The 72089-nt window shown below is 38.1% G+C and overlaps 3 protein-coding genes across 3 annotated transcripts; all 3 read right to left on the bottom strand.

Moving 5' to 3' along the window:
- Nucleotides 1-2599: 2599 nt before the first annotated feature.
- On the bottom strand, nt 2600-4448 carry LOC127790938 (uncharacterized). The gene is made up of 3 exons (XM_052320671.1): nt 3929-4448; nt 3658-3763; nt 2600-2750 (listed from the first exon to the last, which is right to left on the bottom strand). Exons 1-3 carry the CDS (start codon nt 4368-4370, stop codon nt 2600-2602), a joined length of 699 nt encoding a protein of 232 aa, XP_052176631.1. The 5' UTR covers nt 4371-4448.
- A 9300-nt stretch (nt 4449-13748) lies between these two features.
- Nucleotides 13749-14400, bottom strand: LOC127789693 (uncharacterized). Its single transcript, XM_052318645.1, has 2 exons — nt 14294-14400; nt 13749-14161 (listed from the first exon to the last, which is right to left on the bottom strand). Exons 1-2 carry the CDS (start codon nt 14379-14381, stop codon nt 13866-13868), a joined length of 384 nt encoding a protein of 127 aa, XP_052174605.1. The 5' UTR covers nt 14382-14400; the 3' UTR covers nt 13749-13865.
- A 2153-nt stretch (nt 14401-16553) lies between these two features.
- Nucleotides 16554-60929, bottom strand: LOC127790439 (serine protease SPPA, chloroplastic-like). Its single transcript, XM_052319960.1, has 13 exons — nt 60317-60929; nt 58636-58819; nt 56796-56933; nt 47801-47971; nt 47627-47730; nt 47074-47141; nt 45776-45942; nt 45467-45536; nt 43223-43377; nt 29474-29579; nt 29170-29257; nt 28945-29088; nt 16554-17019 (listed from the first exon to the last, which is right to left on the bottom strand). The coding sequence occupies exons 1-13, from the start codon at nt 60752-60754 to the stop codon at nt 16786-16788; spliced, it is 2067 nt and encodes a 688-aa protein (XP_052175920.1). The 5' UTR covers nt 60755-60929; the 3' UTR covers nt 16554-16785.
- Between the last annotated feature and the right edge of the window lie 11160 nt (nt 60930-72089).

The raw sequence follows: 72089 nt of genomic DNA, 5'->3' as shown, positions 1-72089 counted from the left end.
ACTTACTTGTTGCATTGCATTTGCATGGAAGGAATGAGAGTTGATGCGCATTGCGGTTGTGTACTGCCGGGATATATCCCCCAAAACCAGTAGGCACTAGCCTGATTGGGGTTACGCTCCTGTAGTGACGACTGAGGAGTTCACCCAGAGGTGACGATCCTGGGCGAGATGATATTTATATGTATGGCTATAGCTGAGTATATGAGATAGGACCTATGGTCCACCAGGTATCACAGCTTCTCTGATTGCAGGTATCAGCTACAAACCGATATGTATTGTGAGGCATTTTATATTGCTATGTGAGGCCACTGGTCAGTTATGTGTTTACCGGCTTTTATGTGTGTTATGCATGACATTATCATTATGGGTGGGTGTATGGTTCCTGAGTTATAATCTATTATCCACATCTATATGCTTATTGGATATCGCTAACCACACCTGTATAAAATTTTTGTCTGTCATGTTTTTTCCTTCCTATTTCTTATACTTTCTGAGCTTTGTAGCTCACTTTGTACTCTCCACCATTCCAGGCAAAGGCAACCAAATAGCGAGTGAGGAGTCGAGCAAGAAAGATGGGTAGAAATATGTGCGCACGGGTCTACTATCTCGTCAAAGATCTTGGGAGCTGATGTTGTGGTTGTATAGAACTTATTTTGTTTTATGTAACCTAAATAGAGTTGTGCTTGTAATCCTTAAGGTTTGTTATATTGATGTGAGTTTGGTAGCGATCGCCTCATGTATGTATGTTTGTGGCTGGTTATTGATCCTTTCATGATCCATAGCGTGCTCTCTTCTAGGTTATCTCGAGAATAAGGTAGCTTGGGGGAGGGGGTGTTACAAGGAGAACTTTTATCAAGTGGCCTGGATGGTTGGTCTAGATCAGGATGGTGAATTCGTAGGAGCAAAAACAATCCTAAACAAGGCTCTCCCTTGGGGTAAGAGGGAATCTTTTATTTTAAGGGAAGTGAGTTCATGGATAGAGGAGAAAGTTCAGAGTAAGTTTAACATTAAATCAGATGCTCTCGTTATTATTAGTCTTATAAAAAGAGGCAAATAAAAACTCACTTTGGCAGATTAATTTCGCCAATTATAAAGGACAAAATTTTTGTCAATTATGTAAAACAAAAACTTGTTGGCATGTGGTTCACATTCATATGTGATGATAGATTTTCTGAAGTGGTAGCCGCACGCTCTCTTCTTGCCTCTCCGAAGGTACCTGTAATGGAGACGGGGGCTTGCTCCCCCGGTCGATCTCCGATGATTTAGTTAGTCCTTGATCTGGGATTAATTGTCCCTTTTAAACTATATCTCTCAGAAAAGGATAAGAAGAATCTCCCACCTTTTTCTCTTACCTTTTCTCGGGATAGGGATCATGGAGGGATCTTCGGGATCTCCCTTCCGCCTTCTTCGGAACGTTCCCGATAAAGATTTCGCGATAATATCCGTCTCCGAGGAGTTCAGGATAGCTGTTGCTTCCGTGACCTTCGGTGGGTTAGCCTGTTCCTGAGGTATCTGATTGGCGTGGCGATGCTTGTCTGCCATGTATCTTTTGACCGCCACTAGGTATCCGTCTTGGCGTAATTATGGGACCGAGGGAGTTCTCCTCATCACTTGCCCCCCCCACTCCTTGAGCTCTTCGGCTTGAAGGGCTCGAGGAGTAGTAAAGCTCCTGAGGCTCTTCCATCTAACTTCTTCTTTTCCTTTCTTCTTTTTTTTTTTTGCGTGTCTGGCGGACGCGAAAATCGATTGGTTTTGACGGCGGTATCCCTTCCCTATGCGTTGTCCGAGGCCTTTTCGTCTTTCGAGCTCTATCAGTGCGGGGTGATCAATGCTCATTATTGCTCGCCCTTTGGTCTCTTATTCCCGCAGTTTGAACTTTTAAAATGGGAACTCCTCAGTCCCTCTACTTCTCTTTCCGCACGACTTTCCTTCAGTTTTAGCTTTTCTTGTGCCGGCAAGCGTTTTCCACTTCTTCTGCCTCTCTTTCTTCTAGCTCTTTGCCATGGCGATAATTGGTTCTGGGAGGTTTAATCCCGTCGGCGCAGAGCTTATTGAGTGGGAAAAACACCCTGCTGCCTCGAAGTTGCGCAAAACTTACGATGAAATGATGAGCCGGATTTGAATACCAAGCCCGTGCATGCCCCTCCAAGGTGGCCAAGAAAACCCTACACCACATCACGTCTGAGGCGTCCTGTACCATCATATGCGAGGTAAAGAGATCAAGGTGATCCATCGGGTCAGAGGTCCCTGCGTAACGCTTAATGGCTGGGATACGGAGACGCTCCGGTGGTATGGCCACCATGATCTCTGGGCTAAGGGGCTGATTTATCCTTGGTCCCTGAGCTTCTCCGGTCTTTAGCTTTAGGGCAGCCATTTCCTCCTCTAACTGCTGCAATCTTCTTTCCTGCCGCTGCTGCACAAACGACAAGTCAAGAGACTCGGCCGCCTCGCCATGACCATCATCTTGTCCCGGCCTCTGCGGATTCTCATCCCGTCGATAGGACTCCTCTTCTCTTGGGGGCTCGCGCCTTTCTTCCGCCCGAGAATGCTGGGCTTGCTGATGCTGGCGATCTAGAAAACCCATGAGTAACTCCGTCAATCACTGCACTTGACCCTCCAGGAGTGCTATCCGATCGGGGGGAGGTGGAGGGCCCTCCAGACTCCGAGCTCTCCCCGGCGGGCTTCGGGGAGGATTCTGCTGACTCGGCTCTGGAATGGGGTTGCTCTCCACGGCCCTAGACGGCTGTCTTCTGGTTGCCATTCAAGGTAGAGAAAAAAGGCAAGGTTGTCTGCTGCACTGGAGAGATAGAAGAGAAGAATGTCGGCCCCACGGTGGGCGCCAATTGATGATAGATTTTCTGAAGTAGTAGCCGCACACTCCCTTCTTGCCTCTCCGAAGGTACCTGCAATGGAGACGGGGGCTTGCTCCCCCGGTCAATCTCCGATGATTAAGTTAGTCCTTGATCTAGGATTAATTGTCCCTTTTAAACTATATCTCTCAGAAAAGGATAAGAAGAATCTCTCACCTTTTTCTCTTACCTTTTCTCGGGATAGGGATCATGGAGGGATCTTCGGGATCTCCCTTCCGCCTTCTTCGGAACTTTCCCGATAAAGATTTCGCGATAATATCCGTCTCCGAGGAGTTCGGGATAGCTGTTGCCTCCGTGACCTTCGGTGGGTTAGCCTGTTCCTGAGGTCTCGGAGATTTCTTTACTGAGTGCTTATCCGATTGACGTGGCGATGCTTGTCTGCCATGTATCTTTTGACCGCCACTAGGTATCCGTCTTGGCGTAATTATGGGACCGAAGGCGTTCTCCTCATCAATATGAAATGTAATTGGGATGCTCGTGAGCTTGAAGCTTTCCCTAGAAAGGTGGGGATAGAGTGCACGTGTAGTGTAAAATATATCTCCTAATCCTTGGTGGGTGGTATTCTAGTTGTTTAGGGACAGATCTAGCATTTTAGGGTGGGGTGAGTGGGACTGGACTAGACTTTTACCTTAAAATTTTAATTTTTGTTGTGAGTTGCCCTGGGTTTCAGTCCAGGGGAGCTCACGTTTAAATCCGCCAGTTTGGTGTAGGGTCTCTGTGTCTGGGGTGGTGGTGGTGGTGGTTGTTATTATGTCCTCTGTGTTTGTGGAGTGTTACGTATGTAAACCTATCACGATTAGCAGCTCTGTTGTATTTCCCCACATTTTTCCAATAACCGTTAACCCTCCCCCCGTAAACAGATGGCATTGCTATTCCATCATCCCACTCACCACCTTTTACAGAGACACAAAATCTCAATCTCCATTCAATACAGCCAAATTAACATTCCTCACAGGAGGAAATCAGATGCATGTAAATTATTTGCGCATATATGCATATCTAAAGCCCATAGAAACAGATGAAGATTTGTCTTTCCAAATGCAGTGTTCTTTACGTACCAACAAAATTCCCCAGAAACCAAACAAAAGGATGAAAATCCAAACAAAACTCACCTTCCAACGGAAAATCTCGGAAGGTATTGACGCTCATGCGCTTCGCAAGCTCCCTCAACTCATCTGTAACCCCAAACTTCTCGAGATCCGCAGTGGCGTTGACTTCCTCGACCCTCGGCGACAATGAGCCCTCTACGATGGATGAGAGGGCCGCGGCAGGAATCTGAGTAATTTGATCGGCTCGCTTGAGCACCTCCTCCTTGGCACGTTTGGACGCCTCCGTTGCGATCTCCTTTGAGCGCTTCGACGCCAACAAGACGATTTCAGCGAGCTTGGACGAGGAGCTGATCGTGAATTCTTGTGAGCGCTTCGCGGCTTCCACCGTCACCTCCTGGGATCGCTTGGAGGCTTCCCCAGCGAAGCTTCGAGCTCTTTGCCAAAAATCCATTGGAGGAGGATTAATTGAATGGATTAATGTTTGGATTTGGGGATCAGTCAAACGAGGAGGAATGATTATTTTGTTTTGCCTTCTCGGTTTTGTTTTTGTTTTTGTTTATGAGAGGATGACATTGGCTGATTGTAGGATTGTTGTATGGGAAGAGGCATGTTTGTTTATCCATGTGGCATGTTGACCCATTGGTTTATTGAATTGAATGGGTGGAATTTTTTCAAATGAATTCCACAAAATTCAAATAAACAAATTTTATAGAGAAAACTAACCCTCACTAACCTTTAATTACTTGTTCCCAGTGAAAGTTTAATTTTGAATTTATTCCAAATATAAGTTTACGAAAATTTAATTGAATTCCATAATTTAAACTGCATCGCAGCAAACGTGGGAATTCAATTACAAATGAATTCTGGGTAAAATCTATCCTAAAAACTAGCCTTCCACATGCCAATCAACTTGCAGCTTATCACTTCCACACCGAACCCTTCTACTTCTCTTCTTCTTTCCCTCACACTCATCAGTTCACCATTTTTTCAGAAGTCAACATTTCGATTTAACTACAAACACTTGCACTCATGGCTTCTTTTCTCTCACTCATCACTTCACATTTTTACTGATTGCTGTTGTGCATTTATCGTCTATATATAAGCCATCTGGACTTCAAGAAACTCGAGAGCTAAAACGTTCCCCCCCCCCCCCCATTTCCTGCCTTCCCGCTCCTTGAATACGAAACATTCAAGAGCCTTTCTACTTTTTTTTTTGTTTTTTTTTTTTTATCAACATTGTTTAATTTAGACAATTTATTGTGCTTTTTATTGCATTATTCCCACCTCTAGTTTTTTTCCCTATATTTTTATGTTGCTTTGGTTTTGTTTGACTAAGGTTGGAGTTGTTCTGTTTAGCTTGGGTTGTTTTATTCTAGTATTTTCACTTTGTTTTATTTAGGTTGTAGCTTTGTTTTTGTTTTCTTCATGCATGAAAGGTTCGATGTTCACTTTTTGTTTGTTCGTTTTTTTTTTTTTTTTTTTTTTGACTCTGTTGGTATTAGAGATGAGTAGTACATTTTTTTTTTTTAATAAATTTTCTAAATGACATGACCTGTTGTTTAAAATATTACCTATTGACCTTTGCAATGCATGCAGCATAAAAACAAGTCACTTAAATAAAATACAACAAAAATATCCTAGCATAGCAACTTAATCATAGGTTGTAGTTGGTCTTTATATAAGCTTTTAGTAAGCAATTTCTGTGTTTACATCCTGTTATCAATAATTTGTGGTTGATGTATTGACATTCAGACTTAATTAAGCGGAGAAGTGTGTAGTTAGTTAAAATTTATATAAAATGATGGAATATAAGTTTGACATCGAATTAAAATAAAAATAAATAATATTATTCTTATCCTATTAACTCTTCTTTTACATAGTTTTTTGTTGTTTATTAATGCTTAAGAGATGTCTACTCTTTGTGTACCCTTTTTTCTTTGTCTTTTTTTTTTTTTTTTTTTGTAAATGAAAATATATTATAAAAAATTAAACGGAAAAACCGAACAAAAGATTACAAGAAAGCCAACAGCCATATCTCGCAAAGCCACTTTGAAACAAACCAAACATCAAACTAGCAAATGGACCAAATTCGTAGCTTCCTCAACCAAGCAATGAGGAAAGGGGCTAAAACTATAAATAATAAAAAATGGGAAGACAACAATAAGAAGTATCCCGTAGAGATAAAATGTACAAGAGAACATGAGAGGACTCATAAGAAGAACCCCCGAATAGGAGCCAATTGAGTAGGGAAACTAAAGTAGGCCCACCCAAGACCTCTAGAAGTTCCCAAGGATGAAAAGTGGGGTACACCACCATATCCAATGCCACCAAACTTCAGGAATGAACTCCTCCCATAATGACATTTGAAACAGGATGAATCTACTCCTAATGATGACAATAGCATAGGTAGATTGCCAGAAAACAAGGCAGAACGAGGAACACCGTTTCCAAAAGCCTTGCAGAACAAATACATTTCCAGACAAGATAATTAGAAGCATCTGAAATAACATCCGAACATAATGACAATAAAGAGAAAATGATCTAGATAATACATGAAGATGGAAGATGCCAGTAATGAACAAAAGCCAAACCTTGTAATGATTGAGGGATGCGTATTGAGGACAAATGAGTCCAAATGTACAAAAGTTTGAATCTGGTAAGCAATTTGACCGGGGGTCTGCTCATTATCATGAAAGCATATGTTATTATACTCTTGCCAAAGGAAATAGACTATCGCTTGAAGGGTAAGTCTTGTAGCCACATTCCGCATTGATTTACCATGCCATCTATGGACGCTTCAAAAGATCCCTCTCAACCAGCATCTCCAAGGCCACACAAATTTTGCCTTCCACCTTAGCAGGGAAACAACCTACTCTCCTACACAGATAACATCTATTCATCACAGATAAATGGTTGTTGATTCGATTGAGGATGGAGAGTCACTCCTGACTAGCCAACCAAAGGATAAAAGCATACAAGGGGACACCTAATCTATGCCAAACAAGCTAAAACCATGGGACCTTATTGCCCTTATTATGTAGATCCCTCACTGCTAAATGTACTGAAAAAACCCCATCGGAGACAAGGAGCTACATTAGCTGATCAGGAGAATTAATCCTAAGGAGGCCCAGTATAGAGGAAAGGATGAGCTAAATGGCCTATGATGTGATTGGCACAGGCCAGCACCAAGCACCATCCATAATAATATCCACCACCATAGCGGTAGAGGGGATGGAAATATGACGAGGGAGATGGCGCAAAAAGTAACCAACCAGTACTCCTAGGAGGTCCCAATAATCATACCACAAGAAAATCTTACTCTCATCACCCATGTTCCATCCAAAGAACTTACGTACTTTACCCCTGATTTGGGTAAGCTTTTGCCAGTACCAAGGATAAGAATAAGGGGTTGGGAGGAATAAAAAACACGACTCCCTAATATGGTATGAATGAATCCATAGGGATTCAGAAGAAGTGAGCATGAGATGCTAGATGACTTTAGCAACAAGGGCTTGATTCCACAGAAATAAAGGCTGAAACCCCAAACCTCCTTGATCTTTGGGGTAACAAATATCATTCCATGCTATCTTGGCCTTATGAGAGGATAATTTAGAGCCACTCCAAAGAAAAACACAAGCAATTTGCTTCATCTCCTTAATAACTCTCTTTGGAAGAATAAAAATAGATGCCCAGTAGACATGGATGGTAGATAGCACTAACTGAATAAGCTGGAGTCGACTAGCAAAGGATAAAAGACGACCCCACCATGAGCCTACTCTAGATCTAACAGGATCAAGGATAAGACGATAATCACCATATGAAAGTTTCTTTGATATCAAGGGGATACCCAAATAGAGAATTAAGAGCCATGATGAAACCTGGATTCTCTAACTAGCTCATCATGCAGCTTTGGGTTAGAACAACACACAAAGTAGTCACTTTTAGATGGTTTAGCTTGAAGGTCAAAGAATTTCGAAAAGCGGGACAAGCAAGCTTTCAAAACTTTGATAGATACACAATCTCCATGATTGAAGAGTAAGAGATCATTGGCAAACATGAGCACGAGAAGCTTTAAACTTTCACATTTCTAGTGATACTGAAAATTGTCATTCCACGTGTGATACCTAACAATGTCATGGAGAACTTTCATGACAAACACAAACAAGTAGGGAGACTGGGGATCCCCTTGGCGAAGCCCGGTCCCCCCAAGAAAGAAACCATGAAGCTTCCCATTAATCTTGACCAAGAATAGAAGCGCAGAGGAAAATTCATGAGCTTAAGGACCAAAAGCAAAAACTCCAAGTTCACATAATCATATGCCTTTAATAATTTGTTTTATGTTTTTTTTCCATATATGTTTGAACTTTTTAGGTGACTTTATGACTTTAAGCTTATTTTATGACTTTATGACTTTTTAGCTGCTTATATGTTTGAACTATATTGTTATAAATGTTGCAACAATTGAATTTTAAATATAAAATTTTAGCTTTACCCACACATAATATATATGTTTTTTAGCCACACATATGAAAATCATCCTCTCATACTGAAGTTATTTTTTATATTATTGCCTTGCCTACACATAATATATTTATTACCCACACTATATTTTTTTTTACCCACACATATTCATTTTGTTTTATATTATTATACCCACACATAATATGTTTTTTAGCCACACATATGAAAATTGTCCTCTCATACGAAAATTATTTTTTATATTATTGCCTACACATAATATGTTTATTACCCACATTATATTTTTTTTTACCCACACATATTCATTTTTTTTTATATTATTATACCCACACATAATATTTTTTTTCACTCACACATAACGTTTTTACCCACACATATGAAAATTATTTTTTATATTATCACTCACACATAATCTTAACTTTACCTGTACATAAACAAATACACGTGTCATACCATATCATTATCTAATTAAAGTCACGTCATCAGCCACATCATTATTACAACTTCTTGACATAAAAATACATACACATACATAAATATTTACTTACACATATATGTTTAGATAATATATTAAACTTTACGCATACATAAATATGTGGGGTAAAAATTATTTTCTAACCCCCCATTTACCCACACATATTGACATTTGCATTATGTGTGAGGAAAAACTATAATTAACACATAAGATAATTTTTATTCATATTTACGTGTGTAGGTAAATTCCTCAAATTTTTGTAGTGGTGGACTCTAATTTTGTTGCTCCTATCACTGGTGGATTCCAATTTCTTTGTTTTTGAAAGATTTCGCTGGAAATCCTTTGCTTTGTGCTGTGTCACATTACTCATGCACATCACCTTTTACAAATAAAATGCATCCTAAAATGTGATACTTTGTATCTTGTATTTTTCATTATGATTTTTGTGCCAAGATCTTGATCTTGTAGTACGATATACATTTTTTGCTCAAATTATTCATTTTATAAATTAGTAGGATTCATCTCAACAAGAAGATTGCATAAACTACCATTTCTCCCTTGGTCATCCCGATCATACTTGATACCCTTAACCCAACTATGTAAGGCCTACCGCCCTATTTGGGACTTATTGATGAACCTTGTAATTAACACCCTGCCTTCCCGGGATGATACGTAACGTAAGATTCTAGGGATATAAATTTTTTTTCAAATAAAAACCTATGACAAAATTCGTTCCCTAAAGATCCTGTTACACCTTCTCAGTATATCAACTATGAACCATCAATAAACTAAGACAGGTACATCATCTCAAATGTGGAAGCTAGATTGAAATCTTAACAAATCATAACTGAAACCACTTTATTTATAACATAAAGTCAAATCAATGTTTACGTGACGTTCTCAAAATAAACAACATAACTGAAATGACATAATATAAAAACATCCTCTAATCATCGTCACTCATTAGCAATTCCTTTTCCCTTCGCACCGCTACCTTCACCTAGAATGTTTGAATATTCTAAGGACATAGTCCAAATTAGATGATGAATCATCTAAGTGAGAGTTCAAAACACATTTTTCATGAATGAATGCAAAACATGAAATAAACCAATACACCCGGTAAGTACTAGCCTAAGAGAATCCCAAACGCTTAACCCTATCACGGGAAAAGAGTAATCTCTCTAAAAGCTAGGCCACCATACCGACTCGACGACACGACGCGATTCTAGCTTAAGAGGGGCAAGTCAACACATCTCTTCAAATCGCGCTTCCACTCTAAGCATCCGGGAACCACCATACAATCCCAACTCCAAAATTTCACATGGACTACCTAGTCATCCTAGTGCAACTTCCCTGCCAAACGGCCTGGCATGGAAACCAAGACGGCTATCCTGACATGCACACCAGCATCAGATACCCCTATCATTCCGTCACACCCTTGGAGAATTACGGTTACATTATCCAAACAACATCCTAGGCTGACATCCCACATGAACAACACAATATGGACCATCTAGTCGTCCTAGTGCAACTTCCCTGACCAAATGGTCTGGCACAAAAACCAAGGCAGCTATCCTGACATGCACACCAGCATCAGATACTCTTATTATTCCGTCACGCCCTTGGAGAATTATGGCTACACTATGCAGACAGCATCTTAGGCTGATATTCCATACGAATCCACAAAACGCAAAACAATGCCATATTTCACAATTCCATGCATCATATAAACAACATTTTATAAAATGCAATGCACAAGTTCAAAACGTTTAGGGACGAACCTCCTTCATAAAACCAACCATCACCAGTTATCATTTGCATGCAACAAAATCATTTGCATGAAAAAGTCAAGTTTGATAGTGAACAACTCACAATAAATAAGTTTTGGAGGCAAACACTCACCTTGAACGAAACTCAGAACACCTCAAATCTTGTGCCCAACCTCGACTGTTTTGCAACTCCTCAAGTCTTTTGACCAAACCGCCTCTTTACACGCCCTCACGCGCTGCCCAAGTGCTCTGCGTGTGTGATGCTTCGCATATGCTTAAAAAGCCCCCTATCCACTAAACCCAAAGCACTCTTGTTTAGCACGAACTTATCACAATTTTGAATGAGAAACCTTTGGCCATGAACCCCTATTTATAGGTTTTGGAAACTTAGCCACCAAGAAACACATATTATACAATAATTTCAAATTTTTCAAATTTTTTTTCAATCATTCCAAATCTTCTAAAATCTTCTAAAATATTATATAATCATTATCAAATCTTTTAAGATATTCTGCAATCATTCTAAATCTTCTGAGATTTTATATAATCATTACCAAATCTTCTAAGATATTCTGCAATCATTCCAAATATTCTAAGATTTTATGCAATCATTGTTATCCGAATCAAATCTTATTCAAATCAAATCTTTATCCAAATCAAATCATATCCAACAAAATCTTATCCAAATCTTATCTTATCCAATCAAATCTTATCAAATATTATCCTTAAAGTCATCATAAGGATTCATCTTTATCTCTAAAGTCATTTATGAGGCTTTTTCTAAATCTCCCAAATGCCCATAGTAAAAAGGTTTCAAAAATTACACTTTGGTCTAAACTTTTGGGTAATTGCACTTAGACCCTTTTCAACATGGTCCAGGGCTAATTTTTAATTGCATTTTAGTCTCTGAAGAATGAATTAATTATGCTAATATCCCTGATTTTTAGGTAAGTTACACTTTTACCCGAATCTCAAAAATTACGATTTTGCCCCTAGCTCAGAAATTAAACTTTTATCTTCAAATATCCACAATCCCTTAAAATATTTTATTTCATCAAGTATCTGAATCTAAAAATCTCGAGTATTACATCCCTTACGATCATTCAGTTTTCTCAACCTAGTAGATAGCTGAACTGAAAACTGTTCCCGATTTAACTACTTTTGATATCTAAAATCATAACTCGTATTACTCGTTATTACCATACTATTTTCCTTAAAAATCTAGAGTCCAGGGTACTCCCTCCGATCGATTCGACAATTATCTAACTAAATTCTCAAATTGATTTTCAATTCCTTGAAATTACTTGACACTTTGTAATATGGGGTATTACAAATCCCGCATGTCTTGGTGATCCCATGGGGCTCAATAGACCTTGTGTGGCCTACCTGACCCTTAAGGCTCACTTGACCCTACAAGGTCTACTTAGGTATCTGTGTGCATATCTTGTGCTAACTTTGCACGAAAATGGGTATTTAACATCCTTACCCCTTGCCTAATGAACCATAATACACCAAAACTAGGTATTACAAAATGGATTTGTCCTTCTCCAGGCACCATAGAGATAATCAAGTTAGTCACAAGGTATATGATTCCCAAAAGGGTTAGGAAAGAGGGTCAACTTACGTTCATCATCCCTATACCTAATGATTGATCTTTTCTTAATCTTTTATTGTATATCATAGATAGTAAAGAATCTCTAGATAGAGGCTTTGTAGACCTAGTCCATAGCAAATACCTTTAAGGGGAAGAATAGACCTTCGAAAGATAAAGGTAAAAAAAAAATAAAGAAAAAAAAAAACTGCAGAGAAACCATAGACGTGGCATTGTTTGGACCTTTCTAAGCATTCACAAGAGAAACCTCCCATAGAACCCAAACTTTGTTGGAGCCCTAGCCACAACAGTCTTTGGACAAATGAAATTGAAGCATGGGAGTCGCACTAGATTTGATGCACTCAACATGACAGTGCGCACCAAAGCTCACTTGAGGTCGTCGTTAATTAAGGTTTCGAAGAGAAATCCCAATCAACAACTATGGTGAGTTAGGAATTGAAATTTGGGGGGTAGCCTGGAGAAAAGTATGGATGGATTAGCATGGATTGCACACATGAAAGGGAAGGATCAATGAAGAATCAACAAAGATGATGATACCAATTTGGTGAAGATCGTGACAATGATAGTTCGTTCCTTCTCCTTCCTCTACATCCTTTCTCTACATCTACATATATAATCTTTGCTTTCCATTGATACAATTCTGAACTAATTGGGCATTCTCTTTGAAATCCTACTTGACGGTGGCAGAGGTGATGGGAGGGAAGAAGAGAGTAGGAAGGGAAGAAAGAGGTGGTAGCAAGGCGAAGAAGATGAAAGAGAGGAGGCAATGAACATGGTGGACACCAGCGGTGGATGACAAGTGCACCTCTCTCTCCCTGATCTATGAAGAAGAGAAGGCGATGGTCGGGTTGTAGAGAGGAGCGATCCATTATCATCAACTGTAATCTCCTTCTTGTATCTGCAATTGCAATTTTTGGGTTACAGACATACGCACGTACACAGAGGGAGGGAGAGAGGAGAATGGCGGAGAGGCACTTGCAATGGCAATGATGTTGATAATCGTCCAAATGGCAAAGAGACTAAGAGCTCTAAAGTTGCAGTCACACGTATTTCCTATTTTCCACGTCGTTTTGCAATGTTTAATGATGAAATATAATAATAACTAATGGTGGTATAGAATTGAAAAAAAAAAAAAAAAACAAATTGGGTAACATAATTTATAAAAATAAGATGAAAGTCGGTATTTCCTTGATAATATACCCTAGAGTCTCCTTGGATACATCAATATTTTTCTGTGCATCCAAACAGACTTGTATTGAAATTGGAAGAAGACACAGCAGCCCCCCAACACTCGTCTTATCCTGCAGGCTACAGCGTTGGTCAACAGCTATTATGCACATTATTCCACAAACTAGCCAACTAGTTTTATTAGTCTGCTGGAAGAAGATGGTAAACAAATATTGAACCGGAAAGAGTATAAAATACAAAATTTACAAAGCAGAAAAGAAGATAAAATTTGCTGCCTCTGAATCAATGAAATCTCTCTATTCAACATTAATAACTCTGTTGCTTACATACAATTAGTATACTAATCCGCGATTGTTTTCTGCTCAAAACATTTGCTAAAAATCAAAACCGAAGAAAAAGCTACCAAAATTGAGGTGAAATTCATCAGTTATGCTTAGGTGGGTGGGGTTTTGGCATATGATAATCGGCACTGAAAATCTTAAAACTTTCGATTTCGGTCATGAGGGTGACGGGATGGAGATGACGATGATGATGAGCATGAGCACTTGTTCCACGCAGCAAATTACCGTCCACTTTGCCAGCAGACCCGTTCATCATTCTTAATTCCTCTTTCCTTCCAGACCCCATTTTTCTTCCGCCCAACTTTTTCTTGCTTGCCTCAACCACTGTAGCCTCTGCATTAAAATTTTCTCTGGAAGCCACCATTTTCTGCTGGGTATCTGAGAAAAGTAATTAAGGAAAATGATCATAATTTATCTGCTTAATTAACTACCTAGCTAGCTAGACTTCGATGTAAATTATTAAAGTTGTTTGATCAAGAGAAAAGTGATTTATTTATTCACGTGTTTTACCTTTGTGGGTGTGAGCTGCTGAATTCCTTAGAGCCAGGAAAATGAACACAAGTCCAAGTACAAAGCTGTTAACCCTTCCGTGCACCATTTTCTCCACTCTTCTTTCTCCTCTGGTAACAAGGAAAGGGAGAGGAAGAGAGACACCGAGTAGCTAGGACTTTTATAGAGATTCCAAATTAAGGTCCAAACTCCAGTCAAAGACTAGGGCTCTAACTTCTAAACACTAACACTAATACACACACACATATATAGATATATTATTATATATTCACCTCACCTCACCTCCCTCTCGATCCATTATATTAAATTAATTATTCTTCACAGACAAACGGGGTTGCATTTCAGCTGGAACATGCAGCACTTGGGGAAACTCAAGAAAAGGCAAAGACAAATTTTCGAACTTCAAAATTTAACAGTTGAAAAATGGCGGTTCCGTTTGGTTTGGTAAAAGGGTTTTGATGGCGTGGAGTGAAAGATTAGGACTGTCTGCCGCCATGCACGCTACGAGGCGGCGGGTCTAATTTCTGACCTCAAGTAACACACAAAAACCTATGGCCATTTTGAGTTTTATAAGGTGGATTAGTTAATGAATGAATGCAGATGTCGTGGTTGATTTTTATATAGCTATAACGATTTACAAGGATAAAGTGAGTGGAGACACAACATACTATATATTATTCAAATTAAACTGCCCTGATGGTAATTTAATTTTATTTTCTTAGGGTAAATGGAATTGGGCGGCTGGCTTGGACTTTGGGTTGATCAAGGCTTTAGATGTGAAAGGGAGACCTCCATTTCATACTAATTCCTATATGTTTGAATATCCTTATTAGGAGGGACTTCCGCTCCTACTTAAAATAAATTTGTCTATTGTTAAGAGGAACCGATACAAGTTTTGGTTTTTGTTTTGAGGGTGCATTTGGTGTTTGATTAGAGCCTCGTTGGAGAGTCAAGTTTGTTGTCACTCATATATGTTGGTTTATGTTTAGGTTTAGTTATTTGATCTTGTCTTTTAATTTGGAATTCCATTTTGATAGATTTTGGTCTCAGTTCTCTCATGCAGCTATCCTTCCTTCCTGGTTTTTCATGATATGTAGACTGTAGACTCCTGAGAGAGAGAGAGAGAGGGGGGGGGGGGGGAGTGGTACCATTTTATTATTTTTTTTTAATAAGTATTAATTGTTTGTATGATTTTTTGGAACACTATTAATTAAACTGAAAATAAGATAAAACTGTAACAAGTTTATATTCTAATTAAAAAAAAAAGAACAAAAAAAAAAAAAAAAAAATTCAGCGTTGGAACCCATCATGGAGAGAGAGAACAACAGCGACACCCATGTTGTGCTACTCCAATGACCGCCAAGCGCTTCAACTGCCATGCCCATCGCCCAAACAAACCCAACCTCCCCTCTCCGGTTGCTTCACTCACTCTTTTCTTCTTCTTCTTCTTCTTCTTCTTCTTCTTTTTCTTTTTATTTTGATACTTTTTTCTTCTTCCATAAGAAGGATTGAAAAAAATTCAAAGTATTTATAACTTTTGTTAGGGCATATTCCAAATACCATAATAAAAATTAAATATCAAAATCTAAACTATTAATTTAAATGATACAATCCTCCTTATATGAAGAATATATTAAACATGGTAGAGAATGTCTTCAAAATGATTGCACTTGCAAATTTTGAAATCACGGTGTACACTTTTTCTCACCTTCCTAAACATTCTAATGCTTTTGACATTCGAAGACACCCCCTTTCTCACCTAAAAAAACACTAAAAAAGAAGACAAAAGACCAATTTTCTTATGTTTATTTTAGGCAGAGAAAAATCAGATTTTATTTTACGTTAATTTTCATTTAATAATGTTAGTAACTGGTAATTTAAGGAATGCCAACAAACTAGTTCTATTGAAAAAAAAAAAAAAAAAAAAAAAAGCCCATATAGGATATTTGGGCTAAGACCTAAATCAGATTGGGGTTGGGGGGGTGTGAATAAGCAATTTATCCAAATATTAATGAGTCATATAATTGTAGTGTTTAAAAATTACGCTTATATGTCTTATTGCCCAATTTAAATTCTGAGCTATTTGTTTCTTCATTGGATCCGGATCCCAACAAAAATTGAGCAAGAGAATAACATAATCTGAAAATGGAAAAATTTATATATTTGTTAATATTAATTGGTTTCAACAACACTCCATGCATAGCTTTTGCAAAAGGAAAAATATTTGTTTAACCTATGAGAGAAATTAATTAACCTCACCTATCGCCGCCACTGCACTATTATATATTGCAAATGAAATTATCATCTTCATTACATGTTTATTGCAATATCCAAAGGTTTCACGAGATGAGAGCAGGTGACAAGAGATTTTAAGTCACTGGAGTGGAGTGGAGTGGCCTAGGCATCTCTCTCTCTCTAGCTATTCTACACAATTATTAACGCAAGTTACTGAAGAAATATGGATTTTGATTGAGAGAGAGAGAGGCCTGAGCTCAGAGGGAACTCAAGTAATCTTTGACCAAATTCATAAAATTGGTGGCATAGGTAGCTCCCTCAAGCTGCTTTTGGAACAGAATACCGTCCATCCGGGCTTGAATTCCATCTGAATCCACCAAATCTCGCAACAGCTCTTTCACTGTCCTGTCCACTCCAACAAGGGAACTGCCAATCCCACTCAACACTTCTGGTAGAGATGGCGAAGGTCTCGACACCTCAACAAGATCAACCTGCACGTACAAATTCAGGATACAATCATAAATCCCATATCAAACAGTTGAATTGGCTTTGGGAGCATGCGTAGCTATGGCAATTTAATATATCATATTTTTTGATATATGTAAAAATATGTTTGATACAAAACCTATCTTAGAATGCAAAATCTTATACTTCGAAATAAATTTTTTTATATTTCGAAACATGCATGAATAACCTTTGGTGCGAATATTCAAATATTTGAAAAAAAATCCAAATTTATGTATTATGTTTCGAAACTAAGTTTTCATATTTCGAAACATCATTATGCTATGTTTCTAAACATATTTCGCAATATCCTTTGTTAAGATTTCTATGTTTGCTAAATTTATATGCTATATTTCGAAACTTATATAGTATGTTTCGAAATCTCTATCATTTTTGTCAGCAGAGCATTTAAAAACGCATTGCATATGTTTTTGAAGTATGTTTCGAAACCTTCATTGCATGCTTCGAAACATCTGACTGTCAGCAGAATATTTGAAAAACTGTCATGCTTTTGCACTTTAATTCAAAAACTATTTTAAAAGTCACCTTTTGACTTAATCTCTGATATTTCAATTTTAGATATTTTGAAAGTGGAGAATAAAACAAAATCATTTTATTTTTTAAAAACATTGTCTCCCACTTATTCTGTCTCTTGGTGCATAACCAGTTGTAAAGACTAGATGTTTCGAAACATGAGATGTATGTTTCGAAACCTCTGTGTAAAAATGTGGTGTTTCGAAACCTACTTTATTATCTTGTCTCTAATGGTTATAATTAGCCAAAATTCTATTTCTTGGTATTTATATCAGTTCTTTGAAGTCAATAAGCACCTCTTACAAGCATACACAAGTATACACACCTACAAGAGATATTGTTACATCCACAAGCACAAGTGAACGAAACTTTTTCAACAAGTTCTCAAAGAAGATTTTTTCAATTAATCATTGGTGTGCATTGTGATGTGTAAAGGAGAAGCAAACTAAAATCGACGCTCTCATCCTTTCAAGCTCTCCTCACTCCATACCAATAGATTTGTAACAACTATTTGGTAAGGTATATCATTACATTCAAACTATTGAGTTGTAAAAGATAAATTTTTATTTATCGTGTTGTAAAGTTTGAGTTAAGCCCGTAAAAACTCATTATGTAAGATTTTATGGTGAATCGTGGTAAAACCTTTGGTGTGATTGATTACTAGTGAAAGTGATTGTGTTTGAAAATCCTTCAAGTGGGTAAGCTTAAAGATAGTGGAGTTAATAGGTGCCAAACCACTATAAATCTCGTGTGCAATTTGCTTTACTATTTTACTTTCTTATTCTCATTGTTCATGCTTTCAAAAGTTAAAAGTTTCATAATAAGCAAAACAGAGATGAAAGTTTCGAGACATATCATAATAGGTTTCGAAACATACTTGACAGACAATTTGGTTTTGAAACATATCTATTTATATTTCGAAACATACTTAATAGAAAGGTTTATTTCGAAACATACTTCCTCATGTTTCGAAACATAGTGTCCTGCATGGTATAAGTCTTTAAACTATCGAAAATTTACCCAAATCCCAATTCACCCCTCCTATTGGGATATATTTGCCATTATATAGAACTAACATTACCGAGCGAAAAAATCGTTATATTCTTGAAGTTACTAGCTCCCTTATGTTCACTACCAATGTTCCAAACCATTTTTTGGGGGAAGCTATGCTCACTGCTACCTATGTTATCAATCGTCTTCCTTCCAAAACCCTTCAATTTCTACCTCCTCATCGTTGTTTAAGCCAAGAGTTTCCTTCAATCTGACTCCTCGATTCCCTTCCACTCAAAATATTCGGGTGCACGGTACTTGTCCATAATCCCAATCCTACTTGCGGAAAACTCAATTCCAAGGCTTACAAATGCATCTTCCTTGACTGCTCTCTCACTCAAAAAACGGTACATGTGCTACTGCCCTCATTCTAGACGATTCTACATTTCCCATGATACCATATTTCTAAAACATCAACCTTTCTTCCCCAATGCTTCTCTTTAGGGGGAAAACTCAACTGAAGATCATCATTGGGATTCATCTATCTCCTAATTTCTCTTCCGCTACCTAATCTCATATCCTTAGACCTCTCTGTCCAATAATTTGAAACTAATCCCAGAATGGTGACTGGTCAAAGGGGAGAAGCTAGAAAATCATCTCAAGAGGAGCTTAAAGTTTACTCTAGGAGACCACGAGTTCCTCGACAAAGCACACCACCAGACCTGGAGCCAAATCCAATGGAAGACACAGCTTGGGGAAGGTAAGTGCACAGTTGATGATCTTGATATGCCTATTGCTCTAAGGAAAAGAGTAAGATCTTGTACTCAGTACCCCATATCCAGCTATCTCACTTACTCTAAGCTCTCCTTCAAATTCAGGGCATTCACTTCAAAACTAGACCATGTAAAAATTCCTAACAATGTACATGAAGCTCTTCAAGATCAAAAGTGGAAGGCAGTAATGGAGGAAATGACAGCACTAAATGAAAACAAGACTTGGGATACTGTTCCTTTACCCAAAAAGAAGAAGGTCGTGGGGGTGTAAGTGGATCTTTACCATAAAACTGAATGCTAATGGAAATATAGACAGATACAAGACAAGACTGGTTGCTCAGGGGTACACTAAGGTATAGAGTACGAGGAAACATCTTCTCCTATTGCCAAGTTGAATTCTATTAGAGTCCTTATCTCTCACGCTACCAAACTGGATTGGGATTTACATTAGATGGATGTAAAGAATGCATTTTTGAATGGAAACTTGGAAAAATAGGTATATATGAGACTCCTTCTTGGATTCGAAGAGAACAAAGCGAGCACGATGTATAAATTGAGAAAGTCCTTATATGGACTAAAGCAATCTCCCAAAGTGTGGTTTACTCGATTCAATAGAGCTATAAAGCAATTTGGTTACACTCAAAATCAGACTAAACATATTCTTTTTGTAAAATGGTCTAAAGATGAGAAAATGACCATTTTTATCGTCTATATAGATGATACGACAATTACTAGGATGACACACAAGAAATCATCAGACTCAAAAATCAATTGCAGGCAAAACTCAAAGTAAAAGACCTCGGGCACCTACAATAGTTTCATGGGATGGAAATCGCTAGGAGTAAAAAGGGCATCTTCATTTCCCAAAGGAAGTACACCCTGGATCTTCTAAAGGAGACAGGGAAACTGGGATACAAACTTATAGGGACCCCCCTAGATTGAAATTTGAAGCATAAAATTACCGAAGAGGATCCACTAGTTGAAAGAGAGAGATATCAATACCTTGTAGGGAAACTCATTTACTTATCTCTCACCAGGCCTGATATTGCTTATACCATCAATGTGGTGAGTTAATTCATGCATGCTCCTACAAAGAGACTATTAGAATTATTAGTATAATTAGATATATTACATATTGTTGTATGTGTTTTTTATTTATTTATTTGTTGTAATTATGTGTAATTAGACTAAGCCCATAGGTTAAGCCTGTAGATTATTAGGCCCGTTGTGCCTATTATAAATATACACTAAGAGACTAATCTCTTAATTTTTCTCTCATAATTGTTTTCTCACATGGTATCAAAGCCATCGATGAGAAAAACCCTTGCCACCATTGAGTATTTTTTTCCAGCAGCCTTTAAACCCTAGTTTTCTCTCTTCACCATCACTGTTCATGTCAGAACATCACTGTCCGACCGTCATTTGCTCGAACCGACCCCACCCTAGGGTTCGTCGCCTTCAGGCTTAGTTGCCGCCGAAAAATCGTAGTCGTCTGCCCCTACGCGTCGGCGTGTGAAGGAGCGTCCGCCGGCCGTTTCTCCTGGCTTCTCTAGATCAACTCGCCTCCCTTCCCTAGGCTTATTCCCAGTGTCAAATCCTCACTATATCTGACCTTAGTGACAGTTTCTGTTGGTGCTACTCCCGCAACCGCACCTGTTGCCCCTGCTACTTCTCAATCCTTTACTGTCTCCAATCCCGGAACAGCCAATATTACCATTGTCAAGTTGATAAGGTCTGTCAATTATCTTTCATGGGCAGCGTCTGTCAAAATGTGGTTCAAAGAGCAAGGTTAAGCCGATCATCTTACCACAAAGGTTGAAAGTGTGCTGAAAGCCAATCGAGCTAGATGGGAACGAGTTGATGCCCAGTTATGCAACCTCCTATGGCAGTCTATTGATCTATCCATCATGTAGCTCTTTCACCCATTTGAAACTTGTGTTGACGTGTGGAAGGAAGCTGAAGAATGTTATACGAATGACATCCAGCATTTATACACCGTGGTCTCTAATATCAAGAATCTTAAGCAAGAGTCGTCCATGGAATCTTATTTGGGATATGTTTGGGCTCTCATGTAAGAATTTGATGCTCTTCTTCCAATTACTACGACCAAGACCGAACAGGTTGCGCAAAGAGAGAAGTTTTTTATGGTTATTGCTCTTTCAGGTCTCAAACCAGAATTTGACGCCATCAAGCATCAAATCTTGACCAGCTCCACTAATCCTACCATGAAGGACTCTTTTAAAAGGTTGTTGAACATGACCGGTGCACATGGTATGTCCTCTTCTTCTCATGTTGTTCCTCCAGTCTGAATCTTTAGCCCTTGTGTCTCAAGCTTCTCACTCAGGAGGAAATAGAGACTGTAATAATAATCGGACACGTCCACAGTGTACCTTTTGTAAGAAACTGGGTCATCTTAAGGACAGATATTGGAAGAAACATGGTTGGCTAAGCTGCTCCGCCTACATCATCTAGTAGTGCAGCTCATGCATTTCAGAGTGATCCTTGTTCTGCCCAATCTGCACCGGGTTCACAATTGATACCTATGTCTGCAACTGAGTATGATGTCTTTTTAAAGTTTTAGGCCACCCAGCAGTCTCATCCTGGTAATCCCGTTGCTTGCGTTGCTAAAAGCCCATCTCTTGGTCCTTGAATTATAAATTCTGGTGCCACTGATCATATGTGTGGTAATGAACTTTTTTTCTCTCCACTTACTTATTCTGATATCTTGCCTACAGTTACCTTGACTGATGGCACCAAAACTGCAGTTAAAGGGATAGGCCGAACCACACCCACTTCGTCTTTATCTTTAAATTCGATTTTATATGTCCCTGGCAATCCTTTCAATTTGATTTCAATTAGCCAGCTTAATAAACCCTTAACTGCTCAATCACTTTCACTCCTACCTCTATTTATGTATACGACCAAAGTACAGGGCGGACGATTGGCATCGGACGTGAGTCACATGGTCACTATCATCTTGTTGTGCTGATGGCTTGCACCAGTGCTGCTTCCCCAGATCTTTTCCACTCTCGTCTTGGTCATCCCAGCCTCTCCAAATTGAAGAAATTAGTTTCTAGTTTGTCATCGTTATTTATTTTTTATTGTGAGTCATGTCAACGTGGTAAACACGTATGTAGTTATTTTTCCAATCGTGTCAATAAGAGGGCTAAGACTCTATTTTCTCTTGTACACTCTGATATATGGGGACCCAGTCGTGTCAATTCTACTTTTGGTTTATCATATTTTTTTACTTTCATTGATGACTTTTCTCGTTACACTTGGTTGTTTCTCATGAAAAGTCGGTCTGAGTTGTTTTCTGTCTTTCAAACATTCACTACTGAAATAAAAACACAGTTTGTAGTTTTTATACGTGCTTTATGTAGTGATAACCTGCGTACTTTTCTTCTCAATTTACTACTTTCATGACTACTTATGGCATTATGCATCAATCTTCTTATCCTTATACACCTCAACAAAATGGTGTTGTCGAGCGTAAAAATCTTCATCTCATTGAAACTACACGAACACTACTTTTACATGCCAATCTTCCCACCAAATTCGGGGAAGATGTTGTTTTTACTGCGTGTTATCGGATCAATCGCATGCCATCTTCAGTGTTAAAGGACAACATTCTTCACTCTCTTTTGTTCCCCTCCCAGCCCCTTTATTCTGTTCCCCTTCGTGTATTTGGATGTATCTGTTTTGTACATTCCTTTTCACTAGAAAATGATAAACTTGCTGCCAAATCGCTCAAGTGTATTTTCCTCGGTTACTCCCGATTGCAGAAAGGCTATAAGTGTTACTCTCTTGAGTTGAACCGCTATCTTATGTTTGTTGATGTCACATTCTTTGAACAACAGTCCTTCTCAATTGCTCAACCTGATTCACAACGTCTTGACCAGATATTGCATATTCCTTCTCTTCCATTGCCTTTATCAGATCCGTCTATCTCCTCCTCGATGGACCCTCCACTTCCATCTTCCAGTCCACACTCCTCAGATCCTCCACTTCTTACTTATCACCGTCATCCTCATCCTGCTCCTGGCACCTGCATTCCTCTTGACTGCGACTCTCCTGACTCACTCTATTCGTCAGTGGTCACTCCTGCCATGGATCTTGTGCCCGACAACCTTCCTATTGTAATCTGCAAAGGTACACGGTCTACTCGCAATCTACATCATCTTTATAACTTTTTGTGTTATGACCGTTTGTCACCTACTTATAGTGCTTTTCTTTCGAGCCTTTCTTTTGTTTCTATTCCTAAAACTACAAGTAAAGCCATGTCCCATCCTGGTTGGCGAGGCTATGTTAGATGAGATGGGTGCTTTGCATTCTATTGGCACTTGGGATTTGGTGTCTTTGCCACCAAAAAAGACTCTCATTGGTTGTCGATGGGTGTTCAGCCCTAAAGTGGGCCCCGATGGACAGGTGGAACGTCTTAAAGCTCGATTGGTTGCCAAAAGCTTTACACAAATCTATGGGCTAAATTACAGTAATACCTTCGCTTCAGTTGTTAAAATGGCCTATGTTCGCCTATTTCTCTCTATGGCTGCCACACGTCATTGGTCGCTCTATCAATTGGACATTAAGAATGCCTTTCTTCACGGTGATTTGTAAGAGGAGGTTTATATGGAGCAACCAGCTAGTTTTGTTACTCAGGGGGAGTCCAATGTAGTTTGCAAACTCAAGAAATCTCTCTATGGCTTGAAACAATCTCCACGAGCATGGTTCGACAGGTTCAACATTGTGGTTCAAGCATTTAGTCTCACTCGAAGTGAAGCTGATCATTCAGTTTTCTATTAATATTCTTCTTCTTTATGTATCTACCTCGTTGTTTATGTAGATGACATTGTTATCACAGAGAGCGATCAGGTTGGTGTACAAAATCTGAAGCAACATCTCCATCAACACTTTTAGACTAAAGACCTAGGCAAACTCCGGTATTTCTTAGGTATTGAAGTTGCTCAATCAAGAGAAGAGATCTCAATCTCTCAGAGGAAGTATGCACTTGACATCTTAGAGGAAACTGGTATGGTGAACTACAAATCGATTGACACCCCAATGGACTCAAATGTCAAACTCTTGCCAGAATAGTGGGAGTCTTACTCAGATTCTAGAGGGTATAGAAGATTGGTAGGCAAACTAAAATATCTCACAATCACTCATCTCGACATTGCTTTTGTTGTGAGTGTGGTAAGCCAGTTTCTCAGTTCTCCATGTGATTCTCACTGGGATGTTGTCATCCGGATTCTGAGATATATCAAACGAGTACCGAATAAGGGGCTACTCTATGAGGATAAGGGGCACACAGATATTTGTTGTTATGCAGATGCAGATTGGGCCGGCTCTCCTTCTGATCGTCGGTCGACATCTGGATATTGTGTTCTTGTGGGAAAAAAAATTGATTTCTTGGAAAAGTAAGAAACAGAATGTAGTAGCTAGATTCAGTGCAGAGGCAGAGTATCGAGCTATGGCTAATGCAACTTGTGAGCTCATCTGGCATAAGCAACTCTTGGAAGAACTCAAGTTTTGTGAAATGTTCCCTATGAAGCTTGTTTGAGATAATTAGACTGTTTTGCATATTGCTTCCAATCTAGTGTTCCATGAGTGAACTAAGCATATTGAAATCGACTGTCACGTTATTAGAGAAAAGTTGGTTGAAGATATTATTGTTACAGAGTTTGTTAACTCCAGTGATCAACTTGTCGATATCTTCACCAAGTCTCTAAACGATCATCGGATAGAATAAATCTGTAATAAGCTTGGTACATATGATATCTATGCTTCAACTTAAAGGGGAGTATTAGAATTATGAGTATAATTAGATATATTACATATTGTTGTATGTGTTTTTTATTTATTTATCTGTTGTAACTATGTGTAATTAGGCTAAACCCATAGGTTATTAGGCCCGCTGTGCCTTTTATAAATAACACATCAAGAGACTAATCTCTTAAGTTTTTCTCTCATAATTGTTTTCTCACAGAGACATTTAGAAATAGTGAGTCAGTTTCTTCGCTACCTGAAGAGCACTTTGGGAAAGGGTTTACTATTTAGAAAAAAATGACCAACAAGGTGTTGAGTGTTGTGCAGATGCAGACTGGGCAAGTTCAGTTGAAGACACAAAAATCCACTACAAGGTATTGCACAAGAGTTTGGGGAAATGCGGTAAGAAACAGATAATAGTTGCAAGAAATAGTGTTGAGGCTGAATATAGGGCAATCGCTCAAGGGGGGTGTGAATTAATCTGGATTAATAAGTTGCTGCAAGACCTATCTATTCCAATGGAAGAGCATATGAAACTATACAGTGACAGTAAATCTGCCATCAATATAGTTCATAATCCTATTCAACATGACAGGATGAAGAGTGTGAGAATTGACATAAACTTCATCGAGTTAGAGATTGATAGTGGGACATTCACCTTGCACTACATTCCAACAAAGTGGCAGAAAGCTAACCTCCTTACAAAGGCCTGGCCAAAGCCAGATTTTGAAGCAAGTTTTAGCAAGCTAGGAATTATAGATATCTATTTACTAGTTTGAGGGGGAGTGTTGGAAGATTGACAGCATCAAAATCAAATAAGAAGGATTTCCAATATTTCCTTTTGCATTGTTTCCTTTTCATAGTTGATTCCTCTTTCAAATTATTTCCTAGATTAGAGATTTCTTTCCTAATTTGTTCTTTCCTTGGTCTATATATTGTTCTCTTTCCTATGGGTTGTATCAACGAAGAATATATTTTGCAATAGATATGGTAATTTCATAAGCATCCATCATGTCAACTCAATAGCCTTGTAGCCACCACTACTTAACCCACTAATGAGATCAACACTTAGCCCCCAACCTTTACATGCCTAAGCCTTTTCCCTCTTGCGCAACTACTTCCTCTTTTGTTGACCCCTTGGAGTCTTAACTTTGATCATTGCTTCCCATCTACCCACTTCCATAGGGTCGTTGGCAAACACTACGTCCTATCCTTTGACATAACTGCTAACATCTATCCTTACCACTCACAACCTCTAAGTAGTGTAGCAGTGCATTAAGCTTGCCATCTACTTGGCATTCCTCCCCACACTTGGGCCTCACATGCACCCAAGTCACCACTCCTCACCTTGATGTAGATCATGACCTCTTCTTCCATTTAGATTTGTGTCAACTTGGACACCTCTAAGCAATCCATTTGGGCAAGGCTATGGGACCCCAATGCACCCACACATTAGCTTGGCCACCCCTCATTATGTATGCCTTGTAATCCTCCACTTGACTTGGCCATTGCCTTACCATGTTGCACTTGTAACCCACAACTATCATTGTGTCATTAAGCCAGGCTTCAATCTAAGCTAACACCCCACCATGCTTCGGGGTGTTGTGACTTCACCTATTGGATCCATCCCACGCCATGGCGCCATTTGTGGCAACACTTGTCTTAACATCCTCAAGCCCATAACTCCTCCACATAATCAACATAGCCTTTGCAACCTCAAAGTGTAAAGAACACGCCTCCTCCCCCACTAACCTTGCAACTCCAAGCTTTGCCACCCTCATATTTCATAATTATTGCCTTATCATCCATGAGCCCAACACTCTTCACCCTTAGCATGTCTTTGGTGGGCTGACAACATGCTATTTGGACACATCTCTATCTTTTGTCTCCTTGCTTGGTTTGAACGTGTCCTTAAACTGCTTCATTTAGCTTTCCACACACTAAACATGCCCACTATCTAAACATCAAAAACCTCCACCATCTTCAAGCTTGGCTCCATGTAATGTGGCCATCATGATGTTGGTCCACACCAACTACACCATGCTCTAATACCATAATTGTCACACATTGCTAAATTTGGCTATATTTATTGTGCTAAACAAGGTCGAGCTTTGGAGGATCAAGTCGAGATAGAGATAACCCATGCGTTAAGCATGGAAATGTGTTATAGATGATCAAGCTAAATGAGGAGGTCTATGTGTCATGCTAAACTAGATGAAGGTAACATTAGCATGCATGGATAGCAACATCAAGATTGCTTTTTTGTGATTGAAAGGTAATAGGTTCCAATGCAATAGGTTGTGTATAAAAATGACACTCTTTTAGCCCTCACATAGTGAAAAGTCTTGTGCACCAGGGCCTCCTATAATGAAAATGTTTTTCATTGGGTCCACAAATCATTGCCATAAGAAAATGAAGACTAAGGGTGCGTTTGATTGCAAGCATGGAACTTGTATGGAAAGAAAATAAATTCTAGATAATTCAATTACCTAGAAATTATTTACATAGAAATTATCAATTAAGGGTGTTTGACTACAATTTTGTTTTCTATAGAATTCTCTCCTCAAAACCCACCCATCTCCTCCCTCCTCCCCTCATTTGTCTCTCTCCCTCTCCCAAACCCACTTCTCCTCCTCGCCTCCCCTCATCGCCAGTTGGAGTGACCATTGCCTCTGCTACCATCTTCACTGCTCATCTCTCTCCCCCCCCCCCCCCTCCCTCCCAAACCCACTTCTCCTCCCTACCTCCCCCTCTCGTCGTCGCCGCCCCTCTCTCTCTCCCCCTCCTTCCCAAACCCGCTTCTTCTCCCTGCCTCCCCCCATCGCCGCCATCGCCACTCACCGTCGCTCGCTCGCCCTCTCTCTCTCTCACTCACTCTGTTGTTGTCTTTGTCCCTCTCTCGCTACATCACTTCGTCGTTGCCTCTGTGCCTCTCTCGCTGCAGATCTACTTTCAGGGGAAGGGGAAACCTTACCTTGAATGAAGATGATGAACCCTCGAAGCTTGTATTCGGCGAAGATGGCGACGAACAAGGGGAACTCGAGGATCAGGCACCGAATGGAAGAAAGACTCAAGGAAGGAGCGGTCAAAAATGATCTGCCATCTTGCCTGGAAAATGTTTTCTCATCCCCCCCCCCCCCCCCCAAGAATTTGTTTTCCATCAAAAGTGAGAAAAGGGGCATCACATGACCAAAATGAGAATTAGTTTTACCTAAAAAATATTGCTAATCAAACACCACCAAAACTGAAATTTACATGGAAAATAGTCATTTTCCATAGAAAATATGGCCAATCAAACAGGCCCTAAATGAAATCAATTCCATGTCCAAAATGTCCTGAGTTTTGGGTCCCAAAAACAAGAAAAAAAACAAATCCCAAAAACCAAAAGAAAACACTCTAGTTGCACAGTATTACCTAAACAATAACCATCACAAGTAAAATAAGGCCAATCAAAAGTTGAGCTGTTAAGAATCAGATTAGTCACTGAACGATAATGGTGGTGTGCTACATGCCTAGGGCATTACCATATTAGTTACATCTAAAACACTAGGTTCTACTTGTTGCACGTATGAACAACACAGATCAGCATCTGCCTGGTTTCTGAGTCAAAACTACAGTTTTGTTTTATTAGACTGTAGAGAAGACATTTTCCAGTCATACTATCCAATTAGCTGTTCCTAGAACAAAGCACAAAAATGTTGAAACATTTAATAGATTTTCCCAGTTAGTGGAACAATATAAGATTATATGAAAATATGAAATAAAGTTATTATTTCCACATGTAATAAGACTGATCTTCGTGCAATGCACTGGAAGACTTAAACAGAGACAGGCTATCAAGAAACCAACCTGTCTGTCCTGCGGTATATTAGCTTTTTGTTTTGCTATAGCAACAGCCCGAGAGAGCCCACCAATAGCATCAACCAAACCTCGGGAAGCTGCATCTTTACCCGTCCAAACTCTACCCTGTGCAACCTCCTCCATCTTCTCTATCTGTCAAAGAATAGTCATAACTTTGATGAAATAGGAAAAATACTGCACCTGATATATATATATAATAACCAGCGACCATACAGTCATTGATCTTGAAAATGCTGCTTTGTCTCGAAATTGTTTATATGCATTCTGTGCAGACTTAGCAAAGAGTTCTGCCTCATCTGATCTGCAAAGTTGAGTTTAATTATTGTTGCTAAGCAGTAAAACTATATCAAGGAAAAGTCGACAATGAGATGACCTACATACAAAAGAAACATAGGAATTGACCATGAAGGAATAATTGTGGAGGCAGGAAAAAGGGAGACGGGATGGGGATAAATTCTCTCATAATCATGCTTCAGAAAATGGAATCTGTATCCTTGTCAACAACAGGATTTCTCACCTAAATGGGCGCTGTTCAGCAGCATTAAGTTCAGCAAATCTGCCCCTTGATATAATTTCCTTGTTAAAGCCAATCTTTTCGTATAGTTCACCCAAGTTAAATTTCCCTAACAAGTATAGATACAAAAATATCAAGACAAAACATAGGAAAGAATATATAGGTCTCCTTTTGGATACATGACACTCTTTTTCTTCAAGAGCATAAAGATTTTAATGCTTACATTTTGCAGCATAAGCCTACTATCAATTTTTAACTCTAGATGAAATAAAAAAGACATTTTAATTAAAGGGCATAAGGATTTCAGGAGTAAAAGGGAATTGATGTACCACATGAATTCCATTCAGAGTCATTTCAATTTATTTTCCTTCATTTAATTACTTGAGCTGTAAACTTTTTTGCTGTTTGTCTGAATCTCAATAGCAAACAGTCATGTTGTTTAAGCGTGGAACTCAACAGTGAAAACGTGAAAATACACTAACAAAAATTTTTAAACTGACATCATAATATCATCTAGTCTTCATAAACACATTTAAGTTCTTAAAACACATCGCAGGATAAAGCAAAATATTATAGAACAACTACTATGATTCCTTGCTCCTAATACACAATGGTTCCGTTCCCACTGATTCTTGATATTTAAACCTGTTGGCATATGTGTAACTGCTTCACTGGACCATTTGCTCATCAATAATTGAATTGTGAAGGGCTTGTTTGTGTCACAACCCAAGGACATATTAAGAATTATCTAATACATGTATTTTTTCCTTTGTTGTACTTTGCTGCTTTGCTGATTTGTACCTTTACCTAGAAAGCCTATAAATAGGCTGTAACCTAGAATATTAGTCATGGTGAACCCTTCTGAGTAGATGAATAACCAAGGAAGACACAATGGAGAGCCTTAGGATCAAACTTGTCTCTTGTCTCTGTGTTGTTTAAACACATGCACAAAGGCCACACACCTGAATACCTTAAGTGGAAGAGGGGAATGAAGATTGAGCTCTGGAAAGTGAGTTGTGAGGCACTGAAAGGGACTAAGATGACCTAGCACCCAACAGGGAACCCTATTAATCAAATGTGTGGCAATTAATACAGCCTGACCTCAAAAAAAATTAGGTACAGAATTTTGATGCAAGAGAGCTCGTCGCATTGAGGAGATACCTCATTTTTCTCTCAACAACTCCATTTTGCTGGGAGGGTGTCAACACGAGGATTCATGGAAAATTCCTTTTTGTTGAAAAAACTGATTTAGGTAGTGATTGAAGTAGTCCCTAGCATTATCAATTCTAAATTTTCTAATGGATATCCCAAATTGGGTGAGAATCATCCTATGAAATGACTATAGGATATTGCTAAGGGCTGCTTTATCTTTTAACAAGTAAACCCAAGTCATTTTAGTGCAGTCATCAATAAAAGAAACGAACCATTTAGTCCCAAAACAATTGGGAACTTTAGAAGGCCCCATATATCAAAATGTACCAATGAAAAAAATTAAATAAAGACAATTTAATACTGATAGCATACGGGACTCTATGATGTTTTGACAACTCACACACATCATAGTGAAATTCAATAACATTTAGACCATGAAAGAGATTTGGAAACATAGTTTTCAATAGGGAGAAAGGGGGATGTCCTAGTCTAAGGTGTTGAACCCAAACATCCTTTTTGGTAGAAGCTGGTTGGGAAGAACATGCTAGGATAGTCTGGTCTCCTACAGGTGATTCATAGGTCTTTTCCAAGTAGTACAACCCCTTGTGTGTTTTCGCAATATCAATCATCCTCCATGTGGTTAGATCCTGAAACATACAGTCATAGGGAGAAAAAATCACACGACAATTAAGGTCTTGAGTCAATTTGTGTACTAAAAGAAGATTGGTAGAAAGGCTAGGAACATAAAGGACATGTTGGACTTGAAAAACAGGATTCAAGCACACTTTTCCTTGCCTAATGAAAGGAACAGATTGACCATTGGCTACAGTAATTTTTCTAGAGCTATTATGGGTTCATAGGTCTCAAAAGATCTTAGGTTAGGGGCATATGATCGGTAGCTCCAAAATCCATAATTCATTCCTAGTAGTTTGAGAAGCAATAAAGAACTCAAAATTAAAGAACATACCTACTTCAGCTAGAGAGCCTGAATCCCCTTGAAAAGTTTTCAAGAAAGATTTTAACTTATTGATTTCTTCAACATTCAACTCCCCTAGATCAGGAATGGCTGTAGCTTCACCTTTTTCAGCAGTTTCTTCTCCTTCCTTAGTGGACAGATAGGCTCTTGTGGGATGTTTGGCCTGCAAGTTCTTAAATCCACCCATTTTGCTCAGGACAACTTCTTTACCATGCAGTTTGAAGCATGTTTCGCGTGTGTGTCTAGGCTTCTTGTAGTAGGAACACCACACTCCTTCCTTATTTTGTTTTGGGGAAGGCTAATCCCTTCGTTGTGATGAGTTTGACCATGTCCCTTGCACCCTATTAGAAACCATAGCAAAGCCTTCCACATGATGATCATTAAACATTGCTACCCTTCTATGTTCCTCACTTCGAACTATGAAGTAGACCTCATTCAAAGATGTCATTTTCTCACGACTAAGAATATGTGCTCTAACCTGATCAAATTCAGGATTGAACCTAGTCAAAAACTCAACTATTCTATCTATTTCTAGCATAGAGGTTAGAACAATAGTATCTTCATTGTCTGTGACTGATTATTATTCTAACCTCTATGATAATCAGTCACAAACATCTTAAGATACCATTCATCTTATTGTTTAACTCAAGCCAAAAACCATTCATCTTGTTATAATAATTAGTCACAGACATGGACCCTTATTTTGTGCTACTGATTTTAGTCTTAATCTCATAAACAACCGATGCATCTTTCACCTTTGAGTAAGTTCTCTTAATTGTCCCCCAAATAGCCTTAGTCGTAGATAGAAACATGTAATTTTTACTCACCTTGGGTTGCATGGAACTCCACAGCCATGACATCAACAGAGTCCTCTATGTCCTAAGCAGCAAATGTGGGATCCGAGGCTTTAGGGATTGGTCCAGTGATATGAGAGATCTTCCCCCTTCCCCTCAAAAACGTCCTCACTAGTTGAGACCATTGGAGGTAATTTCCACCATCCAATCGGTATGAATGGTGCATACTGAGCAACTCACCGGGCGAAGTACCTCCTATTGGTGGCTCAATTGAGATCGCTTCTCTCGTTAACATGGGAGAAGCTGTTTCTGAAAGCTCAGACATTATATAGGGTAACTGCTAGAAGAGAAGGACAAGAAACTATCGGGGCAATGAAGGTCAGGAAAAGAACGAGTACAAGTCTTCCTTAGGTAAGCTCTAATACCAAGTAGAAATTGGTATAGATTGGACAGGAAGAACTATGAAGAATCGTTCTATTATGTTGTATAAACACCGAATACATTCTCTATTAATAGGGAAGGAGATTACACTATAGGAAAGTTATAGAAAAGGGAAAAAAAAAAATATGTTGTACACTGTACAAGAAAACTAAAAGACAATTGCAGAATTAGGAAACTTCTCAAGTCAGAATCACTTTCCTAATCTTGGAGGATATCTATCTTGATTTTAAGAAAGTGAGCTCACGATCCTTTCCTCTAATTCTCCTTCAATCTTCGTGAATCATTCAACACATATTCTTGTATATTAGTGAGAAGTAAAATTAGTGGTGTGAGTTGGAGGTCTGCTGCATGTTCTACTCTAATTCTTTGCTACAATTATTTTTCATGGTGTGCTCTACCCTAATTCTTCTATTCTTTCTTCAAATTTTTGTTGCAATTTAGAAGAAACTAATTGCTACGAAACAAATGTCTTCATTATATGCTTTACTGATTTCTTTTCTCTTCCAATTTCTTTTGCAATTTAAATGAAACTAATTTTTTTTTTTTTTGTTATTATATGTGTTGTTTGTTCTATTGTATTTTTTTTCTTAAAAATTGCAAAAGAAATTAGAATAAACTAATTACTTTTTGTAGAGTTCTGCTTCAATTTTTTCTTTCCTCTAATCTTTTTTGCAATTAAAATAAAGTAACTGAAAGAGAAACTAATTGTTTTTCTGCAATGATATTAGCTGTTATTATAAAGTTAGTTATTTATCATTTATGATTTTATAAGTTTGCATCAACCTCTTTATATGTACATATTAAAAAGAATAGTGTATAAATATTTATAAACATTTTGAATAAATGTGTATCTCATGTGCTTGAGGTTCGTGCTTCGCCTTATGCTTCGTGCCTAAGCCCCAAGCATTAATTTGTGCTTTAGTGTGCCTTGCACCTTGGACAAATATGCCGACACCCCACAAGAAAATGGGGCCGCTAAAAGGAAAAATCATCATTTAATAAAACTGCACACACTCTACTTCTTCAAATGCATGTCCCTCTTCAATATTAGGATGATGCTATTTTAACGGTGTGTTATTTGATTAATCAAATGCTTCATTTGTCCTTGAGGTTTCGGTCCCTTATTCTATTCTTTTTCCTCAAGCTAACATATACTCTCTTCCTCGTACATTTGGATGTACATGCTTTGTTCATCAACTAGCTCTTGGTTGCCATAAGCTATCTGCTCGGTCTCTCAAATGTGTTTTTCTTGGTTATTCTCGACTTCAAAAGGGAAATTGATGCTATTGTCTGAGTTAGCTCAATATTTCGTCTATGTTGATGTCACCTTTTTTTGAGTCATCCTTTTATTTTTCCTCATCGTTTGAGTTGTCTAAGTCAATGTCTACTAGTTTACCTTTGTCTGTCCCCTTTCTTGATCTTCCATCTTCTACTGCTCCACCTCCATCTTCTCACCTCGATCATCCTAATCTTCAAACTTACTAGCGTCACCCTCAACATGTGGACCCAACAACTAATCTAGTAGAAGATAAACTAATGAAGCAACTTGATTTTTCATCCTTCATGCCAGTTGAGCTTTCTCCCTTTAGTTGGCCTCCTTCACCTCATGATCTTGATTTACCTATAGCTCTTTGCAAAGGCACTCATTGTTGTACCACTGAACATCCCATTTCAAATTTTGTTTGTTGTCGCTCATTGTCTCCTAGATACACTGCTTTTGTCTCTTTGTTGTCCTCTATCTCTATCCTAAAACTGCAATAGAAGCTCTTTCTAATCTTGGGTGGCACGATGCTACGGTTGAAGAAATCTTTTCCTTACATTCCAATGGGATTTAGGACTTGGTACCTCTCCCTTAGGGCAAGTCTATTGTTAGGTGTCATTGGGTTTATACTGTCAAGGTTGGTTTAGATGGCTAGGTTGATTACCTCGAGGCCTACCTTCTTGTTAAAGGGTATACTAAGATTTTTTGCATTGATTATGGGGACACTTTCTCTCCCCTTGCTAAGTGAAAAGATCTTGAGAAAACCATAGGGCAAATTATGAAAAGTAGAGAGAGAGTTTGAAGGAGAAACTAGCTTCGTATTTCATTCAAAATTAACACACTAAAAAGGAACGCATTGCTATATATATATATATATATATATATAACAGCTAGCCTCTTACACGGACTTCACCACTTACATGACTTAATGAATTAACATATGTAAACCAACACAGCAGAGTAAAATAAACCAAATAGAAAAGGATACTATTGCTAATACAATATGCTTTCACATTCTCCCTCAATTAGGACTCCCTTTTGCTTCTGTTGCTGATTGTTTATAGAGGCATATGAAACCCGGTGAGCTGGAGAAAACCTTAGGCCAAGCTTGTCGCATAAAAATTGAAACCGATCCTTTGATAATCCCTTTGTGAGAATGTCAGCAACCTGATATTCTATGGGCACCTATCTGATCTCAATTTCTCCATTTTCAACATTTTCTCGAATAAAATGTACATCAAGCTCAATGTGCTTGGTTCTACCATGAAAACAGGGTCTTCAGCCATGCTCTTAACAGCCAAATTATCACTCCATACAATAGGCTTAGAAGAAATATTACAAGGATATCCCAACTCTGTGAATAGAGATTTCAACCATATTAGCTCAATTACACCTTGAGCTATAGCCCTATATTCAGCTTCTCCAACCGATCTTGCAACTACAGTTTGTTTTCTTGAGCTCCAAACAATCAAATTAGACCCAAGGTAGACACAAAACCCACTAGTTGATCCCCTTGTGACCTTGCAACCTGCATGATCAATATTTGTGTAGACTGATATTGCCAAATCTCCTAGAGATGGGGAGAAGAATAGACCATAACCTACTGTCCCTTTTAAGTATCTAAGTAGCCTTTTACAAGCAGTCCAATGCTGCAACTTAGAAGCAGTAAAAAACTGACTTAAACGATTCATTACAAAGGCTATGTCTGGACGTGTGTAGGTTAGGTATTGAAGAGATCCAATGAGAGTCCGATATAATGAGGGATTAGAAAACATTTCACCTTCATCAGTGAGACAAAAACCAGATAAGGTAGGAGTTGCACAGGGTTTACAATCAGTCATATCAACTTTTTTCAACAAATCCAGAGTATATTTAGATTGAGTTAAATAAAACCCAATTGCATCCCTAAAGGCTTCAAACCCAGGAAATAATTAACTGATCCTAGGGTTTTCAGTGCAAAAGTATTCTCCAAATCTTGAATACACTGCTTTAGAGCCGAAGAATCAGAACCAGTTATGAGAATATCATCAACATATACTAAAAGAAAGAGCACATAGGCAGCAGTACATTTAATGAAGAGAGATGCATCAGATGTTGCCCTGGTAAAACCCCATTGCTAAAGAGCAGATTTTAGCTTCACATACCAAGCACGAGGCACTTGTTTTAAACCATAGAGAGATTTGTGCAGTCTACATACATGAGAAGGGTACTTAGGATCCACAAAACCTTCCAGTTGGGTCATGTACACAGCCTCTTCGAAGTCACCATTTAGAAAAGCATTATTGACATCCACTTGTTGGATGTCCTAGCCAAAATTAAAAGATAGAGAAAACATAACTCTAATCGTTGGAGCCTTCACCACAGGACTAAAAGTATCACCATAGTCTATGCCGAGTGTTGGTAGAAATCCTTTAGCGACCAAGTGAGCTTTGTACTTAAGAATTGAACCATCTGATTTCTATTTCACCCGAAAAACTCATTTGCTTCCAATAACATTCATCTCATTAGAAAACGGAACTAGATCCCACGTATTATTGTGTTGCAAGGCTGAGAATTCCTCCTTCATAGCTTGCAACCAACGAGAATCTACCAAAGCCTCACAAACTGAATAAGGTTCTAGATTACTCACTAAGGCATGAGGAGAGGTGGTGACAAGTTGTAGGGCTTTAGATCTTGTGATCATTGGATGAATAGAGGGTGCAATACCAGGTTTGGGCTTGGAAACAGAACTGGTTTTGGTTTGAGGACAAGAAGGAATAGGTTGTTGTTCCCTTTCAATTGGCATTGTATTAGAAGCACTGAGGGCATTAAACCTTGAACCAACAGGTGACAAGGAAGGATTTAAGGACTGTGCTACTCTCGGAGAGAAAGAAATTGAAGGAAATGATTGAAGGTAAGAAGTAGAATACCCAAGCCCAGTGGTTGAACAAGAAGAAGTACAAGAGGAAGCAAACAATGAAGGAAAAGGAAATTCATTTGGATTAAACTGAACATGTCTTGAAACATAAACTTTCCCAGAGGGATGTAGACACTTTTACCCGACTTGAGAGTGACAATACCCTAGAAACACACATTTTGTGGAATGAAAGTCAAATTTGTGCTTATTATAGGGTCTTAGGAAGGGAAAACAAGCACAACCAAAAGATTGTAACAAAAAATAGTTCGATGGTTTGCTATATAGCAGTTCAAATGGAGTAAGAAATCGAATGGGAGAAGCAGGCAACAAGTTAATTGTATGAACTCCAGTTTGGAAGGCATCTACCCAAAATTTGAGAGGCATTTGAGAGTGTACTAAAAGAGTTAAACCCATTTCAACAATATGTCTATGCTTTCTTTCCGCTACTCCATTTTGCTGGTGGGTATAAGGACATGAAAACCTTGGTCGAATTCCATGGGTTCTAAGATATGGCAAAAAGGCTTTGAACTCCACCCCCCCCCCCCCAATTATCAGTTTGTAAGGCTGTGAGTTTTGAATGGTATTGAAGCTCAACAAATTTATGGAAGGTAATAAAGGTAGATAATGCATTTGATTTAAGTTTCAAAGGGTAAAGCCAAGTATACCAAGTATAAGTCAAGTATAAGCATCTACAAAGATGATATAATATCTATAGCCTTCTATGGACAAACTTGGAGATGGTCCCCATAAATCTGAATAGACAAGTTCCAATGGTTTTGTAGCTATAATATCACAATCACTAAATGGAAGCTGATTTAATTTCCCAACTTTACAAGAGTCACAAAATGGAACAGAAGATGAACAAGGAACTTGAATTTTATTCAAAATATGACGCAATACATGAGATGATGGATGCCCCAATTGTGCATGCCATTGTTTACAAAGTGAAGAATCTATAAGAGCTACATTGATACAGGGATGTGGCAACTCATGACAAAATGAGTGCGATCTATTACATGCATTTCTAAACTGTTTATTACATGTATTCAAAGAAGTATTAGGTAGAACAAAAACAGTAGGCTCAATAGTATAGTCCATCCTTAAGGTGACTGTGGAGTAGCACCAGTCCGGAGTCCTCGTCCTTGACCACACAAGAATTTGAATCAAACTCAGTTATGACATTGTTATCACGAGTTAATAGAGATACACTAATCAAGTTCTTCTTTACTTTAGGAACATGAAGAACATTAGGTAATGAAACAAGTGAAGAAAACTGAGTGGTACCAACATTTGAGATAGGTAAAGACTTACTGTTACCAACAATTACTTTGTCACCACCATGATAAGGAGAATGAAGAGACAGGTTGTTGAGGTTTGAAGTAATGTGATTTGTGGCACCTTAATCCACAAACCAGGAATCAGAGTGAACAGATTGGAGATTGATAAGTTTCTGATGACTGAGAAATGGTTCCATAAGGAATGCTATGAGTAGATCCTATTTCAGTCATGTAGGGTTCATTAAAGTCACGATGAGAGGCTAGATAGGCACGAGGACTAGTTGAATCACCTCTTTCAAAAGACTGACCAAAGGTCTTCTAAAAATTTTTATCAAATCTGTGATAGCATTTATCAACAAAATGCCCTGGTTTTCCACAAAGTTGACAATATATTCTTTTTCCACCGGATGATCTACCTCTACCTCAACCTCCTCTAGCACATTTCCTCCTCTAGTGTTATAACCTCCTCTAGAAGTATTTATAAATCCATTTCCTCCCTGAGATGAATACGAAACCACATTTACAGACATTGAAGACATAGATGAATCAAAAACAATAGATGACTGTGGCAAATTTTGTGAAGCTAATCTCTGCTCATGCATTAGGAGAAGATATTGAACCTTCTCTAAATCTATCTTATCCATTTGATAGGTTATAAGACTAACTACTGTTTCATAGTCATGATCCAAGCCATTTAAAATTGCCAACAACAGTTCTTTATCTTGTAAAGGTTCTCCGATGGCTGCTAAAGAATGACCTATCGTCTTGATCTTTAATATGTAGTCATTAATGGAAAGATCATATTTCTTGATAGAACGTAACTGTTGCTTTAATTGAAAAGACTTTGCAATTGTCTGTTTAGAATATAAATTTTCTAGTGTAGACCATACCTCTGCAGCAGATTCGCACCGAATTACCTGAGCTAAAACTTCTCATTCAATAGTTGAAAATAGTCAGCCAAGGAGAAGTTGATCAGATCTCAACCAATTCATATAATCCTCGTTCAATTTCGTAGCCTTAGCATTACTGCTTTCTGGATCAACTACATACTTAGGAGTCAATTTCTGTAGCAACGGTACTAGATCAAACGCTCAAATGGTAGCCAACACTTGAGCTTTCTAGAAAATATAATTTCCTAAATCGAGCTTAATCGGAATGAAATTCAAAGCTTTTGCAATTGCACCAAAATCAGATTGCGAAGCAGTAGAAAGGGAGGAGGAAGAGAATAAAAGGTATTGTGAGAAGGATTGGACACCATGACTTTCGTCTATGGCTCTGATACCATGAAAAGATCTTGAGAAAACCCTAGGGCAAATTACGAACAGCAGAGAGAGAGTTTGAAGGAGAAACTAGCTTCGTATTTCATTCAAAATTAACACACTGAAAAGGAGCACATTGTTGTATATATATATAACAGCAAGCCTCTTACACGGACTTAACCACTTACATGACTTAATGAATTAACATATGTAAACCAACACAACAGAGTAAAATAAACCAAATAGAAAAGAATAATGTTGCTAATACAATATGCTTTCACACTAAGATCTCCTTCATTTGTTTATTCTTGTCTCTTGCCACTATGTTTGATTGACCTCTTTATTAGATAGACCAATGTTTAAAAAAGCGTGCCTCAAGGCCCACTTTGTTAAAGGGCATACTCATATTTTTTGCTTTGATTATGTGGGCACTTTCTCTCCCCTTGCTAAGATCTCCTTCATTTTTCTATTCTTGTCTCTTGTTGCTATGTTCAATTGGCCTCTCTATTAGTTAGACTAGTGTTTAAAAAAGTGTGCCTTAAGCGTAAAGCGCGAAGCGCAACCTACTTGGGCTTTTTTGTTTGAAGTTTAGCAATTTTCACTTAGCGCAATTAAAGCGCACTTAAGTTGCACTTTTACCTAAGCTTCAATGTGTAAAAAACATGCTTCAAAAATACACTTAGTTTTTTTAAAACAATACGAATGGTTGGATTTGTGTGTGGCTGCTTCTATGGAATCCTTACTCAAAAAAGGCTACTATTAGATCTAAATAAAATCATATATACATTTGTTTGAAAGAAAAAACAGGACTCAATTGTATTTATCAAGCAAAAAAAATTGAAGGAAACATATAATTAGGGGTTGCTAATTTATTCCTCGTAATTAAGAATTGTTGATTAATTGCAAATTAGGGATTGATAGATTGGGGAATACTATAAATTAAGGTTGATTAATTGGGGATTGTTGTAAATTAGGGATGATTCTTTTTGCTTATTCATCCATTTGATCCTCCGTATAAATCATGTTAATGAAATAGAATGGGTTTCTTTGCCAAACATTTACAAAATACAAAAGAAGACTTGACAAAAAAAAAAATTAAAAAAGAAGACTTCACATATTTAGATCCTTTCAGCCGAGAGTTCAAACTAATTTGTCTTCCAAGTTCAGTCAAGACTAGCAACTGACCAGATTTTATCCTTTTGTATGTCCCCTGTGTGTTCTTGTTATGTTGCATGAAATTGTAAACTGATATAAAATATAAATAAAAAATGATATTTCATCATTTGTTAAATTTTTAACCCTCATTCTTATTTAGTTCTTTTTAATGATGGATTTTTTAATAGTTTATATTTTTTATGCTTACAGAAGTTTATTCTCTATCTTATTTATATGCATTTCACTTTGTTGAAGCGTGCACTTTGCGCTTAAGCTTTGTAAGCCTTAGACACTTAAGTGCACTTCACTTTGCAAAACACTGAGTTAGACATCAAGAATGGCTTTCTCCATGGTGACTTACAAGAGGAGGTTTATGTGAAGCAACCCCGTAGTTTCGTTGCTCAAGAGGAGTATGGGATGGTGTGTCATCTTTGAAAATCCTCAGATGACGTAAAGCAATCTCCTTGAGCTTAATTTGGTAGATCCAATTCAATTGTCTTAGGAGTTTGGGTTCACTTAGAGCAAGGTTGACAATTCAATTTTTTATCACTTTAAATCATGTCGTCACATTTTCTTAGCGATATAGGGATGTTCAAATTTTGGTTCGGTCTTGGATCAGTTGATCCTCAATCAACCTATAGGTTGCAACCAGGTTTCGATCTAGTCCAGTTCGGGATCGGTCCAAGACTGAAAATTGGTTACAATATAATATTATTTATTAATCATATATATAACATATAATATATTAAATTTCAAAAATTTATATATATTATATACAATGTAAATATGCATATAATATACGCATGTTTTTTAAAATTTTATATTAAAAATCGAAAAAAATAAATGACCAGACCGAAGCAGTCTAGTTCGATCCAATCCTGACCTACCAGTCCAGTCTTTGGTCTAAGAATTTTAGGAATCTTGGTCCAACCCTAGTCTAGTTCCAGTTTGGACCAAATGAACACCCCTATAGTGATATATGTTGATGATATAGTTATAAGAGCGGAGGATGATGTTGGTATCACTAAGTTGAAAATAGTTCTCCAACAACAATTTTAAACCAAGTATTTGGGTCAATTAAAATATTTGTTGGGTATTGAGATGGCACGTTAAAAATAGGGCATCTATATTTCTAAGAGGAAGTATAGGGATCCCTGGATGCAAGCAAGTGGATACCCATGCGGATCCAAATATCAAATTCTTATCAAGACAAGGAAAGAGCTATTATTGACCCTAGGTGCTATCGATGGTTGGCTGGCAAACTTAACTACCTCACAACCACCTGTCTTGATATCTCATTCGGTGTAAGTGTGGCAAGTCAATTTCTATATTAACCTTGTGATCATTGGGATGCAGTGGTTCACATCCTTTTGTACATAAAGGGTGCCCCTGGTAAAGGTTTATTAAATCAAGATCTTGGTCATAGTTAGATTTGTGGGATATACAGATGCTAATTGGGTAGGATCTCTTAGTAAGAGGTGGTTCACATTTGTAAATTGTATATTTGTTGGTAGCAACATAGTCTCTTGGGAAAGTAAGAAACAAAGTGTTGTTGCTTGGTCCATTGAAAAGCTAAATATAGGGCAATGGCCCTAACAACTTGTGAGTTGATACGGTTGAAACAATTGATGATTGAGGAGTTAAGAGTCATTTAGATCAAGTCTTTGAAGTTGATTTGTGACAATCATGCTACAATGCATATAGCTTCTAATCCCTTGTTTCATGATTGAACTAAACATATTTAGATTGAGTACCACTTTGCAAGGGAGAAGTAGCTTTCTAGAGATTGAATCATAGCGTTTGTGGATTCTAACAATCAACTGGTTGACTTATTCACTAAGTCACTCAAAAGTCCTCGCGTGAGCTACATGTGCACCAAGCTTGGCATGATCAACATTTATGCTCCTAGTTGGGGGGGAGTACTAAAAGGATTATAATTTGATTATAATCTACATATTTAAGTAACTTCATATTTTGCGTATATCTCTTGTATATATTGTTTCTTGATATTAGTATAGGATGCATGTAAGTAATACCTTGTACCTACTCATTTGTGAAATGCATTGAGATACACTATTTTATTTTACACTACTAAATTAATGAATCTCCAATTAGAAAATAGAAAAATCAATTTTCTAATTTTTCAACTTTACACTATGAATTGGAAAACATCAAAACGGATGTTTTCTTAAAATGAATGTTATTACTTTTTGGAACATAAAATGTTGGAGCATGTTTAGTTATAAAATTGGAGTTGAAAATTAGAAAAGTTTTCTACAACTAAATGGGCCCTAAATTTAGTACATAGTTGGGATCATGTTATTTATTAATAAGTTGAATCTTTAAATTAGTTGTTTCTAACTTGCAGAATCATGTGCCATCCAGTGGTTTTGCAATACAAATTTGACTCGATGGAGTCAACTTCTTCACAAATAGTTAGGCAAGGCCAACTACCTGTCCCAGACTGTGCACGTGAGAGCCTAGTGTACTGGCTAAAACCACTTTTAGAGGAAATATAAAACCATCAGCTGGTAGGTTCACCTGTAACAACCCCAATTGATCCTGTCAAGGTAAGATTTTCTGCAACTATAGTCCCTGCTGCCATTGCCATGTAATACCCTCCACTAGCTGCCACATCACACATTGATGAAACGACAGGTTTTGAGGCAGCCAGAAGTCTAATTTCCCTCCACATTCTGCGCCAAACATCAAATGTTTGATCAATCAACTATATAAGCATCTTAGGACTTCTCTACATTTTTTTTTTTCCCTTCAAATCATCTTCTCAATAATTTGTCTCATGTATTAAATGCATAAATGAAAATAAGCATGACTTAGGAAACACAATATAAAGGCATAACATTGGCATCTAAGAGAATAAGACAGAAAGCCAACTTCATGTTGAAGCATAAAGAGGAAACACAGGTAAAAAATGCACCAATTGCACATGCTAATCCTCTAAAAGCACCCAATTATCTATTTATGTGCTTCTGAAACATAAACCACTGCATTGATTAAAACTTTTTCAAAATTAGACATTGCTTCTTGAATTTTCTTCAAGATCATTAATTCTACCAGCCTTACTCATGACTAAGGAGGTTATTTAGAGATATTTTTTGACATCAAGAAACTATAACTAGGAGGTATGAACAAATTTTGAAAAATCATCCTTCCTTCTGTACCACTGACTGTTTTTTCATGGAAACATTTTCACTGGACCATGATGGAATATCCTACTGGATATACTGTAAACCCATAACATAACCTTAACCAAGAGTTAGAAGTTACTGGTGAATACTCTTTTAAATCAATGCCCATTGACATGGTAACAAAATGCTCTGATGTTTCTTATAGTAGCTCTGATCTCTGCTAAGGGTCTCTCACAATCGTCAATAGAACCTCAAGGTCTACTTAGTTACAAAGGCAGGCCTGTGTACAAATATGACCCTCCTCTGACCATAATAAAGTGAGAATGCTCGTCCATTGGGGAGACCCTATGAGATCCAGAGAATCCCTACTGGCATAACAGGTTATGAGCACTTCTCATTCAGTGAAGAATTTGAAGTTAAATGGCAGGATACTTGGCTATTTGATGAACTTGCTTTATTTTTACTTATTATTATAATTCAACATTCAAGTTTGAATATAAACCTTAGGATTAACATGAAAATCATATTTATACCCCTGAGCTTTTAGGTCTTTTTTCTTATGAAACCCTAAACTTTTAGTGGTTTCAAATGTGCCCATGAACTTTGTCCAAAAGCATATTTATGCCCCTAAACTTCTATGCTTTTTCTTGGGGAACCCTAAACTTTTTGTAGTTCCAAATATATCCCTGAATTTTGCAAAATCACTCATTTAAACACCTGAATTTCGCAATTGAGGAAAAATCATTTTGTGATTGAAAAACAACAGAAGTTGAATGTAGATTTTGAGATGTTGAACTTGAAGATTGTTCGGGATTTATTGCCATTTAATGTGAATCATTGGCTCTGATACCATGTAAATGCAGAGATAAAAAGAAAAATTGAGTGAAAACTAAAGAGAGAATTGAAATTCTGAAGACTGAATTGAGACAATGATTAATACAATGAGATCAGTGAGTTTATATACTAAATAGATGATTCTCTAACAAACTAACTGCTGCGCCAGCTGTCAGTAACAAACAGAGCAAGTAATTGCTTTCTGTTTTAAACAGAACAAACTAACTTGCCACATAGAGAGAGAATAAACAGCCTACTAAAAACGAACGACTTCATCTTCTTCTTTTTTCTTCCTCTTTTCTTCTTATACAGAAAGAACTGTTCTTAACACTGCTAAGACTGACCCTCTAAAGACACAAAAAAAAAAAAAAAAACTGGAAGACCCTTATACATGTCATGAGACACAATGGCCTTACAAAAATTATTGCCTTGATAGAGAAGATTGGTAAGTTAGATGATGATGATATTTTGAGAAACAAATACTCGTGTAGAGGAGGCATAAGACCATATTTGATGGCTTAAACTTTTGTAGAAACAGCACAATTATCTTCACAAGTATTGTTGAGTGCTTAATAAGGGGTCAAATGGTGAATCCCAAGGTAGCCATGGCTTTGCAATCTCAGGATACAGAGCTCAGAGCTTACAGAATACATTATTGAAGATAACTTACTCATGTCCTCAATAACAAAACAAGATACACCCCAAAAGGCGGTGATTTGGCAAATTGTTGTTTTGGACAATAATCATATGGCATCTCATAAATTGAACTTTTACTAGAGATATAGAATGTAGCAGCACTTACAAATCAGAAGCAAGCGCATCACCTCCAGGACTATCAATCCGGATGATAACAGCCTTGTATCTTTTTGACTCTGGCCAAAAAAAAAAAAAAAGAGTCAATATAATTGGAGGAGAGATTAGTATAGGAAGGAAAATCTAAACAAAGCACAAAAAAGCATTTTAATAGAAGTAGAATATTGGCCAGTAGGAAAGCAATTAAAAGAGACAGAAGCCCAACTCCAAAATTAACAAATATAACAGGTATTTCAATCCTAAGAGTTCCTACATTGAACATTGTGTATAGTGAATGTATTAAGAACATAAAGCCTACCTCTTACAGTACGAATCTTCTCAATAAATTGCTCACTTACAATACCCGAACTAGATGCACTAAATGGACCCCGAACTCTGGTAATGCTTCCAGAGGCTCTAATTATTGCAATTTGGTCTCTACCACCTGATAAACCAAGAGTCCATTTCTTAACTCTAGAGTATTTCCTGTAGTAAAGTCGAAGAAATTCTCATAAGCTCAAGCCATTACACTGAATTGCCAATGAGGTTGTATCTTTTCAGTAATAAGAAAAACACATTATTGTAACACAAAGGTCTAGATAAAAACATGATCAAAACATTAGAACAAAAAATCACACCCAAAAAGAACTAAAAACTTAGAGACATGAAGCAAGTTGACGGCTAAAAACAAGAAAAAAGAAGGAAAAAAATGAAATAAAGGAAAAACAAAAGTTGGCAACAAAAAAAAAGGACTTGTAGAATTGTATCAGAAACCACTTAGGTCAAACAAAAAAAAGGTGGGTGTTCAGGTCCTAGCATGCAAAATTGTAAATATGGGAATCTGCATAAAAAGTTTTTACCCATTCAAAAATATTTTGGGAGACAATCATGATTGAAATAGTAGACATGTGAGTTCACAAGTTGGAAACACAAATGATCTCAATATTATCTTTTTCTCATTGCCCCTAAAAAGTTGGGAGGGAACTGACAGATTTCTGAGAGACACAGAAATAATACAGAAACTCAAATTTCCACTTAGCAAGAAATGACGATCAAGCAAAAATTCATGTAGCTAACCACATAATGGGACCGAGCCTTGATAATTTCGGGATGTAAAAGGGTCCCCAATTAACCCCATTTACATACTTGTTTTAATAAATGTTCAAATAATGAATTTTCATACTTGTTCTAACCTCATGCCTATATCCCCCAATTATAAATTTATATAGTTGTTTTAATTTTAAATGGGGTTAAATATGGGACCCATTTACATCTATGCTGTTTTTATTCAAACTTCCACTTAGTGTTCTAAATTGAACACCAGTGAACAATCAGAAGTGAAGAACTTTGCAAGTTTCAGTACATGAGAGATCAGGATCATTTTGCATTGACCAACTGTGTGAAGTTGTGCAGGGAAATAGAACGAATATCTGGACATTAATATATCATCTACATAAATCCATCATCTGTCAAAATATGTCTGTGCAACTTAATGAACTAAAAAAGGTACTTCCAGAGAATGGAATTTAATATTCTCACAGAACAGTATTTCTAACATGAAAGACCCAGAATGCAGGAGTTGCCATGGGGTAGGGGGGAGGGTAGAAAAGAGACTACCTGTAATCAACTACGGGGAGATTTTTGTCCTTCTGAAGTCCTAGTTTCTCTTTCAGCTTTGACATGACCTATATGAACTACAATTAGGAACAAATATTGAAAATCATTGTATCAATCAAGTTAGAGAGAATATGGTTCAGTTTCCAAATGAATTTAATCTAAACAGATGATGACAATATACATTACTAGCAAATCACTAAACCCAGCAGGTTAGATATACACCGGTAGTAGAATAAATATCTTTGCTAGAATTGCGCGGTGATCAGATAGTCATTAGGAGAGTAGCAGATAGCATTGCTTTGGATTTTGTTATTATACTTCAAAATTATCAAAGGTTAGTATTCTTCATATCATGTGTCAACTCTACTAAACTAATTAATATTTTCAAAAGTTTTTTGAATTTCTGTAACTATATTAATAACTGTTTAACCTACCACTGGGTACATAGGCTGCCTCACTATAGTTGCCCAAAAATCTAATAAAACAGAATATATATAGTCTCTCTGAAAATTCATGCCAAATTACTTGTAAAAATATTGAAACTGGTGTGTACCTCATCATCATACTTAATACTCGTAATCCAGCCATCTTGTTTCAGCCTTTCTACTTGGAAAACTCCTTCATTGATGAAGTTCTCAATATCTTCTATTTTCTTTGCTGTGTGAGAGTTCAGGAAATACAAGTAAGTATAACTCTTAAGGATCATGCAATATCACAAGCAACTCACCTGTGGTAAGAGAAATCCTATCCAGCCAATTTTCATAGATATTATCAAGCAACGAAGTCAGCATCTCACGGTTTTCTTCAGATATATTTTTACGTGTCAGCTGATCCCCAGCACTTTTGTATTTCCCAATTCTTTGCACTTGCGGTTCAACTCCAACATTCTCTAGAACACCTGCAAAACAATTTTTGATGCCACTCCACTGCAGTTAAAAAGAAACAATGAGCCTTAGGTAAAGAAAATTACAATTGCATTTTGCAAAGAGGTAATAAACATTCTCACACAAGAAAAAGTGAATATTAAAATTGAGTTATAAAGCAGCACCTTATAATTGAACAGGTTGAAACAAAATATAACGAATGTATATTTAATAAAGATAGAAGTGTGGGTGATATCCTAGTGATACTTAAAGGTAAAGTTATAAGAAAAGTCTGTTTTATAATATAGAATGTTGGGTTATTAAATAATATCATGTAAAAAATGGAAGTTTAACTGAGTTAAGAATATTGCAATGTGTAGCCATACAAGAAAAGCAAAACTAAAAGTGAGGTTATTTGTAGTTTTAAGGTTGGAGGAGCCTCTAATGAAGATAAAATATGCAAAACGTGTTTAAGATGATTAGAACATATAAGAAGAAGATCAATAGACGCATTTGTAAGGAAATTGAATGAAGTGAAAGAAATATATGTCAAGCCCTTAGGTTAAGGGTTGACAATGGGGCGGAATTCCGGTAAGAACAGAAATGAGGGAGAGAATGAGATAGGAAGAGAGAGAATGAGAGAAAGAATCTGCTATTCAATCAAGATGTGCCTTCCTCCTTCTACAACAGCCTACTTATTAAGCATTTACAACCGACTAACCATCCTTCCCGCCTGATACAACCCCCTGCCCAGTTAGTCTACAGTTACAACAATCAATCCCTTATTACATTTGTACCTCCCCGGGTCCTAACAAATTCCCCCCCCCCCCCCTCCCCCCTCTTTAAATGAAAGAATTCTTGTCCTCAAGAATTTAGAGGAGATTGATAGCTCGAGGAAACTGCTTCAGCACATCCGGCTAATATTCCCAAGTAGCCTGATCCGGAGGTAGATGGGACCACCTGATCAGAACTTGGGAAATAGGAGCTGTACCTTGATATATAACCCGCCTATCCACAATGGCCTGGGTTTCCAACACCACTTCAGCTTCCTCCTCCATAGGTGGCAACACAGGGCTGGTCACCACGTCAAATTCCCCTTCCAAAGGCGGCAACACAGGGCTGGCAGCAGTATGAGGACCAACTGCTTTCTTCAATAACAAAACATGAAATACAGGATGTACCTTCACTCCAGCAAATAACTGCAACCGATAGGCTACCTCTCCAACTCTAGCAAGTATAGTGTAAGGCCCGAAATATTTTGGGCTGAACTTAGACACTAGAGTGTTTTGAGAAAGTAGGCTGAAGAAAGCACTTCACTTTCAAGAACACCCTATCCCCCACAGCAAAGGTTCTGGCACTCCTCTTCTTATTGGCAGCCTACACCATCCGATTGTGGGCTGTAGCTAACTCCCTTTTCAAATTTGTTAGAACCTCCTGCCTTTGCTGGAAATAGTGCTCCACATCAGCCAGGGTAGCTGAGGAGCTCGTGATAGCTGGTAACAAGGGTGGACGGTATCCAGACAGGGCCTCGATAGGAGTCTTCCTGATAGCTGTGCGGTAGCTTGAATTGTACCACCATTGGACTAAGGAAAGCCACTAATGCCAACTCCTAGGCCTAGGAAAACACGTGCACCGTAGGTACGCCTCCAAACATTGATTTACCCTTTCGGTTTGGCCGTCGATTTCAGGGTGATAAGTAGTCAACAAGTGCAGCCCAACCCCCAAACTCCTGAACAATTCCTACCAAAAGGAACTCGTAAACATCTTATCCCTATCTGACACAATAGTCTGAGGGATTCCATGAATCTTCCCAACTGAATCCAAAAACACCAGGCCACCTCTAAAGCTGAAAAAGGATGGGTGAGGCTAAGGAAGTGGGAAAATTTAGTTAACCTGTCCACTACCACCAAGATTGCATCTTTGCCCTCTGATTTAGGCAACCCCTCAATGAAATCCATAGAAACGTCCTCCCATGCTTGCTCCAATATGGGCAATGGTTGCAGCAACCTTAGAGAAGCAACCTATTCATGCTTACATCGCTGACATATCTCACATTCCAACACATACTTCACCACCTCTCTCTTCAACCCAGGCCAATAAAAAAGCCATCGCAGGCCAATAAAAAAGCCGTCGCACTTTGTGGTAAGTTACCCTCATTCTCGAATGCCCACCTATAGGTGAACCGCGCAATGCTTGCATGATCTAAGACTTCAACTGCTCATCATTTCCCACCACAATCCTTCCTTTAAATCGGATCGCTCCATTAGAGAGTGTATAACCCTGCTAATCAGTTGGGTGGACAGCCAACAACCGTTGCAAACACTCCTTATTAGCATAACTCCCCACAATATCCTTGACCCAATCAGGTGTTACTGCAGTAATAGCCTGACAAGCCGTTTTCTCTTCCCTTCTAGATAGGGCATCTGCCATCACATTCTCCTTCCCCTTCGTGTATTGGATTGTGTAATCCAACCCCAAGAGCTTAGAAACCCCTTTCCGTTGTAAATGAGTATGCAGCCTTTGCTGAAGCAAGAACTACAAGCTTTCATGGTCGATCCTAATCACAAAAGGATTGCTCTCCACATAATGCCACCACTTATCCACAACCACCAACACAGCAATCATCTCCTTATCATATACACTCAACCCTAAATGCTTAGGAGCCAAACCTTAGCTGATGTAAGCCAACGGTCTCTCCTCTTGCAAAAGCACAGCCCCCACTCCACTGTCACAAGCATCAGTCTCCATAACAAAGGGATTAGAAAAATCAGGCAGCACCAAAACTAGAGCTTAGATCATGGCCTTCTTAAGGGCCCCAAAAGTTGCCTCCACTTTGGAGTTCCAATGGAAGTTATCCTTCCTAAAAACCTCAGTCAAGGGCCTACAAATCACTCCATAGTGCTAAATAAATTTTCTGTAATACCCCGTCAATCCAAAAAATCCCCTCAACTCCTTAACCATAGCAAGTCTAGGCCAACTCACCATAGCTTCAATTTTCTTCGGATCGGTACTCACTCCCTTCCCCGAAATAATGTGACCCAAGTATTCAACTTCCCCCTTGGAAAAAGTACACTTAGACAACTTGGCATATAGTTGATTAAATCTAAGGACTTAAAAGGTTGTTCTAAGGTGGTATAAATGTTGCTCAAGGTTAGGGCTGCACACAAGGATATCATCAAAGAAAAGCATGAATTTCCACAAATAGGGACTGAAAATTTGGTTCATTAAAGCCTAAAAAGTGATTGGGGGCATTGGTGAGACCGAATGGCATAACAGTGAGCTTATATAGGCCTTAGTGTGTCCGAAATGCTATTTTTGGTACGTCATATAGGTTTATTCTTATTTGGTGATATCCGACTCGAAGGTCCAGCTTAGAAAAGATAGTAGCACCGGATAATTCATCAAGCAAGTCCTCAATAATAGGTATAGGAAATTTGTTTTTAATGGTGATAGAATTGATCTATCTATAATCCACACAAAATCACCAAATGCCATCCTTTTTTTTGACAAGGAGCACTAGTGAGGCATAGGGGCTTTGGTTGGGTTGTATGATGGAATTGGCTAGCATTTCCTTGACTTGCTTTTCAATTTCAGTTTTTTGTACAGGTGCATATCTGTAGGATCGAATGTTCACAGGTTCGGTGTTAGGTTTAAGATGTATCGAGTGGTCAAAAGGTCTTTGAGGGGGTAACAATTTGGGTTCTAAGATAAGTCCTTAAATTCATTCAACAGTAAGTGCAAGTTATCGTAAGTGCTTATCTCAATTAGGAGTTGGATGATGGTAGGTCCTACTTCCACTTTTGGGTCCTTCTCCTCCATTCCTCCCTCCTCACATTCCACTGCTTGTGTGGAATATAGCTATGTGATCCGCTCTCCTTTCTTTCGCATTAGCTTTTGTAATTGTCTCCCCGAAATTAATTTGCACTCACCCTGTTTCAGGCTTCCCACCAAGGTCAATTTCCTCCCTTCAATCTCCATTGTCACTTCCAACTTGTTGAAATCAAAGGTTAATGGACTGACAGGCTTCATCCAATCGACCCCCAAAATAATATCACACCCCTCGAGCTCCAATACCCTTAGATCAACCACAAATTCAACCTCTTGCATCACCCACTTGAAATTGAAGCACTTGTGATGGCTATACATTATGTTCCCATTTGCCACTAACACCGATAGGGGATTCGTCTCCATCAATTCACACTTGAGGCTGATGGCAGTAGCTTTATTCAAAAAGCTATGGGTGCTATCGCTATCAATCAACACCGCCAACCTTTTTTTTCCCACCTAACCTTTAACTTGGATGATTTTTCCAGTAGAGCCTTCTTTCAGTTCGTGACAGGAAATCTCACCTCCTTCGTCCCCTTGTGCCTCCTCTGCATTTTCTTCCTCACCCACTTCTTCTTCCAGACATTCATCTTCTTCCTCACCTTTAGTGTTCTAAAATGCACTAAGTGCTAGTCAGGCGCCAAACTGGAGCCTAGCGCCTAGGCGGGGCCTACCCCTTAGAAAACTACTATTTTTTTTTAATTTTTTATATTATTTTTAGGTAAATCAAAGTTAAAAAGACAAATGAAATCTGGTGAGACAAGTGAAATATCCAACACCCAGTAGAATTGAATTGCAGGTTCAACATAAACATGTGTGAAGAAAAACTTGTTGATTTATAATGAACTTCTTAGGATGATAGATGACGAAACTAACAAAGACATGCTTTTATTGGGGTGTGTGTACAACGGCTTATATTGGGTCGCGACACACGCAGCAAAAGAGCTCTACACAGTCGATTTCAACTGCGATCTCGTGGCCGTCCAGATACTCATATATCCGTTTATCGATGCTTGATGTCCAATCAGTGTTGTCATTGACTCTCTAGTCACTGTTGTGCACTATTTCAGTCTCGTTTGTTCACCACTCCTCTGTTCTCCTTCTTCAGCGATTGAAGTTTTGCATATAGCCGGATCTGTTGTCCCGAGCTTGAAACCTTGTCGAATTTGGTGTGGATCTCATTGAAATCGGTCAGATCTAGTCCTCCCGTCTCTGGAACAAGCCAAAAACTCGTCGGATCTGGTGTGGATCTCATTGAAAATTAGGCGGCCCGGGCGATGTTGGGTCGCTTAGGTGCCGATTGGGCCTAATTAATCGAGCCCGATGCCTAGGGTGTCAATTTGCATGTATTCGCGACGGCCAGGGATGGCCTAACACCTCGGTAGGCGACCGCCATTTTGAACACAACTTCATCAAACCCCTCCATTTTCAAGATCAACCTACGTCACTGATGCCCTGGGCAATATTTCTCTCCACACTTGAAACATAGGCCCAACTGTCTCCTCTACTCTATGGTTTGGTTCTTGTTTGCCCTGAGCCCGTAGCATTCTTAGCCCCTCCTTGACCTGCCACCCATGTTGCAGGAATGAAATTACCCTCAGAAGATGCGTTTGTACCCCTACTATGCTGCGACCATGGCTGGGTCCATGCCCTATTCTTCTTGAATACAGCCTCCCATGTCAATTCTTGCAAGTGGGCCTTCTCCGCCACTTGTTTAACTGATGACGGCCCCAGCATCTTAACCACCGATCACAGATCATCTCTCAATCCACTAATAAAACTTAACACAAAATAAGGTTCAGGCAAACTTGGATGGACCATTCCTATCACCACCCTTACTTCTTCGAACTTCCTTAAGTACTCCTCCATTGACCCATCTTGCCGCAATTTATTGAATTCCTCCACTATGTCGACCATGCTCCTCACCAAATCAGCCATGCAACTCTTCCGCGAATGACACCCACAACATTATTTCTCGCTTCGATTGTTTCTAGCTTTGGTACCAAGCGTCGATGGTATCATTGAGATATGTCGCCGCCATCATCACCTTCTAATCCTCTCTAATGCAGTACAATTCGAAGAACTGCTCACAGTGGCGGACCTACCATCTTGGCTTTACCCCATCAAAGATTGGAATTTCCAATCGTGGTGTGGGGGTATGGACACTGCTCGAATAAATTGGTCCCTCGCCATGGGTTTCTCATTCCCATGCAACCCGATCCTCCACCCTCCTCAACCCCTTCGGCTAGGGCAAGATTCCATCTTTATCGAAGATCAAGTCCGGCCCCAATCTTGGAGGAAATTCTTCCGACAATCGAAATTGCGACAAGGAGGATAGCATGTTAAACATGTTGTCGACCTTCTAGCCATAAAAGTTTGCCCTTTCTTAGCCCCTCTCAAGCTCCCTTATGCTATTGCTCAGGGCTGCCATATCCTCCTGATGGACCGCCCTATCTTCCCGGCTTTGATTCTTTATGGTTGTGATGTCCTCCTGCGTGCGCGCCACACCCAACTCCAGAACCTCCATACGCGCCTCGAGTTGCTTCAAATGTGTACCTTCTGCCGTGACTCGAATTTTTCACCACCAACTGTTGTTCGTAACATCGCTCGTCCGCCGATATCTGCGCCTGGCAGCCGCCAAAGATCAGTGGCTCTGATACCAAATTATCAAGCCCTTAGGTTAAGGGTTGACAATGGGGCGAAATTCCAATAGGAATTTCGATAAGAACAGAAATGAGGGAGAGAATGAGATAGGAAGAGAGAGAGAATGAGAGAAAGAATCTGTTATTCAATCAAGACGTGCCTTCATCCTTCTACAACAGCCTACTTATTAGGCATTTACAACCAACTAACAGTCCTTCCCAGATACAACCCCCTGCCCAATTAGTCTACAGTTACAACAATCTGTTATGTCCCTAGGAGGATTAGAAGGATAATATTGGATAGGGATATAATAAAGGGGTAATATTGTAATAGGCTTATATTAGTTTGTTAGGAGATATTTGGTTGTTTGTTAGGAGCACATGGGTGTTGTTAGAAATTAGTTAAGGAGCTACCTATGCCTATAAAAAAGCCCATTGTAGGAGGAGATGGATATGCTTGAATTGACTAATGAAAATTTGATTCTCTCTCTACAATTCTCCCTCTCATTTTTTCTCTACTTCTCTCCCTCATTTCTCTCTACATCCTTCCCCCATTTCTATTCAAATATCCCTCTAAACTTTTTGTCCTTAATCCTAAGCCTCTTGGATCCCTCCGAATGCCAATTTCAGCCCGTTATGAACCCTAGGTTCATGACACAATCAATCCCTTATTACATATATACCCCCGAGTCCTAACAATACATAGAAAAAGGGGTAGAGAAAGACTAAAAAAAACTTGCAAAAAAGGCATAATATGGGATGTAATAGCCTTGCATAAGATATAGTCATGGATAAACATAATTACAGAGCCAAAATCCATGTAGTTTACCTCACTTAGTAAGACTAAGGCTTGGTGTTGGTGGTAGTTATTGATGCCCCAAGTTCCCAATGATTTATGGCAATTGATTTTGAAGATTGTTTGCTTGGGGGGGACACAAAGTGGAAGAAGATGGGTTTAGCTTTTATTAATTTTACATCTTTCTTTATTGGATATGTTCTGCATATAAACCTTGTATGGAACACTTATGAGACTACTTCAATAGAGATATCATCCACAAGGTGAACTAAACAATAATCCAAAGATATCATCTACAAAATGAACTATACAATCACGTGAAAGAAAGCCAATGTCCTTTCCCTCCCACTAAAAATGGTCTTGTATTCATGGAAAGGCACCAAGCCTTGTAGGGGTTTCTTAAAGCTCTTAATTGGTTCGATGGGTGTATGCAAAATGATGTTGCCTTGATCCTCAGAATTTCGGCATAGTTTGTGGCCCATAGCTTGTATGAGGCTTGATATTTGTGGGCTAGCATCAGTATTGCCATTGACATGGTAGTGGACTAGAACCCCCATGTATATGATTGTGAATGTACTGCACTGCTTTAAATTAGGTGGTGTGTGCATGCATGGTTGAGTTTTGATGCAGGATAGCAATGAATCACAGAAACTTGAAGACAGATAATTAGTTAAGAAGAAGCAAGAAGAAGAGAAAAGCCAAGAGAGAGAGAGAGACTCAAGAAGGGGAAATAATATTATTCTATTGTCCAAATCTAAATAAAAGGTTACATTATTTTGTCTATTTATAGGCAAATAAAAGATAACCTTTCTAAGAGAGCAACTAATCAAAATATGATTATAATATCTAAAAGCAAATATAACTCTATCTAATCCCTAAATCAAATAAAATTCTATCATCTAAACAGCTATGATAAATCAAAACACAACAATTAAAACCAGGTCTAAATCTTATTTTTAAAATCAAAATAGAAAATAGCCCTATCAAATGTCATGTGCAAATCTTAAACGAGGACAATCTATAACCTCAGTGCTTTGGAAAGGCTGGTCCAACACGACTTGGCCACTACAAGGGTGTGCTTCCTATTGTATACCTAGAGGGCTTGTTGGACGAAAACAACTATAACAGCCACACAAGTCCTGTTGAAAAAAGAAGCACTAAAGACAGAAAGGGAAGCAACCTGTAGATAGGCTAATGTGCTAGGAATTCTTTATTATAAAGAGAAAGATCTCAAAAGGCAATGTATTTATTCACAGGGAAACCTAAGGTTTATTCAGTGGAACTAAGATCAGCTATATCATTTTAGTGCTAATACAAACTAGTAATATAAGTAGTTGAAAGCAACAAACAAGTGAGAAGTGATAATTAGCATACAGAAATTCACATGAATTCATTGTTACACCTTTCACTGTGTCAATTACTAGCCTGAAACAATCTTCATGGCATGGTATTTAGTCGGTGGCATATAAACAGAAGCTAAGCATATGTTTCTGGATCTTACATACCATAAAAGCAAAAGAATGCCCAGACTAAATGGAACGTGATATTAGTCAAAGTCATTTGAAGCCTGTAACATAACAAGTTAAATCCATTTACCTCCGAGAAATGATGCTTGAACTGTCAAACCATACAAAGCAAAATATGCACTTGGAGGGACATATAGCTCTTCACAAGCACAGGCAAGATAATACTCTTTCTCTCCACAGACAGGGACATATCCAACAACAAATTTCCCTGTAAGATAGATAAAAATGTTGAAAACAAGGCTCCCAACACAAGAAAGTAATCATAGAAAATTCAAAGATCAGAGTAGACAAATTAGATTTAATGACTCAAATATATCAAAGATAAAAAGTACCACACACACAGACATAGCATATGGATGTCATGTAATACTGACATACTAGCACAGCCAGCTCCAGAAACTAGATACCAGCAAAGAGAACGTAATGATGTTAAGTAAATATCTAACTGTATGCATGTATACACACAAGCAAATCTAATGTTTAATAAAAGGGAAAATAGCAACAACAAAAAAACACAGCTTTTCACGAATTTACAAATTTATCCAAACGTTTTAATTTTGGCAATTGTATCCCAATTGGCTCAATTGGGTGCAATTTTATCCAACACCTTAAATCAATTTGGGAGACATGTGTCATTGCTGATGTGGCATGCCACCTGTCATAAAAAAAAATATATGAGTGGGACCCACATATACACGTATGAAAAAAAAATTGTATATATGAGTCCCACTTGTATGTGTACATGTGAGTCCCACTCATATATATTTTTATGACAGGTGACTTGTCACGTCAGCAATAACACATGTCTCCCAAATTGATTTCAGGTGTTGGATAAAATTGTACCCAATTGAGCCAATTAGGATACAATTGCCAAAATTGAAATGTTTGGATAAATTTGCAAATTCGCGAAAAAGTTTGGGTTTTTTTTTTTTTTTTGCTATTTGCCTTTAATAGAAATATACACTTATGTTTTTGCTTCCTAATTTCTACTGATAGAATTGCATGATGTGGAAGTTAAGACTAAACAACTTTGCTTACACTTCAAGCAATCATATTCCTTATGCTAGTAATAGAATTTACTGCTTGAGTTTTGGTGGCCATTTGCATAGCTCTAAACACTAAAGAAAAGAATAAACAGTTGACTATGAGTTAACATATAAATGGGTCAAATACGGTTATCTCTCATTGAGAAATTCTAGTTGACTACAGAGAAAATGTTTCCCGGACCAGATTAGAAATGTGACCCAAGCATTGATAAAAATAAAGTACATTTTGGAACTATGGATGAGTTCATAGGGTATCAGGCACATTTCTAAGGAGTGCTCACAAAATGTTGACTCTCATATCTTTTTGAAACAGACAACACACTTTCTTGGACATGTTTGTGCCTCTTTGGCAAAAGATATCATTCACCAGTACAAAATCAACATCTCCATGGTAATAGGGAGATAAATGTGAGCCCATGTGTCGAGAAGCTACTTACTCCCAAGACCATAAGATATAAATACAACTGTTATCACTTATCACCAAGACAAACTTGACTCTCCAAACAACATAAGCTCAGAACACCACAAAATAAGTATGATGTCACTATAAGATTCATAAAGAAGTCTACTATATAACATCATGCTCCAAAACTAGAGCTATAGCACATTTTCTTATGATGTAATTACCTAAGATTCATAAATTTGACATAAATACATATGATGTAATTACCAATGAGTGCCCATCTGTTACATTCAGGTGTGATCAATATGAATACACTCAAACAAGCAGCATTCTTATGAATGGTCAATTCAAAAGATCTTGGTTCCAATCTAAGGCTAGAAACAGGCAAAGACTTAACTTACAAATATACCACAAATTATCAAGCGCTCCCAACAAAATAAATGGCAAAACAATAATGCTACCTGATTTCTTAAAATCCAATATATGCCTCCGAATTTCCTCAACTTTACCCCACCCACAATTTAAGGGTTCAATATGTAGATAAATGCCAGAGATACGAGGATCATATGCTGCTTTTACAAAATTTTCACAAATTTGAGGAAGAGATAGTCCTGAAGAGAAACGGCTCCTTAGCTGATCAGATATCTGGAAATTATTTAAAAAAAAAAAAAAAAAAAAGAAGAAGAAGAAGTGAATAATCTAAAGCCCATCCATATTAAGCACCAATTACAAGAAAAATAAACAAAATCTTTACGATACTACTTGAGGCCAACTACATTAATATTATTTTAATCTCAATATCAAGTTAGTGTAAAAAACCCTTGGCCCCTAGGCCCTAGCAATAATAAACTCAAAGTACATAGTGCCACTTTCCTTAACTAAAGGATTTACTAGTCTTTTTTTATACAAGTTCAGGCCATCGCAATAGATTTTCTTTCATTTTATCTTTGATAATAGCCCTTACCTCTATCATCTCATGGATTTTTTCATTCCTAATTCTTTATATCTCGGATTTGATGGTTCAAAAATTAATACCAGTTAGAACTTTTCAGTACTGATCAACAGTGCTAGAAATGGTATCACAAGTAACTCCAACTCCTCTATCATATAAGTGCAAGCCAAGATGATGCATTTGGAGCTAATCATGATTCATCAATCATTACTCAATATTAAAAACATGTTCCAATATGATTTATGGTTTAATGAGTACAAGTGCTATTCGGGTGACTATATCAGCAGCTAATCCAACAATGGTAATGAGGTCTCAATCATATTATTTTTTCCTCCGAAATACATCAATTTAACAAGTCAATCCTAAGGTATACTTAATTAAATGTGAAAGCATGAAATGTATCAATCCTAAAACAATTAATGACAGCAAGTTACAGGAGTTAATAAACCATAAACATGTTAAAACATTATGATCATTTAGTTAATATATGATAAGTAAATCACAAAATTTGCCTCACTTAATCATTGCACAAATAAGTAAAACACATTTGGGGACCATCCACTTGGATGTCATTGGTATCTTAGTTCCAAACTCAAGTTTATATTTTATTTACCATCTTAAGCTTAAGGGGATGTCAGAATATCTTCACCAGGTATTTTAACATACTTTTATGGTCAGATATTTGAGCATATTTTGCTATCAAATATCAAAGAATCACCTGCAACATAGGCTTGCTTCAATGTACCATGCATAGATGATTGACACAAAGGTAAACCCAGTGCATGAGGCTCCTACATTGTGGGTTTTGGGAAAGGTCAATTATACAGAACCTTACCCTTGCTTAGAAATCCTACTTGAACATGTGACCTCTAGGTCACAATCGAGCAACCTTACCATTGCATCAACGCTCACCATATAAATGATTTAATCATTTAGGTCTTATTCTTATTAACGTAGAATTATATGTATTACTTGCTATTACAGTTCTATTAGGTCACAGGATACAATAATTGTCAATTCCATCCGAGGTTTAATTAAATTGCGCATTTCAGACGGAATATAGTCATAAGAGGAGCAAGTACAAAGCCGGAAGCAATGCATATGTCGATGCAATACATTGAGTGAACAAGAACAATGAAAACTAAGCCACTAGAAATATAGCACAGGAAAGAAGTGTTTGTGTAGCGCACCTGGCCCCGCAGTTTCATGGTGAGAACACTGCCCTTGCGGACGCGCTCCCAAGGAACAGCAACAAGCATCCGAATCTTCACCATTAATTTTTTCCATGGGCCGAACTCCTTGTACTCAAAGTCGCCGCTCGGATACTCCTTATCGGAGGCGGCCACACTTCCGTTATCCTCACCCTCAATTTCGGAAGAAATAGATGCTTTCTCTTTCTCTTTCTCTTCCTCTTCCTGCCTCGTCTCGGAAGAAGAATCGAAAGCTCGAAGAGAGAGTTTCCGGCGAGTATGTGAATCGGGAAGAGATTGAAGAAGAGGGCTCGGGTTCGAGAGCGGAATGCAGAGAGAGAAGTGGCGGTGACGGAGAGGAAAGAGGAGAGTCGGCGGCGGTGTGGAGTTTAAGAAGGTAGAAGTGAAGCGAGAAGCGCGCAGAAGAAGCGTCGACATGGTGGCCTCCCCGGTCTCTGGCTCTGTGAAGATCGGGCAGGGCGGCAAAAAACACAGAACGGTTTGCTGTTGATGACAATTAACAAGGCTATATTAGGTCCACGTAGTTGCAGTCGGCTCTGGCAAAGCTTTACCTCCACAATCGGATAACTCGGCTGACCGGTGCTACACAGAAACCGGAAGCCGGAACCGGTCGAAGAAATTGTGCGGCAATATATAGCTCTTATGCTGGTTATCGACTTACATCATCTCAAATTCACGTAAAATAGATATTATTGTTATTTAAATATAATAATAAATTTATAATTGTATTGAGTGTTTACCACGTGCTTTTAAGTATTTAGAAGATGTACGAAAAAGAAAACAATTAGGGGTGCAAAGCGTCTATTTCTTGTGCGAGTCTTCCGATATTTAAGTAAGTATTTCTCTGAGTAAAAATGCAAAAATAGTAGAAGTATAGTAAAATTAGAGTTTTGAACATACCTTAACAAAGAGAGATATTTCCTTATTTATAGAGGATGAAATTAACAAGTGGATGAGTATCCATATTTCTTGGGATTACTCTTCTATATTTTTAAGCAAACACATCGGAGATAAGTTTGATTTGTTTTTTTTTTTTTTTTTGGTCTTACAACATGATGAGTCATTTGGAGAAGACCAAGTCTAAGGAGCTTAGGTCTCCCCAAAAGATCTCTTGCTATTGGAAGAGAGGCTTTTGAGTTTGAGTGACCCATGAGAGTCTCTTGTTACTAGAAGAAAGGCTCTCGAATGGCCCAAGGAAGTCTCCCAAAAAGATCTCCCTTAGAAACCAAGTGAGATCACTCGTTTTCCTCAATAAAACTGATCCATGTAAGTTTTCCATGATGATCCTAAGGAATTTCCAAGTGTCCTCTTAGACCCAAAGTCACTTGAGAGACCTAGTTACTCGGGGGACCTAATGACTCGAGAAACTCTAAGCCTCTTCCTTGATGGGCCTAGAATTGTTTTTGGACATAACAATTGTTACCTATTCTTTTTTGGTACTTCTTGAGAGACTATACTATCCCAAATTTCTTAGAGACTCCTCTTTCAAGATTCTAGGAAACCTCATTCTCCCAAAGTATTTTTTTTCCTCAATTTATTAATTTTAGCTAGTCTAGATCGTGCAACTTAGATCTTCCAACCTTTCACCTCCCTCAGTGATTTGCGATACGAATCTTTTGACCCTTCATCTCTCGCAATCCTTCCTATAAGAAGAGAAACCCTAGCTAATTTATTTGCACCTATTATTCCCAAACTTCCTTGGTGAATCTTCCTAAACAAACAGCTTCCACTCTCTTGGAGAGATTTCAACTAGTCACTCACAAGGTCTTTTTTATACTTACCTAGTGTAATACCAGTATTACATGGTGTTGGAATAAATAGAAATTTTCAATGATTTTTAAAGGGCCTTGGGTAGTCTAGAGAGCCGAGTGTGGGTTTTAAGAAATGAATTAATAAAAAATTACCGAGTTTGTATGTGGAATAATATAATGTGAAAAGTTGGTTGAATTATGCCCTTGGTTGGGGTTGTTTGGAAGTTGTTGTCGGGTGGTTTTTATAGTGTATGGAAAAAATGAAGCCATTGGTTTAATGTCTAATTGTTGGGTTTGTGTGGTAGCTAGGTTCTACCGAGGAAGTGGTAATCCTAGAAGAGTTAGGAGTTCAGCCAAGCGTTTCCGCTCGTGAGAGAGAAGAGGCTTCGAGCCAGGTAAGGGATGGCCCCAAGGGTGGCAGTCTTGCGAATGGTTTGTAATATTGATAAATATATGTTGTGTGCAGTTGTGTATTGTGCATGTTCTATAGTTGGTCTTGTGGAGTACTACGGCCATGGGAGAGACTAGATGCATGCTAGGGATAATTTGGGAGGTTAATGCCTCAAACAGGTGGGTTCAGAGGGCAGTGATTGTAACACCCCCTCTCCTTAAACTGCCCGAGAAGAGATGCTACGAGAAAAATATATAAAATAAAATAAAACTCTCTGATAAACTGAAATCTGATACCATAATTGAACATCTCAATCAACTAAAATAAAAACTCTGAGTCGAAATAACTGAAAATCATAAACTCTGTCTAAGGGAAAATCCCTCAATTGAAATATAAAATAATCTTAATCTGACAAGACACTATAAAACTCTCAGACATCTTTGATCTTGAGTGACTCCATGTACACACACTACTGACCATTGTTGCTAGGCCCCACATCTAGTACTCCCCCGCTAGGACCTGGAATGGTGAAGAGTACAAGGTGAGCTACAAATCTCAGCAAATAATAAGCTGAAAAGGATAACTAAAACTGAATCGAAAAATATTGATACTGATAAATTACTTACTAACTTGTACTGTGTATAATCACTATCTGTTTGCATTCACAAAAATGTAATGCATATAAATTGTAAACTAAATGCAGGGATGCAACTTTGGCTCATAGGCCCACATAATCTGATAATACATACTTGTCTGATCTGAATCTTGCATACATAAAACCTGTAAGCACAAACTGTGGGCAATAAGCCCTAACCCCCTGGTCGTCGCCAGGCGAGCAACTCATAACTAAGCTAAAACTGATACTTATGGGATCCCTACGGACTAAGCCACCTGGGGCGCATAATGCAATGCAATGGTCACATACATGCTAGCACACGATATTAAGTGTTTCATATAAAGTCATGCTCCATGCTCATACCAAGATGTATGCACATAATCTCATGAAATAATGTTGATCATGTCATAATAAATGCTAAACATGTAATCTGATCTTCAATATATTGGAATACAAAGATTCTATAAATTATGTAATATGATATGGGCATGATTAACTTGTTATATTCTGGCATATAAATTCAATATTTGAAGGTATTGAATATTTTTATTTGAATAAAACTTGAATTAAGCTGTATTGAAAGTTAAATTGGATTTCTAGAAAAGCCATCCAAATATCAGGAAGGATATCTGGATATGATGAAAGACATCCGGATATGAAAAAGGCTCATCCGGATACACTGGCCCTCAAATCAGAAGTTATTCGGATATGAACTCGGACATCCGGATATGATTTAGGTCATTCAGATATCTCACTGAGGCATTCGAATATGAAATTCCAAAACTTGAGAGGGACATCTGGATATAAAATAAGGCATCCGGATATACTGGGTCTATCTGGATAGAAAAGAAGGGTATCCGGATGTGAGTTATCCGGATGTACGAAGAACTATCCGGATATCACACGCTCGGAACTTGGAACTCATCCGGATATAGGAAGACCTATTCGGATATCTGTAATTAAATTTGACAAACATGAATGCTAACGGAGACTGAAATCTGTAACAAAATTTAATGATTTTACACCATTCTAAATAAAATCTTAGGAAAACGAATCCCAATCGATATGAAACAACTTTAAGGATGATTCAAAGATAATATTTGATTGAATCGCTATAAAGATCATGCATATATGAGAATTTGCCTCCAAAAGAAATAAAAAGATGAAGGAACTTGCAACTCAAAAGAAAGAAGAAATAATAGGACTTGCACTCCAAATGGGAGAATGAGTAATAGAACTCACAATCCAAAATGGAGAAGGAGTAATAGAACTTGCAATCCAAAATGGAGAAGGAGTAATAGAATTTTCTCATAACTTCACTACTATACGCATATATATATATATATATACATCTCTTCTTACTAATATAAATCTGAAAACTACAACGAAGAACTGGAATAATTTGAAAACGAAACTAATATGAACCTGTAATGGAAGGGATTACAGGGAAGATACTTGCCTCGATAAATCTTGATCGACTCACACGATCTTAACCAGAAATCTCCTATGCAAAGCAACTTCTGCAACTCATAGACTTCTTGGCTCTCTACTCCTCACGCAGCGTGAAGAAAACTATGGCTTATGTGCCTTTATATAGATAAAGAAATAGCCTTAGAAGCCCATCTCCTTCTCCTTTTATAATTTGGAGTCCTTATTCTTAATTAACTTGGAGACTTGAGACCTAAACCTTCTCACGTATGAATTCCCCCATTTACATAATATCTCTAATTAAATAATTTATAATAATAGGAAACTATTATTTAAAACTCTAGAATTACCTTCATGCCATTGCACTTAATTTCCACATAATTAAATATCATTTAAATGTTGTACTTTCAATTAAAAATTCTAAATTGCCACATTAAATATTTAATTGGAAAATTCTCTTAAGCTAAAAATTAGCTAAATAATTCTCAATAATTATAGGCCCTTCTAACAGGTCGTTACAGTAATGCCTCACCATTCATGCATACTTACTTATCATTGCATCTCATATATTATCTTGTTTACATTATTTGCACCCTTACAATGTGACTCATGAAGTTTTACCTCGTGTTGTAGATGATATATGTCTAGAAGCAAGCCGGGATGTAGGGAGGATGATGTGGCAACTAGCGATGTTGTCTAAGTTGTATGTTATATATATATATATATATTCCTGCATCTATTCGTGGTTGTTGCCTGTATATATTTATTCTCGTGATGGAATGTTTATGTTGTTGGGCGTTGGAGGGTATGCAGTTGGTTGTAATCAGTTTAGTGTAGTTGTATTCCACATAGTGTATGTGTGATTGTGCAGATTTCTGGTTGTGAGTGGCTTGTTTGGTGGAGCCAAGTCTTCGAATCATGTAAGGATCGAAAGGTATTTCCCATAAAATCCCAGTACTCAATGGTTGTTTAATGTGCTAGTTTTGTGCCAAGGTCATCTTTGGCTTGTTGTGAGGCGAGCTGAAGAAAGGTGAAGCTCACTCAAGTTTCGGGTCTCGTTCCACTATGCTTCTTGTTTGTGTTGGGACCAATTCCTCGAGTGGAGCGAAGAGAGAGACGAAGCCTAGTGCCCACTTAGGGCATTTCTTACTGAAACATAGTCTATCTCTTCAGTTATTGGCTTAGCGTGTGAGTAATCCGATCGATTATTCATTAGTGGCGCCCATAGGTGGGAGCAGGTTGTCACACCTAGTGTCTGTCTTGTTCAGTTTTCAGCCACCCAAAGACCTCATTTTTGGAAATCTTCTCAGGCTATTAATCAGTCTCACATAAAGTTCAAACTCTCCCAGTGACTGTCAAAATACTCACCAGTGACCTTCATCATACTCTCTCAAAAACTTAATGGCTAGGAAAAAAAACCTCAAAAAAGGGCCTTCTCCCCAAAAAGTTAGGATCCTTCTTGGGAAAAGCTCAAGACATGAACAGAGGGACTTAACTAGGATTCATGACTCATTCCATTTTCCTCCTAGCTTCCAAATTAGACTTCCTAGGCAAGAAGAGACTTGTGCTGCCAAAGTCACTAGGAACTGCATAGGGATTCAAAAAGTTTCTTTTCATTTTAAGGCTTCGTTTCTCGATTTCTGAGTTTGGCATGTAGCTGTTGAGGCCAAACCACATCGTCTCTACCTAACTTCATCCCAATGGGTGGGACTAACTAATTGGTTTTTCCATCCTATACCATCAATAGGGCATGGTTCCATTGGTCAGAATTTTTTGACTTTTTTATCAATTGAGGACAGTGGATTAAGAAGCCAGGATCTTTACTCTTCAAAGGTTAGCTAGACTCGAGAAGTTTTTTGGCTTACTTAACAAAGTCGACAACTTCAAGTCTAGGTGGTTTGTGGTCAAGCCTCCGCTAAACTAGACCTACTATAGGGGTGTTGGGATGACAATCGAGAGATCTAAGAAGAAAGCTCCCTAAACCCAGGTAAGCCGACACCATGTATTGTCAAGCCATTTATAGGTTGATGTCTCAAGGGCCATGTCACCTGCACGATCATCTGATCCCTGAGACCATCTTGGTTGTAGGATGGGGTATCCCTTTCTAGAGTATACCTCAACCATCCCATCCCCTTCCATTACTAGGATCATCTACACTTAGTGACGCTTTTTTGCTCGAATGGATGATAAGAGATTAGGATGATTAAGATGGTCAGGACAACCACACTAAGGACTCCAATAAAGCATCATCCTTACACACTTCCATAGCCCCATAAGAGTAGTCACCTCCTGAGGGTATATTTTTTCTATCTTAATAGACCTTTTCTATTAAGATGTTTAAGTAGCTAACTATTTTTTTCCTATCATGTCTTTACAATGATGGATTTTATGAGGGCTGTAGCTCAAAGGAGGCAAAGAGGAGGTTCCTTCATGTGAAGAGCAAATAAGCATCCCCAAGCTTGCAAGTGTCTCTAACTTCACCAGGAAGAGGTGTAATACCCAAGATTTTCAAAAGGACTCAAGTGTAATCTAACTTAGGTCGTAAGTGAAATTTTTAGAAGATTTGGGGTTATAGTATAATTTTCCACGGTTATGAGTGATCGAATTAACTACAGGGAATACCCTGGAGCTTATATGTCTAAAGAAAAAGGTATGTCAATAACGAGTGTCTTGAGACGTGATTTATGACACAAAAAGTGATCAGAATGAAGACGATTTTTAATACAGCTATGATTCGGTCTAAAAAATCGAATGGTTGTAAGGGACTTCCGAGAAGTCAACGGACCCTGAGGAGACTTTGGTTTTGTAAGTGGAACAACTTTGAAGTGGTTTCAGGATTAAATAAAAAGATTTATGGTCAAAACGTACATTTAGGCCTAAGTGTAATTTTATCTTGCTTGAGGGAAGTCGAAACGATATTTTCTTGAATCTTTAGGGGTGAAATAAAGAGTTTAGAACTTAGGGGTCATAAGGGAAATTATTGGGAAACTCAAGGGCTTCATGGAAATGGTTGAAATAGCATTTGAAGGAAACTTGGGGGTTAAAGTGAAATTTTCCAGAGCCTGGCAGTGAGAACACTGCCATGGCCGACCAGCCACATTGACAGCATCGGAAAGGCCAAATCTAGGCCAATTGCAACTACCTAGGGTTAGCAAGGCCTAGGCTAGAACTTGGCGACCAAGTTTTGGCCGTTGATTGGCCAAAGTTGTGGCCGCAAACTCTATAAATAAAGGGTTTTGGCCAAGGATTTTTCATAACTTTCAAAGGTTAAAATCGTGAGTTCTGGGAGAAATCGAGTGAATTAGATAAAGGGATTTGATTCTAGAGGTGTTGAGGATCAATTCTAGTACGTTTGGTGAGGTTTCATGATGTTTTGAGTGGTGTTCGAGGGTTGGCTCAAAAAATAAGGGGTCGCCAAAGCCGTGGCTTTAATTGGTTGATGGGAAGCTTTCCGGTGGTGTTTTCAGGCCAAGGAAGGCACCATTGTGATCAACTTGATGAGAAAAGCATGGTGGGGGGAAGATCTAGTAAGCGCTGGTAGCCGGAGTCGGAGAAGATGACCGATGCGTGAAGGCACGTGAGCATGGGGTATTTTCTAATTTTTTTTAATATTTTTGAAAAATTATTTTATGAATTATGGTGGAGAAAAATTTGGGAAAAACCCTAAATAGGTATTTATTTTGGAATTATCAAGAGAAAAATAGAAAGAAAATAAGAGAAAATTATGGAAATATTGTGAAAAACATGAATATTGATATTCCTTTGAATGAATATGATGTCTAGGGATCGTTTAGGCTCGAGATTGAGTAATTGTACAATTATTGAGGCCTAACATGACATTCAAAGGTTGACACGTATTTCAAGGTTATTGTTGTACAAATATGGGTGGTTCTATCCTAGAACTGGTTTGTTGCATATGGTTTTCCCCACAAACTTATACGTGATATGTTTAGCCCCTGAGTTTTCTAAAAATTCCATTGAGACCTTCAAGTTCTAAACTCTTCATTTCTAGCCCAAAAATTTAGGAAAAACATGTTTTCAACCTCCATCGACTAATTTTGAGAAATTACACTTAGGCCCGAATGTACGATTTGGTCGCGAAACCTTCTTATTTCATCTCGAAACCACTTCAGGGTTGCTGATTACACAAAATTTGAATCATTTAAGGGTTCCGTTGACTTTTCAGAGGCCCTTTATGTCTATTCGATTTTTTAGCTTGAATCAAATCTGTTTCGAAAATTGTCTCGATTTTGATTTCTTTTAACACCATAAATCCTATCTCAAAACGTTTGTTAATCTCATGCATTTTTTCTTAGATATCTAAGCCCTAGGATATTCCTTGTAGTTGATTCGGTTAAGTTTTTAACTATTTTGATCCCAATTTCCTTGAATTTTAATATTTCTATCAAAATACCTATACCCAAAATAATCCTAAATTTTTGGGTATTACATTCTCTTCCCCTTAAGGAAATTTTGTCCTCAAAATTTTTGCATTTGACCAACCAAATCACCAATGTTTGGCAAATAACTTGCAATTGAAATGACCTTAGTACCTCAACCACACAATTATTCTTGATCCCTATAGCAATGTTCCAATTCGTTCTATTTTACTAACGGTGCCTACCAGGCATACCGTGTCATTTTTCAAAATTTCCCATCTCTTTACCAATGGTCACATATATCAAGAATAGTCTATATTATCTCAAAAAATAATAAATACACTATTCACAATCATCTCTTTATTTCACAAAATTTTTGGTAACATTCATTAGAAAACCACAAAAATTTACTATCTATTTCTATTTCCTCGAATAATTGGAAATATTTTTCCCTAATCATATCCTCGAGGTCCCACGTAACCTCTTTCTCAATGTGATTTCTCCACTGAATTTTCACCAACGGAATGACTTTATTTCTTAAAGCTTGGTTGGGGCAATCCAAGATTCGTTTGGGTGACTCTAGATAAGTCAAATTATCTCTTAGCTTGATCATTTCTACCAGAATTTCCTAGGTCGGTCCGGTATATGCCTTCGAAGTTGAGACATATGAAAAACGTCATGAATGTTGGACAAACTGAGAAGAAGTTCTAGACGGTAAGCTAAAGGTCCAACTCACCTTGAAACCGGATAGGGTCCTATAAACCACGATCTTAACTTACCTTTTTTCTTTCCTCGTATTTCCAAATGCCGAGAAAATACTTTTAGGTATACATGATCTTCCACCTCAAATTCCAAATCCTATCTCCTCTTGTTCGCATAAGACTTTTGTTGACTTTGGACGGTTCAAATTCTCTCTTGAATCTGCAAGATCTTTTCTATAGTCTGTTGCACCAGCTTAAGCCCCAATTTTTTTCTCTCTCCTACCTCAGTTCAACAGATAGGTGATCGACATTTCCTCCCGTACAGAACCTCATAAGGTGCCATTCCTATACTGCTGTGGTAACTATTGTTATAAACGAACTCTACCAATGACAGGTGTTTTTCCCAATTACCCTCAAAGTCTAAGGCACAGGACCTTAACATATATTCCAGCATTTGAATGGTCCTCTCAGACTGCCAATCAGTCTGTAGGTGATAAGCCATACTAAGATTCAATTGCGTTCCCATGCACTCTTGTAAGCTCCCCCAAAATCTCGAGGTGAACCTAGGGTCCTAATCAGATGCTATGTTTACCAGTGTGCCATGGAGTCTGATTATCTCTCCAATGTACTATTTCGCAAACTTTCGAACTAGCCTATCCATTCGCGTAGGCAAAAAGTGTGCTGATTTTGTTAGCCTATCTATGATGACCAAAATTGCATCATTGCCTTTATGACTTCTAGGAAACTATGTTACAAAATCTATCATGACATGCTTCCATTTCTATTTCGAGATGTCTAAGGGTTTCATTAGCCTTGCTAGTTTTTGGTGCTCGATCTTTACTTTTTGGCATGTGTCGCACTGAGCTACTTTTCTTGCCATACTTGTCTTCATCCCTGGCCACCAGTAGACTTCCCGAAGATCTTTATACATCTTTGTGGCCCCCGAGTGTATTGTATAACGAGCTCTGTGGGCTTCACTCAAAATTCTTTGCCTTAAGTCCTTCAGGTTTGGCATGTATATTCTTCTCCAAAATCTGAGTATACCATCATGCATCTCAAAATTAGATTTCTCAGGCTTGCCATGCTCATCTACCCATAGATGTATTCGCTTATCGTCTACGTATGCCTCTTATATTTCGTTCACCAAATCCAGCTAAACTACCATGCCAGCAATAAGGACAGATGATTCCTTCTACACTACACTCATTGTTAGTGGGCTAAAAGCCCCCAACATATGCCACTCATGGGCTATCAACCCGACCATAGAAATAGACATGTTCCTATTCAAGGCTTCAACCACCACATTGGCACACCCCCGGGTGATATTGAATGGAGCAGTTATAGTCCTTGAGAAACTCTATCCATCGTCACTACTTAAGGTTCAGCTCCTTTTGTGAGAATGCATATTTCATGCTCTTGTGGTTTGTGAACAGCTCAAAGGTTTCACCATATAGGTAGTGCCTCCACAACTTTAAAGCATATATCACGGCTGCCTATTCTAGATCATGGGTCGGGTAGTTTATGTAACACCCCGCTTTTCTCTTACCGAGCGTGTCACTATGCTGGGGCCCAAAATATACATAATTTATTTTTTTCTTTCTTTCCCGGTATATAACTTAAACCTTAAGTACCGAGTCCCGAACAAAACCCCCAGCAAATCATTAAAAATGCGGAAGCGATAATCAAAACCTGATATGGTACATAATCAACTCACTTTATTTATAACATAAAAATTCGTACCATAATTAACATCATATTCTCAATATTGAAATACATAAATACATGGAGATTCCATAATATTCTAACAAGGCTAAACATCAATAAAGCATAAGCTAAAATATATCCGAGTCAGCTCGCTAAATCCATCGGCTACGCCATCATGTGCCGTCATATCTCAACCTGCTCCTTGCCCTAACTGTAAGTCTAAAACTGGAATGTGGAATGTTCCAGGAGCATAACCTATTAGAAGATGAAACTTCTAGTGAGGGTCCAAAACATATATACGATTGCATGATGTAATAACATGAACGACATTTGCCCTTAGTGTAACTTCCCCGGCCTGCAAGCCCGGCTAGGAATCCTAGGCAAATCCCAAACTTCTGTAGGATAAGTCTAACGTTATTCCCTCAACGCCCTTGAGGAATTACGGCTACACTCTGGGGGCGACATCTCATTCCCATGCACAAATATCAATATGACAATAATATCATACTATGTAATTATCACGACTTTCTATGTAATATGACAAAATGAACATTACATTCATAAATAGAATGCATATATAACAATCATATAAATATAAGTTATTGTGAGAAAATCACTCACAAAATCATACTTAGGACAAAACAACTCACAACTTAAAACCAAGTTTTTCGGTAGAACACTCACCTTTTGAGATAAACTTGCATTTTCTCGAAAAGCGTGCATCGCCTCGATATGAGTGCCCCGCCTCGATTTTCTTGCCAACTCTCAAACGTTGCGCCAAT

This window comes from Diospyros lotus, chromosome 14 (genome assembly GCF_014633365.1).
Source record: "Diospyros lotus cultivar Yz01 chromosome 14, ASM1463336v1, whole genome shotgun sequence".
Lineage (NCBI taxonomy): Eukaryota > Viridiplantae > Streptophyta > Magnoliopsida > Ericales > Ebenaceae > Diospyros > Diospyros lotus.
Note: the sequence above shows the minus strand (reverse complement) of the source record. Positions and strands in the feature narration are given on the sequence as shown.

Bases quoted from the DNA above. Each gene is read 5' to 3' on its own strand.
- LOC127790938 (XM_052320671.1), bottom strand. From the start codon at position 4,370: ATGGATTTTTGGCAAAGAGCTCGAAGCTTCGCTGGGGAAGCCTCCAAG. The intron at 3,764-3,928 runs GTACGTAAAGAA...TCTCTGTAAAAG, and splicing joins GTTTCTGGGGAATTTTGTTG to GTGGTGAGTGGGATGATGGA. The intron at 2,751-3,657 runs GTTTACATACGT...AATGGCAACCAG, and splicing joins AGAGCTGCTAATCGTGATAG to AAGACAGCCGTCTAGGGCCG.
- LOC127789693 (XM_052318645.1), bottom strand. From the start codon at position 14,381: ATGGTGCACGGAAGGGTTAACAGCTTTGTACTTGGACTTGTGTTCATT. The intron at 14,162-14,293 runs GTAAAACACGTG...TACTTTTCTCAG, and splicing joins AGCAGCTCACACCCACAAAG to ATACCCAGCAGAAAATGGTG.
- LOC127790439 (XM_052319960.1), bottom strand. From the start codon at position 60,754: ATGTCGACGCTTCTTCTGCGCGCTTCTCGCTTCACTTCTACCTTCTTA. The intron at 56,934-58,635 runs GTAGCATTATTG...TCTATCTTACAG, and splicing joins ATTGGATTTTAAGAAATCAG to GGAAATTTGTTGTTGGATAT. The intron at 47,972-56,795 runs GTAAATGGATTT...ATTGTTTTGCAG, and splicing joins TCAAGCATCATTTCTCGGAG to GTGTTCTAGAGAATGTTGGA.